The following is a 71,633-nucleotide window of genomic DNA, read 5'->3' as shown; positions in this document are numbered from 1 at the left end:
GGAAACTACGACTACTTCATGCAAAAGGAGATCTTCGAGCAGCCGGACTCAGTGGTAAACACAATGCGAGGCCGAGTCCGCTTCGATGGCAATGCAATTGTGCTGGGCGGCATTAAGGACTACATTCCAGAGATTAAGCGCTGTCGTCGCCTCATGCTGATCGGATGCGGAACATCGTATCACAGTGCAGTGGCCACCCGCCAGCTGCTTGAGGAGCTGACCGAGCTTCCTGTCATGGTGGAGCTTGCCTCCGACTTTCTTGACCGCAACACACCCATTTTCCGGGACGATGTGTGCTTCTTCATCTCTCAGTCCGGCGAGACAGCCGACACTCTGATGGCGCTGCGCTACTGCAAACAGCGAGGGGCTCTGATCGTGGGCATCACGAACACAGTGGGCAGCAGCATCTGTCGAGAATCGCACTGCGGGGTGCACATCAATGCCGGACCAGAGATAGGTGTGGCCTCGACGAAGGCCTACACCTCGCAGTTCATTTCGTTGGTGATGTTCGCGCTGGTCATGTCCGAGGATCGGCTATCGCTGCAGCAGCGACGCCTGGAGATCCTGCAGGCGTTGTCCAATCTCGCCGACCAGATCCGAAAGGTGCTCAAGCTCGACTCCAAGGTCCAAGAGCTGGCCAAGGATCTCTACCAGCACAAGTCCCTGTTGATCATGGGACGCGGCTACAACTTTGCTACCTGTCTGGAGGGCGCTCTGGTAAGTAGCTTCCGCCTTCCCTGTGAATGTCGATGGTTCTCGCTAACACATATTTGCATTCAACAGAAAGTGAAGGAACTTACCTACATGCACAGTGAGGGCATAATGGCCGGAGAGCTGAAGCACGGACCCCTAGCCCTTGTCGACGACTCCATGCCCGTCCTGATGATCGTGCTGCGCGATCCTGTGTATGTCAAGTGCATGAACGCCTTGCAACAGGTCACATCCCGCAAGGGATGCCCCGTGATCATCTGCGAAGAGGGCGACGAGGAGACGAAGGCATTCTCTTCCCGCAGCCTGGAAATTCCCCGCACTGTCGACTGCCTCCAGGGCATCCTCACCGTCATTCCCATGCAACTGCTCTCGTATCACATTGCCGTTCTGCGTGGATGCGACGTCGACTGTCCCAGAAACTTGGCCAAGTCTGTCACTGTGGAATAGGGTGACTCCGCGTACCAAGACCCTTTGGACTCTTATCATAATTATCTCCCCACATATTGGAACACAAATTCGTGCGAGAATCTGATTCATCGTCGCACATACACCTGCTCATCAATATTTACTACTTCATAAACACTTTTACACATACATCTCTATACTTGTACTCATATCGAAGTACAGACCAATTATTAAATTGAAGTTTTCTCGTTCATTTTTATGTGGAATATATTCGTTCACAGATATGCCACAACAATGTATCTGTTAGATGTTCTTGACAAGCACAACAGTTCTTTCGTCTGTCTGGTTTTATGGGAGAAATAAAATAGTTGGCATTGCTATGGTTTCCTCTTCTCTGTGTTCTGATGGAACTAGATGAATGTGTTTAGTATATTTTGTCAGTGCTATGCTAATTCGTTAATGAGTAGTCTGTATACTTATAATCAATTATATTTAAATCTCCGTAAAGTCAGAGAAGATTGTTGTGTCAAGACAATCAATGGCACCGCCGCGAGGAAGCTTTAATGAAATGGAATTTTGAATTGAATGACATAAAAGCGAATGTTTTTCACTTGTACACAAAAACATTCAAGGAGGGACCAGATGCTCCATCGGCGCCACACACTTTTCCTTTACGCGAGCGTCGGTATCGCTACTAAACGGTTATAGCTTCAAGACAAGCCAAGCCCGGAAGCAAAACCCCCGTCTAAAGCCAAACAAATACTAAGAAATAAATGGAAAATAATCGTATGAAGGACCAACCACGAACCCCAAACCAGTCGGACCTTAGCACTCCAATGGCCATTGGCATTCCCATTTTATTTCCTTTTCGGCTACCGCACTGTGTATAATCCAGGTACTTGCACGCCAGGTAAGCGGCGCAGACGTCTCCCTTCAAATTGAACATGGTCGGGAATGTTCATTTTATTTCCTATTCGGCTACCGCAGGGTGTATAATCTAGATTAAGCACTCCTGCAAGCAGACGCAGACACACTTGGATCTCCGCCAGGCAGCTCGAGAACAGACAGGCAGCCTGGCAGGCATCGCGTATTTTTTCTGGAATGCTCGACGCCTTTAAATGTAATTTTTTTTTGGGATACCCATTAGGGTATCTCCTTTCTCGTACACACATTTTTGGATCGATACGGGGGGAAACTCCAAGACTGCGCGGATTGATTGCAACAGCTTAAAACAGGGCTCTTTACGCATACAATTAACGAGCCGTTTTTGCGTTTGTGTGTGCAGTCGCACGCATTTCACTATATTAGTATTGGTACGAATCACTGTAATACGCGTGTACGTGAGCGGAGCGCAGCAGCAGCGCCTTGTCCTATACCCTTTGGATAGGGCCGTGCCGAGCCATGGTTTAGAACTATCTTGGTATGGAGATTATAAATGGGCAAAACAACAATTAGCATGGATGACTCTACACTACAAATTTAATGTACTGGACATACTGCATACTTGTTATACCCGGTACTCGAAGAGTAAATATGGTATATTGTATTTGTGGGGAGTAACGGTTGTACGTAATGCACAGAAGGAAAAGTTTCCGACCCCATAAAGTATATATATTCTTGATCAGCATCAATAGACGAGTCGATAGAACCATGTCTATCTGTCCGTCCGTCCGTCTGTCCGTCTTGTTTGTCGGCTAGTTCTCAGAGACTATAAGAGCTAGAGCCACCAAATTTTGGATCCAGACTGCTGTATGCTCACGACGCGTGTGAGACGCTTCTTACGCGTCACAATTTTTATACCCGGCACTCAGTACTACATCTGCAATTTTTAATTTTTTCTTCAACTGTCATCTACATCTACAACACTTCTCACACCAATGAGAAGTTAGCTCCTTTAGCTCGCCGTCCTTCCCTAGACCCACTCGCGGCAGAGACAGGAGGAGCGCCCGGACACAAAAAAAAAAATATAAGAGCTGCGGGACGGGTGGGTTAAAAGTCGGCAGAGGCAAAGGCAGAGGGACGGCAGAGGCAGGGGTCGAGTGAAGCAGAAGCAGAGTGTTAATGAGAGAATGTGAAAAGAACAACAAAAGCTTCGGGACAGGGTGGGCTTAGCCACTAAAAGTTAATTTCATTTCAAAAATGATCCCCGCCCCTTCCGCCCACGCAAAATGGCGAAAACCTCTCAAATCTACAATTTTCAAGATAAAAGAAAACTAAAAACGCCATTCCGTAGGGAATGGTCATATCTATTAGATAACCAATTGGGATCCGATTGGATCATTATTATAGCCAGAATGAAGAAATTAATTTGCAGCGGCTAAACCCACACCGTCCCGCACACTCTCATCATCACTCTCCGTCTCTCATTCACACTCTGCTTCGCGCAGACACGTCTCTGCCACTGCCTCTGCCTCTGCCGCGTCTCTGCCTTGACTCTGCAGTGTGTGTCTCTAGGGGAGGGTGGCGAGCTAAAGGAGCGTGTTGGCGTGAGTATTGTTGTTGATGTAGATGAAAGATAAGGAAAAATTTAAAATTTGTCAAATAGCCGATAAGGTACAGATGTAGTACTGAGTGCCGGGTATAAAAGTTTTGAAGCGTAAGAAGCGTCTCACACGTCCCGTCTCGATTTTTGTCATTTTCGTACCCCATTGAGGATTGAGTTAGCTCGTTGGCTTTGCCTTATCCACATATCCTCTTATATTCTTTGTCATCCTTTGGAGGTAAGTCAACCCGACTTGAGTTTATTGTCTGTATGCACATGGCTCGATTGCAATCGATTGGTTAATTGACTCATCGCCTGTCGATGGGTCTGAGCTGTCAGAGCTTTAAGCGGGGATTGTATTCTCGGGTGTGTGGCGGGTGGAATTGAATTGAGTGATTTTCGAATATTTATTCGCATCCTGTCTTCAGACCAAGCCAATGCCAGCCTAGCCAAGCCAAAGCATGTGGAAAACCATCTGGTAATTGGTTTTAGATTGATTCTAGTCTGGCGGACTTACCGAATGTCAGCACCGGTATGAAGAGGGCCTGCAGTGCCAGTTCCAGTCCACCTATCTACCTTTCGTCCAGCAATGGCCGATTGCAAGAGTTTGTAGAAACTCGAGGCTGTACCACATTCTCGCCTTAGCATTCGGGCAGCTTTGGGCAGCTCAAAGTTCGTTTGCGTTTGTCCGCCGGTGTGAAAATGAAAATGAAACGGAAACATATTTATGCATTTCCCGACGTGAGAGAACTTTCAGAACTTCTATCAAAATACGTTCAGGTAATAACATAAGAAAGTTTTATCTCGCCTCCGTCCGTGGCTGTTGGCTGGCCACTTGAAAGTCCGCCTCCACGTCGCCGTTGTCGTTGTCGTAGTCCCGATAGCCGACAGCACGTTCTACTTATTTCTTCAATTGCCTCATTAGGAGCTGCAATGCGTATCCGGATTATGAGGAAATTGCCATTGCCTGGTCATTTTTTTCGTTTAAAGTTTCCGTGCCCTTTCCTCATCAAATTGCCCTTTTCACCACCTTAGAAAGTCACTAGGCTTACTCATCTGCACCCCAATCCCGATTATTTACCACATGGCAGGAGAACTTCCCCCGGAATACAGAATGAGATTCCTAGCGGCAAAAGAGTTAGCCAAGGCATTTGCGTACAGCCTCCCAGCGAGTAGGACAGTGTCCCTAAACAGGGACATAAACACGGGCTACGCCAAGGCATTTCGGGAGTTCGGTGATATTCTGGAGAGAATCGAGGTCTTTGAGAGTACAACTTCGCATTGCACCAAAATTAGGTCAGACTTAGACTTCTTTAAGGGGGCTGCTGAGAACAAGCATAGCTTAGACCAGGCAGGCATATTAGTTCTCCATAGGGAAAAAAGGGCATTACTGACAAGGGGAGGCTTCGAGATCTACTACACTGATGGATCAGTAGCTAACAGACACTCTAGCGCAGCTTTCCTACACGACAGCTCAGGTTTCATAGACAGCTTTTACACGCACAAAACCTTGTCATCACTGTCCGCCGAGTTGCTTGCAATTGAAAAGGCCTTGGACCATGCTATTTCCCGCGGGTTTTCTCGTATCGCCATCCTAACGGACAGCAGAAACGGGGCTCTAATACTGGCAAGGAGCATTCAGGATAATTTTATCGCTTATAAAATCAGGGAGAAGATCCGTCAAGCCCAATACCTAAGGAAGGTAGAAATTCATTTTATACCCGGCCACGCCAACATCCCTCAGAACACGGCAGTAGACTCAGCAGCCAAAGAAGCACACAGACTGGGAAAATATACAGTCGTTAAATGGAATCTTAAAGATGCAATATGTGAGATACACCGAATACTGAAAGAAGAATGGGAGAGAGAGTATGCAGAGTTTGCCAGCGTTAAACGCAGAGGATACTGCTCACTTTTTCCCTCTACCTCAACAAAACCATGGTTCCTAAATAGAAATAAGCTAAAAGCCATTGACGCTAAAAGGATCAATNAAAAGGGCATTACTGACAAGGGGAGGCTTCGAGACCTACTACACTGATGGATCAGTAGCTAACAGACACTCTAGCGCAGCTTTCCTACACGACAGCTCAGGTTTCATAGACAGCTTTTACACGCACAAAACCTTGTCATCACTGTCCGCCGAGTTGCTTGCAATTGAAAAGGCCTTGGACCATGCTATTTCCCGCGGGTTTTCTCGTATCGCCATCCTAACGGACAGCAGAAACGGGGCTCTAATACTGGCAAGGAGCATTCAGGATAATTTTATCGCTTATAAAATCAGGGAGAAGATCCGTCAAGCCCAATACCTAAGGAAGGTAGAAATTCATTTTATACCCGGCCACGCCAACATCCCTCAGAACACGGCAGTAGACTCAGCAGCCAAAGAAGCACACAGACTGGGAAAATATACAGTCGTTAAATGGAATCTTAAAGATGCAATATGTGAGATACACCGAATACTGAAAGAAGAATGGGAGAGAGAGTATGCAGAGTTTGCCAGCGTTAAACGCAGAGGATACTGCTCACTTTTTCCCACTACCTCAACAAAACCATGGTTCCTAAATAGAAATAATGTAAAAGCCATTGACGCTAAAAGGATCAATAGACTGCTTAGCGGCAGTGCATTTGATAGGCACACACTTGCCAAAATGCACGTAGTCGCAAGTAACATTTGTGATACCTGCGATACTATCGATGACGCATCGCATATAATTTTTAATTGTACCAAGTACAACGCAACAAGACTAAACTACCCATCGCTAAGGAAATATAATAATATCTATAAATTCTTCGAAAAAGAACAAATCAGCTCGTACCAAACTTTAATCGAGTTCATCGACAAAATTGGAGTAAAACTGTAACAAGTTACATATCTCGACGTGGCGATTTCCACCTTGCAAAGGCGGGCGGCCAAATAATCCCCCTCTACCCAAGGGTAGAGCGGTAACATAAATCCTCAAAAAAAAAAAAAAAAATTGCCCTTTCATTTGAGGGAATTCCCACCCATTCCCAGTCTATAATATCGCGATTGCATACATACTTCAGTCAAATGTTATGTTTCTTCTCGGTACAGAATTGTTCTCTGTTGTGTCCCTGGCCAAAAATGCATTTCTCTTTTGTGATATAAACATTTATGGATGTATGTGCTAGTGTCTATAAATCAGGGATCTTTTTCGACTTCGCGCGACATACTCTCCCGTACTCATACTCGTACTCATACTCATACTCGTACTCATACTCGTACTCATACTCGTACTCATACTCGTACTCATACTCGTACTCATACTCGTACTCATACTCGTACTCATACTCGTACTCATACTCGTACTCGTAATCATACTTGTACTCATACTCGTACTCATACTCGTACTCATACTCGTACTCGTAGGGGGACTTTCACCACTCAATTAATTGAGACTAGTGCGTGCGGTTGGATTGAATTGAAAGGCTTAGAAGCCTGAGCCTGAGCCTGAGCCAGACCCAGTCTATCCGATTGATTTCCTTGATTCGTATCAAACGGAGCAAGGCATTACTTATCCGGGAATTGAGTCCGGACAGAGTGTCAATTCACTACCCGAGTTAACGTCAACAGTCGGGTTGCTCCAGCTCACAGCTGGTATCGATATCGATTGAGGTTTCTCGATGATTACACCAGTGGAGAGTCAATTTGTGCAAATTACACTCGACACGTTCGAGGATGGCGCTCTTCGCAGGGAATACTCGCACTTCCTGGACGTCGTACCCAACGTGTCCACACTTTGGACAGGAACGTTACTGGAGCGGGGGTGGGGCGGATTGGAGCGGAGCGCAAAACTTTCGTTGGGTTTCCATTTCCGTAGCAGGTGAATGTTCCTCGGGGACTGTGACAAATGCTTTTGAGAATCCAAGAGCACAATGGGGAAGTGGGCGCTTCAAATGGAAAGTTCGGACAGCCAGCACTCTGAAATTATCTCTGGAGAAAAGATAATTGAATATATTTGCAAAGTTATCTCATTTCACTCGCCCGACTATGAGTGCTGTGCGTAAACCCGTTTTAAATATGCAACAAAAAGTTGGCAAACTTCTTTCCAAACTAACTTTCGTCCTGCCGGTTGCGGACTTTGGGAGTAGAAACGGGAACGGAATTGACAATGGTTCAGGCAAATGTGTGGCTGCTTTTCCCACTGTCCTTGACATCGTTGGAGAGCGTCGTGTGACGTCTTCAAGGGACCAGGACTAGCCAAGATAGAACCCAGTGTTTGGCTTGGCCTTTTGAAACTAGTAGAGCCATGAATGAACTCGCTTGGCAGAAGGCTTTTCATGTTTTTTCAAGCCACCTGAGAATAGAAAATTTCATTATAAAATCAAATCAAAACAATTCAAACGATAATTGTTATGGTTTATGATTTTATTCATGAGAAACAAAAGACAATGAAGACACCCACAAAATGTCATCAGGATCCGATTCGAGGACAAGCAAAAGTAGTGAGATTGAAAAAGTTACAGACAGAACAAATTATATCTACGCGTATTTGGAAGTCCTCTCGTCTCTTGTATGACTGAAAACCATAACACAGATCTAGAATAACCAAAACTCTACAATCACGTTTTGAGATATGAAATGATTTTGAGATATCTTCATTTTTGCCCAACTTTAGCTATCCCATACACTCGTATATTTACGTACTTTGTAGCATCTGTCTGTTTGCTGGCAGTTGGCACTGGCACTGGCACTTGCACTGTGGTTCTCGTTCTCCGCTTCAAGTCAGTCGCTCGCAACCATGCAGCAGGGCAAACCTCGTATCGGGAAACCTTGGGACTCGAGTTGGAGCTGAAGTTGAGGACTAAAACGCACAAGCAGGTTATTTGCAATGCCAACGCAATTTCTGAAACCACTGCGAGCTCTGGGCCGGGAAACGAACGCAATTGGGAGCAGCGGTGCAGAGCAACAAAATGGCAAAGGAATAAAGTGGACAGACACGACGAGAGGAGCACACAAAAACCAAACGAAAATACATTCTAAAGTATTCGGCGGTTTGCCAGCGGATGCAGACTCGCAGTCAGAGTCATAGTCAGTCAAACCCGACAGCCGCGTCCACGTCTATTTCCCAGCTGTGGCTGCCACGGCTCGAAAATTGTCAACGTCTGCGTGCTACTACACAAACCGCGTTGTCGCACAAGCTCCTATGAGAATAATGTCGCTCATACGCCCTGTTGGCGCTAATATTTTTTCGAGCTAATGAACCGTGCGACGCCATGTGCGTAGCTACTTTCAACAAGTGTGGAGGAGATGGAGGAACAACGTACGCTCTCCCTTGTTTGCTCAAACGCTTGCCACACACAGCATAAATATATACATATATATGTATACATACACCTACTCGTTCCCGTAAACCTAAGACTCTCGGAAGCAGTGGCATGCAAACATACTCTTATTAATGTGGCCACGTGCCGCTGCATATCTCCTCCGAATTTTACAGACCACCATCCCGGCAGGCTGGATCGACCCGGCCGGTGCCTGTGTGGCAATACTTCTCATGCTTGTTGTTCCAACAGCAAGGAGTGGGACAGAGAGCATAATGGGTGACAAATAACTTTCGACACATGATGCCGCAATACTAGCCATGAATTCCATTACTCGCATACCGCAAAAAACAAAGTTTCTGACATTGAGGAATTGCTATGAAAAATGTGTATAATATATTTATTTGCTCGATGAATTGGATTGTATTTTATAACGAAGGCTATAAAAACAATACCCCTTTGTCTTTTGATATTGATCTAGAACGAGAATTTCAGAACTGAGTAATTTGTTATTATTTATAATATGTGTCATATGCGCCCGATTATACTCCTTGGATTGTATTTACATAATTAATATTCTTAGCCCTTCGCTCAATGCTTAAGTAAGAAATAAATATTATGAACATTCGCAAGGGGCTTTTATGAGTTTTTATAGGAGGCATTACTCCCAATGTGTTGCTCTCAGTAGCAGCATCGTTTCAGCGATTCTCTGGAGCTTTGGAACATAAAATAGATTTATGACGACAAAGTGGATTTAAACATAAATCAGATTGAACATGAGAGATGTCGGGCTATGATTTTTACAAGTCTGTAATAGATTGTTTCAGCGCTAATGTAACTTGTAACGTACATATGTACATGCAGGCATTGGAGGTGTGTCCTTTCATTCAGCACTACCCGTGCAGGGAGCAGTTTTAAGCCATAAAATATTTACGAATGGCGAGAAGCTTTTCAGTATTTGTACTTGGTTTACGGGCATCGTAAATTGGGGGAACATAAAACTCTCACATCGAAATACATTTAAGTGAAGCCCTTAAAACAGTTCGCTCTAATGGACAAGACGCAGACGCACTGCATCGACCAGACGCCAGATCGGTCCGGCGAAAGAAAACAACCCCACCTACATATATCGCTAGCCTCCTGAGCCCCAAGGTCGCTTTCTCCAAGGACATGTGTACATGTATCCGTTTGTTTCCTTGCACTCGATGGCCACAAGACACGTGGCACTTGGCAACTGGCAGTCAGCTTAGAATCTGTAGGCAGTTTCTAATTTCGAATGGCTTAATAATTCGCAGAGCTGATTTGGCAAGGGACAACATTTGATGGCTAGCTCTTAGATTAACTTGTATATTTATGGTTCTCTCAACTGATGCCAGAGCAATAAATTCCCAAATCAGCGAGTCGGCGGTTTATTCTCTGAATAAAACCATTTCTGAGGTATATGGTAAAGTTACTCAGACCAGTGTTAGTTTCGCAGCACACAAAAAACTATCAAAACTATCAGAGACAAAAACCACCAAGTTCAAATTACTGAAGTAAAACTTGTTTCGGTAAGACCTAAGAAGGTCTGTAATTATTTAAACACGGACTAAATCAAGTCGCCCTCTGTATACCCAGTAAGCGACGAGCTAAGGGGTATACTATATTTTTGTTCGAAGTATGCAACGCACAAAAGGAACATACATACTGGGTATAAGAGTAGTGACTACGTTTTAGACGCGTCTAAAATCGTTGCTCCTCCTTAATATTCATCGGCCCTACGCCCTACCGTTTCGTCTCGGTATTACCAAGTACTACCCGCTACGCGGTAAGCATAACTGCTGGACGGGATAGTTGTAGCCAGTGCAAATTAATTTCTTCAAAATTTGGTGGCTTTAGCTTTTATAGTTTCTGAGTTCCAGGCGCACAACAAGACGGATGTACGGACAGGCAGACATGGCTAGATCGACTCGGCTATTGATTCTGGTCAAGAATAAATGTACTTTTTGGGGTCGAAAACGTTTCCTTCTGTCCGTTACATACATCTACTTTTGTGCACAAATACAATATACCCCCTATTTAACATTATATTACCGGGATTAGATTGGATCATTATTACAGCTAGAATGAAAAAATTAATTTGCAGGTGTTTCCCCCATCCCTTAAAGCAGCTTTGCATATGCTTGTCTCTCTCGCTCGCACACTCTGCCTCATGCAGTGTGCGTCATAAGGGGAGGGTGTCGAGCCAAAAGGGCGTGTTGGCGGGAGAAGTGACGTAGATGACAGATGTAAAAAAAATGTTAAAATGTAAAATTCGAAAAACCCCTAAGATATACTGTCTGAGTACCGGGTATAATAGTTGTGACGCTTTCGAAGCGACGCACAAACGGTTCTACTCGTTTTTGTTGTACTCTAGTCAGAATGAAAATACTCTCTGCAGATCTTAAGATCGAAATCTTGAGTTATCCACCTATTCTTGATCTATGTCTGAGCATGTCTAACACAAAGGATGAACATTTAAAGCCGTCAAGAGTGAGTTGTGTTTGCAGTTTTGAATCAGAGTGGTTCTGCCGGTTGATGTTGAAGGCCTTGAAACATTTGTTTTATTTGTAGAAACCCCAAGAGAATTGATGCACGCGTTAGAATCTATTTACTAATATGTATGGGCGATGAGTGAAATAGCTAATATTTATTTTGTGAGTCCATCTTCTTTGTAGAGATACCGGTTTTTATGCTAATTTTTAACCACCCAGACGAAAAACCACTTGGTAAACGGCGAACACACAGAGCTAGCCATTGTCATTATCGTCAATGTGCGACTAGTTTGGAGTTTGGAAACACTTCCGCGATAAATAAAGCCAAAGCTGATGGCAGGAGTGGCAGAGGAACTCTTACTCACAAACATACTCAATGGAAGTGTTGAGTTTACTCTTGACCGCACATAATTAAGACTAAGCTTTAACATTTACGCGCGGATGCAAGGTGCATTTCAAGTACATAGATATATTAAGTAGAAGGTCTTAGATTAGATTTAGGCAAGAGAAGAAGGCAAGTAGTAGGTTCCTAGTGTGCTAGTGGCATAGGGCGTCGGAGAGGTATAGGTGTAGCCAAAAGGTGCTCTCGTCGTGGAGGTGATCTCTGCCACCACGGTAGTGCTCTCCCCTGTGATCACTTCTGTCGTACTGGTCGAGACTGGACGGCCGGGATGTACTGTGGGCTTCGGCGTTTCGATATCACCTTCTGTTGTTGTCGTGTAGACGGTTTGAGTAGTTTGAGTAGTTTGAGTAGAGCTGTCTTCCGGAGTAAAGTCTGTGTTTACCTCTGTGGTGTGGTGTGTGACTGGCCTCTCCGTCGTTGTAGTGCTGCTGGAGAAGGACACGAACTTATTGAATCCAAACCCGAAGCCTCCACCCGACGACTTAGCCTGAAGCACGCTGTTCAGCAGCTGAATTTTGGTGGATATCAGGTTGGAGATCAGCTGTGTGTTAATGGGCGAGGCTGTCGCCGTACTTCCGCTGCTACTTCCGTACGAGTAGTCGCCACTGGCAGAGACACCTAAGCGAGCAGAATAGAACGTTACTTTGGGGGCTCACGATTGCCGTAATAGACTTCTGGATTACCACTGCTCGGCGCGAACACCTTAATGAAGATCGGCTTGGCATCTGCCATACTGGCTGCACTGCAAATCCAAAGCAGAGCCAAAATTGATATTGTTCTGAGCATGTCGTCGGTGGCCACGTGACTATGACTGTGACTGGCCCCGCGAGACGACGTTCTCTTTTATACACCAGCGGCGGAGATGCCTCTGCTGTTTCTTTTGTCGTTTTATGATTATTGTACTGCGAGTCCAAGTGGCTTACAAACATGATTCAGCTGCCGATGAGGCTGGATGATGCCGCCGGGGTCGGCGAGTGGTAAGTGGTAGGTAAGCAATCACAATAATTCATAGTCAATGTGTTGGGCTAACAATCTGATACAGAGAGCAGGAGCACCATTCGGGCTTACTTGACACCTACCTGAGATTCAGCAAATATCGAGCGATATTTATTCAAGCAACTTTGTGTCTCTCTCTTGCCACTATTTTAGCGAAAATAGTTTCGAGATTTGTATCTCTAGTTTTAGACAGCTCCAACTAAATAAAAAGCTTTTTAAACATCACTAAGCTCCTCTTTGGCAGCAAAACTCAGCTGTAGCAGCAGGCAATTAATTATTAGTGCCATAGAAGACTCCCTAGACACCAAAGGAATGTCCAAGCTGCTCACATCTTCCATCTCCTACATCACATAGTAGAGCAAAATCACCTGTACACATGGAAGGCGAATCAGAATCATCCGAAAACTGATTAGTAGTCAGTTTCATACAGCCCTCATTTTATCCATGATCGCTCGTCCCAAAAAGGAGTCTCTTTCTATTCCCTAATGGTGGCATAGAATACTTTTTATACCCGGTACTCGAAAAGTAAATAGGGTATATTGTATTTGTGCACAAAGTGGATGTATGTAACACACAGGCGGAGACGTTTCCGACCCCATAAAGTATATATATTCTTGATCAGCATCAATAGCCACCAATCAAAAACTTTGCGACACATTGTCAATGCTCCGTTTTGCATATCTAATGCAAATATCCACAAAGACCTTAATATTCCAACCATTAAAGAAGAAATAAAGAGAACTAGTAAGAAATACATAGACAGACTCCACAACCATGAAAATAATTTAGCCTTCAGTCTATTAGACAATAGCTTAACAGTAAGAAGACTGAAAAGATACCACATTCTCGATCTCCCCGATAGATAAATCCAACAAACTGAAAAGATGTTATATATCATAGCAGGGCTCATTGGGAAACTGTTATTTCTGTTAATTTAATATTAATTATACAATTTACTTAGTGTTTAAACAAACAGATTGTAAATATAAAGAGAGAGAGAGAGAGAAAAAACGAGCATCAATAGCCGAGTCGCTATAGCCATGTCTGTCTGTCCGTTCGTCTGTCCGTCCGTCTTGTTGAGCGCCTGGATCTCAGAGACTATATAAGCTAGAGCCACCAAATTTTGCATCCAGACTACTGTATGCTCACACTATTACAAGTGTATTTCAAAACTAAGCACCGCCCCCTTCCGCCCCCGCAAAAAAGCTACAATTTTGAAGATAACATAAAGCTAAAAACGCCATTCCGTAGGGAATGACCATGTCTATCAGATCACCGAATTGGGATTATTATCATAGCCACAATGAAGAAATTAATTTTCAGTGGCTAAACCCACCCTGTCCCGAAGCCTTTGTTGTTCTTTTCACATTCTCTCATTCACACTCTGCTTCTGCTTCACTCGTCCCCTGCCTATGCCGTCCCTCTGCCTTTGCCTCTGCCGACTTTTAACCCACCCCGTCCCGCAGCTTATATATGTTATTTTGTGTGCGTTCGCTGCCTCTGCCTCTGCCGAGAGTCTGCAGTATTTGGCTCTAGGGGAGGGTGGCGACCTAAAGGAGAGTGTTGGCGTGAAAATTTTTGAAGATGTAGATGACAGATAAAGAAAAAATGTAAAATTTAACAAAAAACCCCTAAGGTACAGATGTACTACTGAGTACCGGGTATAAAAGTTGTGACGCGTAGGAAGCGTCGCACACGTCCCTTCTCGTTTGATGAAGTAAACTGTCAGAGCTGCGTCCTGGGTACCCCAGGGACAAGCAGCAGGACCAAGCCATCGTTTGGAAATTGGCAAGCCCCCTTGAGAACTGGTTTCACATGACGCAATTATCTACTGGGTAAATATTACCAGCTTATCCAAACTAACGCATATACATACACTCGTACATATCAGTGTACATATATAGAGAGCAAATTCAGCATGTACGTATGTACATATGTATATTCGCGGCTGGAGGGCTTCTATTCTGATTTGGTCTCTCACATATTTATGCAATAGACACATAAGTAGTAGTTTTATACTTTATGACAGCCGATGTTTGCCTTAGAGCTTGGGCTCATCCCAATGAGCCAGCCATAAATCGTTACATCATAAGCTCCCTCCAGTGTGCTCCCGCCAGTCCGCTGGCACTGGTAAAATATTCAAAGTATTGCCAAACACTTGCCGTGCTTGAAGTATTCATGAGTGCCGGCCGACTGTGTGTGTGTGTGGGTGTATTTATTTATTTGCTGCTGCCAGAATTATATGTTTGCATTCATTTATGCAAACAACATAGGCCCACGAACCAAAAAACGAGTATGTGTGTGGGTGCGGGTGTGCACCGTTTCCATAACAGTACATTTTTATTGGCAACACTTTGACTCGTAAAGAAAAACGATGGCCACCGCCTATTCCGGGCTCCTGATGGCTCCCGATATCCCCCAACCCTGCCCACAGCTTCCTGCGTGATTCTGCCACCATCGCAGCGGTGACCACCATGGGCTTTTAATAATTTAACCACTACTATTCAGTTTCCATTTCCGCAAAATGCTTTCGTGTTAACGCCTCGAATGCAATAAATAAGCCACTTCGTCCAAAGTTAACAAAACAGCAGCCAAAACAACGCCACACCAAAACCGCCCTTGCAATCCACCCATCTATTCCGGGGCCAAAAGTGGGTCCGAAGTCCTGTATGATGCCCAGTACATGTGGATTGTGGGCTGTGGGCTGTGGGCGTGCAGAAAACAAAAACGAATCCCCATAATTTAACATTATTTCACAAATATTTCACTTTATTGCGCAACCTCAAACAAGGGTTCCTGCCGCCGCTTCAGCGGTGGCAAAGTAAAAAAAACGCTTCATTGCTGCTACTAAGCACAACCTCGTTCACAAGGGAGGCCGAGCTTCAATCTCAGAAATTCTGGTAAATTTCCATGTCAATATATGCCTAGCCGACACCCGTTTCCAGAGCAGAGAAGAGATGCAGCAGGACGCCATTAATTTGTTTCGATATCTTTTGATCTGTAATTGCAACTGCAATGCACAGAACGAAATCTTCGGCAAACTCATGTGACTTTCCTTTTCACTAATTGTTCTCCCTCTAGTCCAGTAACGATTCCCGAGCTTCTGAATATTAGCTAGTCCTGATGCCCCTGTACCTATCGAATTACACTCCTAGTATTTTTTCTCTGGCGGAGGAGAATGTGCGAAAAGTAATGTAGATGTAGATGTCAAATGTAGAAAAAAATGTACACTTTACTTCAACTGCGTCGCTCCTCGTTGAGTTTGTATTTCACCCAACAAGGGTTATTATTTAATAATGTTCATACAATCTGTTCCAAACTTGGTTAGACTTCTGCTACCATACCGCTCTAGGCTAAAGCTTATTGAGCTAATGTCATCGCAACACAGCAGAATATGCAGTGGGGCGATGATTCAATTAATTGAATGCAATCTATGCGTTCCATGTACAATTTCGGAAGCTGTTTTAGACGTTTGCCACAAAACGGAAAAACGCGAATTGACATTGACAGCTGAGCGCGTAACAACGAAGACAGAAGGTTGACGATTGGAACTAGTTACATACATATGTACATATACATACATACATATATCTGTATAAAAGTAGGAATCTGCAGTTCGATTTGGCTAGATTCGGCTTGAACTTGAAGATGATGTTAAAACTGAGGTACCTGATATAGCTATACAATTTCCAGTAATTTCTAGTAAAAGTGCAAGGACAATATAAAGAATAATCTAAGTTGGCGGTGTGTGAACCGTACGGACAGTGCTACTCCTCTTGCTAATAGTGAGACTGTCGATGGTGACTGGTGAAGTGTGAAGGGTGAGGGCTGACGCTAGTGCAGATACAGATGAATTGCCTTGGAGCACGTTCACATGTAAAGTTTTCAATGGTAAACACAAATTATCGGGAATAAGTTCGGGGCGGCCGGCAAAAGTAAAAGTCACCGGGAGCACATTGTTACTTTATCGCAAATAACGTAATCGGAAAAGTTGCCAAGTTTTTCTTGCCAGTTTTCATACTCTTCTTTGGAAAGACCGGCTGCGGCTCACAACTTATTGAAAAAATGCCATTCAATTGCCTTGTTACCAGGAAAAGGTCGGACCAGGACGGGCCGGGCCGGGCCGGGCCGGGCCGTGGCAAGCGGAGATGAATGGGCCTGTGGCGGTCTGCCAGCAGAGTTGCCAAGAATGCGGAGAGGGCTTTGGCACTACCACTTGGTGCTTCGCCGTCTCGCGCCCGTTCCGTCGTCACTCACCCAACACCCCGCACGCAGTAGCCGTAGCCAGACTATTTTTTAGCATTTCCCTTCCATTTGCAACGCCTGCGAAAAGGAAAGTGCGAAATTGGCACACAAGGCAACAGCCCTGGATATCCCCGAGGTGCCGGACACGGCCGGGACAGAGGTCCGGCGAGATTCAGCTTCAGCAGCAGCACGCTGGCCGAGCCGTGGAGGGACGTCGCCGATGTCGATGTAGTGGAAAAATGCCATAATGCTACAACTACAAACAAGAAAACAACAAACTGCGTCAAAGTTTTAAGTGCTTTCGAACATTTTGACAAGTTGACTTTTTGTTGGTTTGAATGGAACCAATAATGTTCCAAAGCAAACTTATTTTCCCGACATAATCAATGAAAACATCGAGCCCGATTGCGCTGATCCGAAACTAGGTTGGCATCGAATCTCCCCAGTCCCTGAAACCAACTTAATTTCGAAGGCTTAAGCATCGGGCATATGTACATATCCTGAACACTGAGCCCCTGGCTCGGGCTTGCGCCATGTTGCACATTCATTGAGGCTCTGCCACTCTACATATTTGTTCCAGCGGTAGGTGCTATAATTTATTGGTCTACTTAGTCCACCCCTCCCGATCCATTAGGCACAAGTACAAAGCTGACGAACTTTTTTTTATCCCAATGTCATTCAAAGCCGTTAAAAGCTGCTTGGTTGTTAATTAATCAAGTAATTAGTCATCAGGAAGGGTGTGCAGGGATCAGCATGAACTACGGCAGTCGCCGAATCAACCACGAATGCCCAGAGACGGCCGGAACTGACTCGAACTTGTAATGGCAAGTAAAATCGCAAATATGTTTGCAGCCAACTACAATGTCCGCCTCCTCCCCAAACCCCAAGTCCACCACCCAAGTCTGAGCAGAGGCAAACAGCAATGCCAACGGCCACCTCTTGCCTCTCACGTCAGCACCAGTTGCTGCGTTTGAGCAAACAGACGTGAAATTTGTGGAAATGGCTTCCTATGGGAAGGTTTACATCTGGAATGAATTTGCAAACTCTGACAGTTGCTCGCATTTAATGTCAGTCAACGAGTCAGCGTCACTGTCAGGTGGGCTCTGTCACTGGAACTCGCTGGACAGGCGGACAGGCAGTCAGACAGAAGGGTAGTGAGGCAATTAGACAGTCGGACAGACAGTTTACCCGAGGAAGGCAGTCTATTCGCAGGCGTAGGACACTTTCGACCCTTCCCTTCGTTTATTTAATCGTGAGCCATTCCATCCGACAAGTTGAAGGGAGCGATTAATTTAAAAGCTGCCAATTTCTCCGATTTCCCTGAAGCCGTAAGCTGAAATATGGCCACGGATCATGGATTTGGCCGAAGCGACGGAAAATGCGATATGTCAGACTTCTAGACTTTTGTGGTCGGAAAAGGAGCTTGGCAAATGTCAAAAATGTAAATTGCCCACTCAAGCGAAAAATCGTATCACGTGTGAAATCCATTAGGGCTCTATGCGGACAGCTCACGGCCAGTGCCTGTGCCCGGTGGCCGTCTGACGCATTCACATTCATGTCCACAAGCTCGAAGCTCCGAATATCACGGACTCGTCAACGCCTCCAATGTCAGTCGTTCGAATTTCCATTAATGTGAATTGGAATAGTATGGCAACTCATCTTGCCGGTAATCGAATGCCTCATAACCGTAACCATCAACAAAATGATTTGACATAACCATAACCCCCCTCCCACCAAAACCAATACCAATGCCGAAACCGAGCCAGAACCCAATCCAGAGACGCACGCGACCAAACAAACGGCACCCGAATTCGACTGTCGGTCGCCCATTTACCACAAAACTGCTACTTGGCACACCCCGATTTGCTTTGGTTGAAGTTGCAACTACCTGGAGGGACTAGCGGAGGGACAAATGGAGCTGGCAGATGCTTAGTCTAATTTATTATACCCGCTACTCAAGAGTAAATAGGGTATACTGTACTTCTGCTCCAAAGTAGATGCATGTAACGCACAGACGGAACCGTTTGATCAGCATCCATTGCAGAGTCTATGTCTGTCTGTCTGTCTATCCGTCTGTTCGTCTTGATGAGCGCCTGGATCAGAGACTAACAAAACTGGAGCCATTCAATTTCCCTCCGTGCCCTTCCGACAAAACAACTGGCGAAATTCCCAATTTTAAAGATGAGAGAAAACTAAAAATTCTATTCCGTAGGGAATGAACACCGAATTGGGATTAGACTGGAATATTATTATAGCCAGAATGAAGTAATTAATTTGCAGTGGCTACCCCCACGCCGTCCAGCAGCCTTTTCCATTCTTTCTCGCTCGCACACTGTGTGCGTCGCTTGGGGAGGGTTGCGAGCTTAATCGGCGTATTGGCAGGGGAAGTCATGTCGATGTAGATGACTGATGTAGAAAAAATGTAACATTTAGTATAAAAGTTGTGACGCGTTTTAAGCGTCTCACACGTCCCTTCTCGTTTATTTGTTGATTTGATTGCCTAATGGGCCATCGGACCAGTATCGGCCGGCTCATGAAGCAATTGTGGAAGGAGGGCTTGTCGTCTGCTGCGTTTCTCGTGCTATTTCCTTAAAGTTCAGTGCTTTTTTGCTTGTCGTCGCGGAAGGTTGGGCGCGAACAAATAATTTTCGCATATACTAGCCCTTCCCTACGCACATTATAATATTTTATTTTTTGCAGCAAGAAAGTTGCAAATATTATTTTAAAATAAAGAGCTCAAGAAAACAAATATATATAAAAAACAATAGTAATGACTACTTTCAGGTAGTAAATTATTAAAAATCAAAATATAAAAAAAAACTTCAACTCCTCTTCTTGCAATGATCAATTTTACACCCCATGCCATCAAAGGGTTAATCAGCACACTCCATTGTCGTTTCCCTCACACTTTCAGAGCCCTTTCACTCGCAAGTATTGACAGAGTTTTTAGGCCTCCCTAATTTTGCCGACGAGACCTCCTTATATAATTGCTACATGGGTCGGCTGTTAATCAAAATCGCAAATCAACGGAATACTCAGAGGATTCCCCAGGCTGATCATTCCAGCAGCGTCCCCAATTGTTTAGAGGAGGCCTTTGGCTTGCGTTGGGGCTGTGGCTGCGGCTAGCAGAGAAGTGGAGTAGCAGTAGGATTTGGCTGAAAGTGAATCAAGTGATAAATCTATTACATCCCCGTTGCAGCGATTATCTCCTGACATCAGGAACATAATGTGACTTCCCATGAATTCATGGCCCGAATGCAAACATTTCTGGATTCAAATACAGCGTGTGCATATGCACATATTAGTATGCGTATGAATCCACTCACTATTTACTCCTGTTTACAGTTTCGGGCATGAATTTATGCATATTTGCATGCGTTTGACTCTTGCTCATTTGGTTCATGGTCGCCAATGCTCATTACACCCACAGCCATGCCACTCTCTTTTCAAACCTTCACAATCTCGTCTGGCTCGGCCCTGCAGCTGGCTTACGACGAACACCATATGTGGACCCCCCAGCAAGGGCACAACAAACTAATTAGGTTGCTCTATGAAGAGCGGTACCGGAAGGACGCGGAAATGCATTCCATGATGGATTCGAGTCGGAGCAAAAAGGAGAAATCTCTGGCAGAAACTGCGCGCTCGGAGGCAAATTGAACTCGCGTCTCGTGTTGAATAATAATCAGGTTAGGAACATGTCGATTTGGCAGGGGAATCCACTCAGGTGACAGGGAACGTGGCTAGAGATGGTAGATCGGAGATGGTGGAGCACCAGCAACCGCGCTAAGCACGTATAAAATCCAATGAGGTCGCATTCATCGGGTAAAGTGATTCCGGCAGCTCCTGCCGGCGCTGGACACTTCGGGTGCAGCCACGCAGTCAGGTTAATTTAGTAGTTAACGGCATTCTGCTCGACATTTGTTATTTTATGAAACAGTCTCGAGTGCCGGAACGCTGCCTTTGGGCCAAGAAGTGCACAGCAGTGCACTTCGCAATGAACTTTGCGTTGTTATTCCCTTGCTCGGCAGGGACGGCCCGTACACAGTAGCCGTCCGTCTCATCCTGTGCCATTCCGATACAGTCCAGCCTAGAATGTGTCTGTGCTCCAGCTCTGTGCCTCGAATTTCAACTGCTCATTAGCTGCAATTAGGACTAATTGCATTATGATGCAATGGACTCGACAGCACGACTGGGGAAACTAGCAGATGATACCCTCCAGTCAATGCGAATGTAAATAAGAGTTCGTACTGATTGAGATTTCATTACAGCCCAATTGGATTAAGTGAGAGCCTTATTGCACTTAATTAACAAGAAAAAAGAAAAGTTATCGCTGCATGCACATTTGCTTTGTGTATGCAATACATTATGAAATAATGTTGCACGTTCCATTGCGACCAGAGATACAATTCAGTTTCAATTGGAATAATCAAAACGGCGGCTAATTGAAAAACAAAAGAGTTAGAAGAAGAAACTTCCAATGGTTCCGAATTATATCCAACGAGCCATGTACGTGTATTAATTAAAAGTAAATAAATTCCAATATTTATATCGATAGTCAATCCTCAGAGCTCCACATAGTGCCATTGCAAGGAGCAGGGAATCTCATTTGACAAGCTTAGCATCGAGCTTATTAGGAATGTCAGTCAGAAGAGATGGGAAAAACTCGTATGCTTGTAAACATCATTGGCAACAATGTATTGTTTCAGTCGAGAAAAAACCGTCTAATTGCTTGTTCCCGGGTCGCAACCAATTCACAATTCGGATTTCCCGTCGATTGTGTGAATGCGGATAACAATGGGAAATAAGAAAATCTGAAGTGCGCTCATCGCAAATAAATAAGTTGTAATTGATTGGGGCTTCACAAATAATTGCGGGAAGCCAATGGATCGAACGAAAGAGTACAGCCGTGGAGGGACTGCGATGGAAATTAAAAGGGATGGGCATGAGGATGTTCAGGCTTGGGCGGCGTGTCCTTTGCAATTTCACACGTCGACAAAAATACAATTTAATTTATAAGCCAAGACAAAACACATTTCTGACACAGGAGCAGGAGCCAGAGCGGATGCTCGGCGTGCGTGTTGTTGTCCCGGTGGCCGAGCCAAGAATCCGAAAACAATTCGGAGGCTCACACACTCCTTTGCGCCTTGTTTCAGCCAAAGGCAGTCGCAGCCAGAGACACAAAAGTGCAGAGCCGACACACACAATGGCCAGTCTGAAATGAAATTTCGATATGGATTTGAGCGCACATCGATAAAGATTTATGTCTTCTTGGAAGCCCCCGTTTCGTGCCGTGCCATAAACTAGGCGTTGGGGTGCTTGAGTGGGTGGGTGGTTCGGTGCCTTGGAGATATATAGATTGCCATTGCCAGCCCACAGCTCACATCTGCACGAGCACGAAGGTGTGGCCAAAATAAAGGTAGATGCCTGGTCCTGCACGAATATCACGGACAATGAGTCAAAGATGCACACATCTCCTGATAGAGGCTCATTTAATTTGATTTACCAGAGGAGGCGAGAATTTTCCTTGGAAGCAGATCCAAAGCCAGAACCAGACGAACCAGGCAGTAAATTTACGGAAAAATGCGTCGAATCACCTTTTGGCAATAACTTCAAAAGTGCAGGCCATGAGGACGTTGGGGGAATTTTTAATTTCTTGTCGCTCGCAAACGCGGAATGGAGATTGGTTGCGATGCTTGATTAGCATTTCGTTCTGGTTTCGTTTGGCTCCGAATCTGGTCTGTGCAACCCATGAATCATTCGACTGGCGCGCTGATTAGCAAACGATGATGATTAAAAATGCGCCGAAAATTACAAAGTGGACTTCATCTGGCTGTCCTGCCACTTCCACTCCCACTCCCACTCCCACTCGCCCCATTTGGGGCGACTCTCCTATTCATGCCACGGCATGTTCAGCATTTTGATTTGCTGGAATTTTTCATAATTAGAAGTCAGTCAAATGTCGTGAATTGCAAATTGCAAACTAATTGAAATTCTCAGTCGCCCATCGGGAGGGAGGGGGCACGTTGGAAAGACGGAAAGATGGGTGAACATTGGGTAACAGATTGAGCGACGGAAGGGGCGTGGCGTGTGGCAGGATGCGTGTGTGCCACATTTTCCAATACTCTCCACAACACTGGGATGCAGTTTGCTGGAGATGCTCCCGGCCATTTGCAAGCCACTCGGCCCTCTTCATCTGATCTCTCATGGTTAATTTCACTTTGTGTACGCAATGGGCGAGAGTTGGCGTGAAAGGAAGCTTCAGCTGAGTTGAAGGGAGTCCAGGAGCAGAGGAGATTTCAGAGCGTAGAGCGCAGAGTGCGATGCGGCGAAGAAATGATGTCGAAAAACAATATCCGCTCGCTTATTCCTTGTTACTTGGGCTCCCCGGCTGTCCCGTGAAGTGGAGCACTGCATATTTTCGCAATTTATTTGCGCTTGGGTGAAACCTCGAGATGCGTCAGTAGAGCCACTGACGCAGACAGATACCCATACAAGGCGAGATATAATCTTAAGAGACTTTAATATAAATCAAAAGACAATCCGTAATCGAGGGCCCAAGAAAGCGGCCCCCCGGGGCTGGAAAGTACTCAACTCATTAAGTGGTAGCCTCTCTCGCTTCTCCCATTGCGTCGGATGATGGCGAAGGTGCGTGCCAGGCAGACAATTCGAAATGAGTGAAATTCCAATGCGCTGCACAAGTCATTAGCAGCCACTGACTCCTTCTTACAAGTGGGTCTGCCTCGCTGGGACTACAATCATTTCCCCTACAGGTGGCTTTCAGTCCACACAATAATTACGCATTCCAGAGGGTAAACTCTTAGGTATTTATGCGAGAATTACTTGATTAAAGATTATGGAAACCTTGAATGCAAACATTTGAATACAGTTTGTATATTTTGAAGCATATCTGGTTGGTGCCTCTTCCTGTTTTCTCTCCATCATGACATTTAAATGGACATGGAATTTGTTGTTAGATTATTTATATTCAGAGTGTTTACATACAGATACATATTACATTTATGTAATCCCATGTACCAAATTGATGCTTGAATCGACTGCAAACACTTGAGCCAAGATATGCTGTAGTATGAGTCGGGCTACCACTGGCGACAACGTTATCTTTTTATACGAATGTGGGGTAATACATACCATTAATTCTTATGCATGGAAAATATTCCGCGATGAACAACAATGGAGATGTGGCACCGAGTGTAAAGCTTCGATTAAATCTAATCTCCGATGTGGCATAAAATGTCGAGAAGATATGCTAATTTTATATTTATTGTCCAAAGGTTCTCATGTAAATAACCCAAATTCAACTTTCCAAAGTCTTTTATTGAATTTTCGAACAGTGACTGAGACTGAGACTGAGTTACCCATAGTCACCGTCACCGTCGCCGTCGCCGTCGCCGTTATTGGGGAGAGCAAATAAATGAAAAACGAAAACGAAACACGAAAAGTTTGAAAGGATCCCTCTCTCCTTGTGCGAGAGGTGGTTGTTTTTTTTTTGCTTTCATGCTTTCATTTCTAAATCAAAAAGCAACTTGAAGAACTCAAAGAAAACAGGGAAAGTAAGTTTCGCCCGGGACAGAGAATTGCGAAAGGAAACGGAGCCACACAGCCCGCCGAGTAAACGAAGCGGCAACATAAACATAATGAAAAAGTATAAACTTAAACAAACTTAAACAGAAAATGAGTCGATAGCGTTAGATAAACCAGCTCAAAGACATGGCTACCAGAGGCAACAACAGCAGCAGTGGAGCAGTCACCGAGCGGGCAACACGTTTTCCTGACGGCGCCCAGAATTACGTGAGTCAATTGTCGAGATTCGCCCCAGAATCGGGTAGGAAGATTCAGCTCCAGGAGCGACGCATCAATTCCCATCAACCCGGATTCTGTTGCCGGCTCATTGCAAAAGTTGAGTTCATCTACTACACGTGATGTGCACTGGACTCTATTGGCAGTGCCACGGCAATGCCCAGACCAGAGGTCCTATGTATGTACGTCCTTTTCAAGCTAGGCTGCCCGCTAGCAGGTTTGTCAACAAGTTTTCGCTACAAATTACGCCATATCTACGAAACTTTTGAGCACAGGGTGCTGAACAAGGGCGGATTTGAACGCAAAAAAAACGCACATACAATTTAACATCAGTTTGTGAAACAATCAATTAATAGAGTAGTTGGACACCACAACTCAGTTGATTGGGAAAATTAGTGGCCATAGATTTTGGTTTGGTCGTTTGGTCCAGCCGGAGGACAGATCTGTATTCATTTCAATTGCCTCCACACCTCCAACGCCTTTTTTACGATTAGTGCTATTAATTCATAAATAATAGTGTCTCTCTCCCCCCGCTAAATTATCAAACGGAAAATTCATATCATATTCATATTTACACCTATCAAAAACTTTGCGAAACATTGTCAATGCTCCGTTTTAGGTATCTAATGCAAATATCCACAAAGATCTTAATATTGCAAGCACTAAAAAATAAATAAAGAAAACTAGTAAGAAATACATCGACAGACTCCACAACCACGAAAATAATGTAGCCTTAAGTCTATTAGCTAAAAAGCTATTGTTTTTTTATTTTTTTTTTTTATAATCATGGATCATATTTGGGACCCTTTAATTTGAAGTACAGTACGCGAATGCTCCTGGAGTGCTTCATTAACATTCACTTGAATGAGGATATACATTATAAAGTATTACTAAGTAGTTGTTTCTCTGTTCAATGCATCGTGCATCGTGGGGCCATCGGTTCAGTCAAACAGTAAGAAGACTGAAAAGATACCACCTTCTCGATCTCTCCGATAGATAAATCCAACAAACTGAAAAGATGTTATATATAATAGCAGGGCTCATTGGAAAACTGCTATTTCTGTTAATTTAATATTAATTATACAATTTACTTATTGTTTAAAGAGACAGATTGTAAATAAAACGAGAAGGGACGTGAGAGACGCTTCTTACTTTTATACCCGGCACTCAGTACTACATCAGCACCTTAGCGGTTTTTTGTCAAATTTAACATTTTTCTTAATCTTTCATCTACATCTTCAACACTTCTCACACCAACACGCTCCTTTAGCTCGCTCCCCTTCCCTAGACCCACACACTGCAGACTCGCGCAAGAGGTGGTGGACGCACACAGCAGAAGCAGAGTGTGAATGAGAGAATGTGAAAAAAAGAAAATATAAGCTGCAGGGTGGGGTGGGTTTAGCCACTGCAAATTAATTTCTTCATTGTGGCTATAATCCAATCCAATACAATGATCCGATCGAATCCCAATTTGGTGATCTGGTATTCCATTCCCTACGGAATGGCGTTTTTAGTTTTCTTTTATCTTCAAAATTGTAGATTTGGGAGGTTTTCGCCCTTTTGCGAAGGCGGGAGGGGGCGTTGTCAATCGACTCGGCTATTGATGCTGATTAAGAATATATATACCTTATGGGGTCGGAAACGTTTCCTTATATGCGTTACATTCAACCGTTTTTCGCACAAATACAATATACCCTATTTACTCTTCGAGTACCGGGTATAAAAAGTAATTTATTGCTTTACTGTGTACCGGGTATAAAACTTGTGACGCGTAAGAAGCGTCTCACACGTCCCTTCTCGTTCCTGAATGAAATGTTTGCCCATTTGTAGGAAATGCTCGAAGAAGATACTCGTACAATTTGTCTGCACAAAGTAGGCCAAGGTTGATTGAGTCCACAAAATATTCTCGTATATAAAAATATAATATATTGAAGTTTGCACATTTTCGTAGTTGAAGTACAAATGGCTCTAGATCTTAATTGTTGTTTAGCGGGGCTTACCGGGGAACAATAGAGCAATTTTCGTGTGTTTCGCCAACGTCAAAACGGTAAGTCGAACATTTCGTACCCAGCCCCATCCCCAGCAACAGCAAAGCGGAATGCTATTTCCGCTGGCCAAACCTCTCTGTCCACTGGAGCGCAAATTGTAGATACTTTTGGTATTCCGTGCACGCGTGTATCTTTAAGTATGCGTGTTTATAGCCCGACCTCGGATCAACCCCCGACCTTTCATCGTCAAAACATGCGGCCGGAGATTTCTCCCTGGGCTCCCAGCTGGCACATCGAGTGTGCGAGAGTATGTACGGCAGCACGGTTGCTTTCTTCTAGCCTGACCGCTCATTTATCACCGCAAAGTCAACCAGTGTTTGACCTTCATCAATTTTACTCGTGCATGAATTGCCCCTTCAGCTATGCGCTTCTTTTCCGAAATAAGGCTGGCGGCCCTCCGGCCCGTATACGTAACTTCATCGTTTTGTGGCCTGTCGATTCACACAGCCCGCTTTTAGGTAAATACCACTACGAACATCCATACACATAATACATATATGTGAAGTATGTATGTAAATATATGTATTTATATCTTATTTGATTATGCACTGTGGGTCAGGGGCACACTCACACCGCAAATACTTTATCGCCATTTTTGAAGCATATTCTGATTTATTCGTTATTCCTGATTTGGTTAAGAACATCCGCCTTTATGTGTATCTAAGCGGATATGCATGTATATACATATGTATGTATGTATGTGTCTTCGACGTGCCATTAAGTCACTGAGCCTCTCTCGGGCCTCATGCTTAAGCAACGCAACTCTATGTGCTGGTCAATTGACCGTCCGCTTGTTTCGCACTGTGTTTGGCGAACACTTGGCGGCTATTCATGACGGGTGTATGCCAAACACGCTCGTAGCACTACGACTCGTAGAACGACTATAGTGTTCGACTAACTTCCAGTCACATTCGGCGTGTTTTATGGCACTCGGAGGGGGCCGAGACGGTCAGGGGCGGCTGCTGGATACATTTATGACCAAAATATAATGCACCATCCATGCAATCAAAATACGTCAGTGCCTGCGGTCTGCTAGTGGGCCCTGGTGGGCTTCCGCTTAAAACACCTCTGGGCAAACATTAGGTTCATATTAGGGAATTTATACCCCAGCCGGCTTTGTGTCAATTGCGATGCGATGAGGTTACGGGAGGGTCGGACGTGAATCTAGCGTGGCCACGCCCACACAACTTGCCGATGTCGCGCCGACTTTATTTTATAGCCCCCCCCCCCCCCCGGCGATGTCAATTTGTGGGTGGTGAAGAAGGAGGGAACAGGGGAAAACCATGCATACATTCGTAAGTATATAATTTTAGAGTTTTCTATGAAATAAAATTATGTATGTTGCCATTTCCACTTTTGCATTCTTTGATCTTATCTTAGCTGAATAGTTAGAGAAAATTCGTATTTAATCTCTAATATTTATATAACTCATATATTGAGATACTTCAGCGTTACCAATCAAAAACTTTGCGACACATTGTCAATGCTCCGTTTTAGGTATCTAATGCCAATATCCACAAAGATCTTAATATTCCACCCACTAAAGAAGAAATAAAGAAAACTAGTAAGAAATATATCGATAGACTCCACAACCACGAAAATAATTTAGCCTTAAGTCTATTAGACAATAGCTTAACAGTAAGAAGACTGAAAAGATACCACATTCTCGATCTCCCCGATAGATAAATCCAACAAACTGAAAAGATGATATATTTACTAGCAGGGCCCATTGGAAAACTGATATTTCTGTTAATTTAATATAAATTATACAATTTACTTATTGTTTAAACAAACAGATTGTAAATATAAAGAGAGAGAGAAAAAAAATATATATATTTATACAGTCAAATTATCAATTGTCAAAGAATCATTCACATACTCATTTTATACTCATACATACTCGTACACATTTACTAAACTCCTGAATATATGATGGTGTCTACTTCATAGTGATGAACTTTAAGCGCTGTGTAGACTCAATGACTTCCACTAAACTCTAATCCAACAGGCCAAAATTAAGTTTGTTTTGCGTATGTGGATGTGGAGGAGACTGTTAGGATTCTTTAAGGATCTATTAAATGAGAATATTCCGCGAAAACACTAAAACTACACTTCCGTGCAAAGAAGAGAAGCCGAGAGGTGTAGTCGCCACTTCTGCGGTAAACTTTTGAGCCCAACACTGCCAAGAATAATTTAACAACCAGATGCCATTTTGTGGGCTGGGAGAGGTGCTCTTAGGAGTCAGGCGCTACTAAGCTCCCGGCTACGTGGACTATTCAGACCTCTCGAGCGACGTTTTGGGCCATGTTCATAATTCAGAAGTGTTGAAAACGTTTTGCGGAAAAGTCAAAGAGTACTTGAGTGATGAGTTTAATAAGTTGGACAAAACTGCAAAGCAGGCAAACACGGGAGTGAGACACTTGAAAAGTTGAAAAATTAACGCGTAGTCAACAGACGAAGAACTGTTTAAAGTTATATTACCATAATTATTATTATTAATGTTGTTTAACAGATTCTTTTCTGTGTTAAGAATGAGTTGAGGAACTTAAATTGCATCAAAGTTTTTTGATAATGCCCCCCTTTCAGTATCAAAGAATAATTTAATTAGTTATGAAGATAACGATTTTCTTTCGTTTTCTCTCAACTCTGATAAACACAATATTCTTAATACATTTCAATCCAAAAGCATACGTTTATAATTCGAATGTTTATCCGTGGATGTGGCACACCTTATGTGTGTTTCAGTTATTTTATAATATACATATCTTAAAATGTCTAGAACTACATCGAGCTCCTCCAAAGTCTCCGCGACACCAACTTCGTTTTTATGTTTTTTTTTATATTTTGGAATACTTAAATGTACTTTATCGCCAGAATTTGTATTATAGTTGTTGCAGTATCGGCCTTGGTATGATTTTTGTTCGATGAGGTGAGGATTTTAGTGGAATTTTGTGGAGCTCTCAATATTGCATGATCTAATCAAGAGACTTTCTTACCCAGCATCTTGAATATGAAAGGAAATGTCATTTTGTTAAACATTTAGTAAAGAGAAAGGAAAATTTATGAATACAGTTGACGAGTGCAAGAATTTATATAAAGTAGTTTATTCCGCGGATTACCTCAAGTTTCAAATAAATTTATTTATATTTGTATTCAATTTAAACAAAATCGACAAGTGTATTCAAAACACTAAAATAAAAGTGACGCTGCATGGATAAAATAAAATGAAAAATGAAAAATGATTCTAGCAGAATCCAAATGAACTATGCACTAGATTGCAAGACTAAGAAATCAAAATTTGGCTTTGTTATAGTAGTATGTGTGTATTTAAGTATGAATGTTTGTAGCGCTCGGCAATAAATGCCTAATTTATGCAAATGAAACGATTTTCAACGGCTGCTAGTCAGAGGCTGAGGCTGAGGTTGAATCTGAAGCGGAGATGGAGAAGGAGACACAGATGCCAGACCGACAGATGCCTGATGTTGACATCTTTACCCAGCCACGATACGCCCCATTCGCACTAATTAGCATGGGAGGAAGTTGGGGGGTACGACAAAAAAATGGATGCAGCCTGCTCCTCTAGCGCTCTCGGGGCCAGCACACGGCTCGAGATTCATCCCCGGCCTAGACGTTCCGTTGTGTTTGGGTCTGACTCCGACTCCTGGCCAACGCCAACTAATTAATTTGTAGCCTTGCGAGTACTAACCGGCTAGAGCACAGCAAAATAAGTTCCTCAGTCTCTGCCTCCCTTGTAGCTCTGGCACTTTCTATGGGTCTTTCTCTGGCTCTGGCTTTGACCAGGACCACGGCGACTCGGAGCGCGCGTGGCACACGCTGACGTGTGCGAAAGCGTCGACTGTGTGTAGTTTCTTGGTTAATGTGGCAAATATGTTAACAAGATACTTTACAATATCCCATAAAACACAGAGACAGGCCGCTCAGGAACTCAAACCGGCAAAAGTCAGCGAAATTCTACGCTCTGTTTACATAGGTTTCAACGAACATGGCTGAAGCCATGGCTTTCCTTTTTCGTGCCGTTCCGTTCGGTTCCGGGAGATTCTCGAATAGACGGAAAGCAACCCCGAGCACAGGCAGAAGAGCCAGAGCAGCCCACCCACATTCCTGCTTACTCAAATGTGCTGTAAAATTATGCATTAGTTTTATGTCATTATGCGGCATATTAAAATTTCCCTAATTACGAAACGTAATCAACAAAGGTTCGGTGCACGTTTCTGCTCCTTGCCTGGTCCTCGTGCTTGTGCTGTTGTGTTGTCGTTTTCCTGGGGCCTCGACATGTTTCGTACTTGTTTACATATTTGTTACATTGCTGCCGCTGCTGCCGCTGCCACTGAAGGGTGCTCTCTACTGTTCCACTCGGATACGAGATATATGGTCCCGGCAAGAAAAGTCTGAGTAAACGAAAATGTCGGTAGCTAAATTATCATGAGTTGTCTACAATTTTGCAATCCGGGTAATTTTTGTTTACGCACTGCACTGTACGGTTATGTACACACACATAACTCCATTTACAAATTAAGGGATGTATGGAGACTTTATGGGGGTGTTGTGGTATGCCACATTAGCCCTGTCCTAGATGTGTAAACAAATATTTTGGGGACCACTCCTCACAACTGGGATCAGCACTCTTACTGAGTCACCAAAACAATAAATGATTAATAATTACTTTTCGGGCAGGCGGACTCACTGCAGCCATCCTTTCGTCCCCACTAGAGCCAGCAGCAATGTAGGAAAAGGAATTCAACAGCGAATGAATACAATCAGAGCAACCATAAATTATCTCAAGGCGACACGGATCGACCCATTGCGTTTATGGGCCTTTAATTGGCCTAGAATTGTGTGAGTTAAGTGGGTTTTGTGTTATCGGCCCATTAATAAGGAGAACAATACGGCTGCTCCTACGGGCTCTGCATTTATAAAATACTATTGCAAATTGAGCCAAATAAAGTTGTCGCTAAAAAGTGTATTACTTATACAATCTGCGAGATATTACCCCTTTTGTGTGGAACAGAGGTCGGCTTACGAATACTCCCTGCTGCCTGCTGCCCAAGGAACACGTAGAGCAGACAGCAGACAGCAGGCCGCACAGGTAGCAGTGGAAGGTCGGTGGACAGCGGCAGGGCGGAGAGTGAGTTCTGGCAGCAACAAAAGCCTATTATTCTGCACGTAATAAACATAAAGTTGGCGCAATTTGTAACATAAATTTAAAGGGCTAACGTAAATCTTAGCGGCAATTATGTGTTTGGCAGCGAGCCGTATACGCAACGCGGCGCTATCCGGGTCCATAACTCATGCGCTTCAGCATCGGCGCGAAAAGCAAAAGCAAAACGAAGCAATGGCAACGTCGCCGTACCTCCAAGAAGACAACTCAGATGAGAATTTCAAAGCCGGACGAAGAAGAGAAAGCCCGACAATGAGAACAGCTAGCGAAAGGAATTCAAATAGCCGCAATTTATCACGTTGAGATTGCAGATTCGCATTCACACGCTGCGGGAGCATCAGATGAGTCGAGACGTACCAGCGACTTTGCTTTGGAGGTCGGGGTTGGCCTTCGGCCACCAGATCCTTCGCGGCTTAGGAATGTAGAAGGATTATGCGCTACGGAAAGGTCTGGGATGGGTTGGGTTGCGATGGGATGGGATAATAAGTACAACCGTCGAGGCCCAAGGCGTTGGCGGAACGCAATTAGGCGTGCGACGAGACCGCGCCCGGCCTGCTCCTCTCTCCAGGTCGAACCCGGCTATATTGGGATTTATTATTTCCTTCTTAATCTGATTTTATTTAATGCTTGCGATAAAGGTAAAATAATGCGCGCATATTTATTAGCTTCGTTGTCAGCCAAAGCACAGATCGAGGAGGTAGTTGCGAATTGCAGAATCGCCCATGCCGAGACGGGCACAACACAGAGACAATCAGGTCCAATATCTCACGATAATTACCGTGACTGTGGAAATAATACGTTTTTATCCTTTCGCGATAGAGTAATTTAGAGTAGAGTAGTACAAGGAATACACAAAATGCAAATACCTTTTCAAGGTACAACCACGCTAACGTTTCAATTGCAGCTTAGATGTTATAGGTGCGTGTACCGCAGCCAGCGATGGGCCGACCGCAAGTGGCAGCAGATTAAGCTCAGAAAAACTCAAGAGCAATTCCACGGACAAGTACAAAAGCACTGCCAACACTGGCAAAAAACATGAGGAGACCACGCAGCACCAAAGAACAACCGGCGAGTGGTGCCGCGACGCCCCTAATCTCCGGGCGGAGCCATGAACGGCATTTCGCAAAACTTTGGCACAGGTTCATATTTTATTCAGCCGCAGTATCCTCCGCCTACGCCTCCTCTACCTTTACCTCTACCTCTGCCGAGGCTACGGCTACAGCTGTAACTTCTTCGAATTTGTCTTGGCTCTGGATCTGGCTATGCGTTTATTTTAATTTTTTGTGCTGCTTAATTTTTTCTGTCTTTCATTTCGTTTTACTGCCTCTGTTTTAGTCCACAGTCGGCATCTGGCAATTCGCTTTTCCCTGTGCTGTCGCCATCCGTGGGCCATAAAACCGAAAGAAACGAGAACAGAGCTGAAAGCGCAGAAATTCAAATCATTGTCTTGCGACTTGTTACCGTTGCTTGCCCACTCTCAGTCTCAGTCTTAGCATCAGTCCCATGCCCAGAACCACCCACGTGCAATCCCATCCACAGAAGACCTTTGAGAGCCAGCAAGAGGAGTGCCTCCCCGACTTTTCTGTGGTGTCCTTGGCAACCTGTGATAATCGTCTTGTGGGCAGTTGCCGCCATTCCAGTGCCAGAGCCCGTTTTTGTTGTCATTTGTTCAACAACTCTGTGGCTGTGTCCTGCGGTCCCGATCCGGTCCGGCTCGCTCGCGGTCGCGGTCGAGCTTGGCTGCATATCCTGGCCGAGTCCCAGACCAGACCAGACCAGACCAGACCACAGCACGAGAGCAAGAGCGGGAACGAGAACGAGGTCGAGTCAGGATTCCTGCTCAGCATTTATCATTTGATTACAGTTTGACGGTCAATGTGACTTCGCAACGGGGTCGGGAGACAGTGGGGATCGGGAGACAGTGGCACGGTATTCGGAAACAAAGACACAACGGGTGGAAAATTAAATGTTCTGCTCCGCTCTTGATTGTGCAAAAGCTTTCTGTTGTTACAGCTGCTTTATTTGTTTGCCGCTGCTTCTGCTGCTCTTGGCGAGCAATAAATGAAATTTACTTTTTAATAAGTGTGTACATTCCGCTTGTCGGCATCTAAATATTTGTTATTAGGGAGTTGTCGCTCGTCATGTATATTTCATGACCCGGCAAATTGAATTACAGCCCTTGTGTTTTGCCTGCCTCACCCACCAAATTGAGTGATAGTAAGCGAAGTCCTGCCTTATGAGATTTAACATAGACTAGTTGTCGGGACCCAGCTGATAAGTAAACCCTTTCGCGCTTACTAAATATTTATTAATCACGTTAAACAACGGGTTGATATTTAAACTTAAAATATCTATGGCAATATATGTAGCTTAAAATAATGAATTAATAACATTATTTAGTATCGGTCCTGCTCGATACGACCCGTTGACGCTAGTGGAATTAAACGGGCTGATCAAGAACCGTTTTATTTCAGAAAACTATTCACGAAAAATGAATCTGAATTGAACATATTTATCCGATGTAGTCCTCAGCCCACTGGTTTGGTACGACAATTCAATTTTTGAGCATTGGATACTGGAAAATCCATGTTACATTATGCCATAGACTAGAAAATACCAAGAATTTGCCCGAGGATGCACCTATTTTGCATCGAGATGGCTGGGATATCACACTTTTACAAGTGCACTTCAAAATTTCGCCCCACCCCTTCTGCCACGACAAAGAGCGAAAATCGGATGCTGATGCTCTAACTGGAACCGATCACTGTGAAGCCCCCGAGCAATGGGGTTGCCTTTGCCAGCATTTCCATTACCAGATTCACACTAAACACACGCTCAATTGTTATTAAAAAAATATATATTAAACTAACTTACTAATTTGGTGATCTGAGACTCCAGCAGAGTCAAGAAGTCTGCCCTTCGATAGCAGGGACTCGATCTAAGACGAAGCATAGGCGAAAAGAGAACCCTCTACGGGGCAACATCACATGTGTGTATGTGAGGTGTGGCCCAGCTGGCCCATAGAAAGCAGCGACTAACGGCGGAAAACTAGAGAAAAAGTAATAACAGAAAGACTCTAAAGGTGGTCCTAAACGATGCATCGGACTCATGTAGAGCTTTCACGTATGTAAGGATTCACGCTTTGTTCACACGTTGCATCATTTGGCTTGCATCTTGGATCATTGCTGAGGGCAAAACGAGAGAGACATAGCTCCAAGCCAAATGACAGCGCAAATATCTAAATCAATTTGATATTCTGTGAATCATTGAGACGGTCTGTCCGTGAGTCCGATGCATCACATAAAATCCCCTTAACAGCGACTCAACAAAAAAAAAAGAGAAACGGCATCCTGAGATCAGTCGATTTCAAGCAAGTATGTAGCTTTTAAATTATTTGTTTAATTCTTTTCCAGTCTGCTCCGATTTTATATAATTATTAAACACGCCAATACAAATTATTTCGATTAAGGAACATTTCCAAACCCTTTTTCGAATCTCTACCCATCTAGTTTACATTGTTTTTGTTATTTATATTTTGGGCACACACAAAAGCGACAATCAATAACCCAAATTGGGCATTCAAACAAGATTTTGTTTTCACCCCGCCGTTCCCGTGCACCAGAAAACGATCGCTCCACCTGCAATCGCGTTAGTATCTGCACACAGCCAGCCAACGTGTTTGCACTTTTCAGAGCTGATGGCATTAGTTCCATCAAGCCTTTCATAAGTCACGGCAGCAGCAGGGCGGCAATCAATTTCCACAACTCGGTGCCTCTTATATTGACAACTCAAGATGCCGAGCACAGAACGCCTTGCGCATATGTTGCTTGCTCTGATCTGGATCTGGTTTTGCTCTGCTGTGGGATATGCCGACGGCCTCGAGAATGGACTTGCCCGAACCCCTCCAATGGGCTGGATGCCGTTCGAGAGATTCCAATGTACTGTTGACTGTGTTCACTACCCTAGGGATTGCATCAGGTGAGTCCTCTGGCTGCTCCAACTGCCATTCATTTTCTTCTTTGCAGTGAGTCGCTCTTCAAGCGCACAGCAGATCTGCTAGTGTCCGAGGGCTATGCGGCCATGGGATTCCAGTACTTGATAATCGACGACTGCTGGATGGAAAGGTTTCGCGATACGATCACTCAAAAGCTCCAGCCCGACAGGGAGCGTTTTCCCAGCGGAATGGCCGCCCTGTCCCACTACGTAAGAGTACATTCCCCACAGAGCCGTGTTGAAGAGTAGACGGCAGCATTCATCCACAGATCCATGGACGAGGCCTGAAGTTTGGTATATACCACGATGTGGGGAGGAAGACTTGTATGTTCGGGGGTCCTGGGGCTCTGGGACACTTTCAACTCGATGCCCAGACCTTCGCCGACTGGGGCGCTGACTATGTCAAGTTGGACGGCTGCTTTGCCACTGAATACCAACGGGACACAGGGTACCCCGCCTTTGGCAACGCCATGAACCGGACTGGTCGGCAAATGGTCTACTCCTGCAGTTGGCCGTTCTACAAAGAGGAGGTGGGTACAACTCCGAGGTATGTGTGTACATGGAGATAACTCCTCCGCCCTTAGCCTGATTACAGGTTAATAGCGAAGCACTGCAATCTCTGGCGGTTTGGAGCGGACATCAAGGACTCGTACACATCGGTCTTTGAAATAATGGAACTCTACCGCAGAAACCAGCAGTACTTGTTGGCCCACGCTGGCCCAGGTCGATGGAATGACCCGGATATGGTAGATATTCCATGACTTGCAAGTATTTAACAGTACAACTACTTCCCTCCATCCAGCTGGTCTTGGGCAACTTCCATCTGAGCTACGAAGCCAGCCGACTGCAGCTGGCCATATGGTCGGTGATCGCAGCTCCGCTGATAATGACCAATGACTTGGAAACTGTGCGTCCCGAAATAAAGCAACTTCTGCAAAACCGGTCAGTCACCATTTATGGTTCCACTCTGATTCATTCCCGTAATACTCATTCCTGCTTGCAGAGAGATCATAGCTATAAATCAGGATTTGCTTGGGATACCGGGCAGGTGCGTGAGGACATCCACACACTTCCAAGTAAGTCGATCAATCGGAAAAGACACTCCACATGAATCGTTCTGATCTGCAGGTCTGGCTACGTCCAGTCACACCAGTCAACGACCTTGGCAAGCACTCCTTTGCAGTGGCTTTTGTCAATCGGGGGAACTTCTCCCACTGCCCCTTATGCCCTCGCCCATTCAAAGTCGTCTTGGAGCATCTAGGCCTGGACAGCCCCACGGGCTATTACGTTGTGGTAGGACCGACTGCAAAGCTAAGCGGAAAATCCCTAATCCGCACTCTCGGCTTTTGTTTTTGTAGGACCTGTTCAAGAGCAGTCGACACCTGGGAATGTTCAAGCCGAACGACGCCTTCAGCACTCGAATCAATCCAGAGGGAGTGACGTTCTACAAGTTCACAGTTGCACCACTCCTCTGACTGTCACAGCCATAAATACTTCAGTCAGCTAAAGTTTAGGGTATTTAATAATCGTGGATGGGCTCCAGGGCATGCAGATACACATCCAGAAAGCCACAGATTAATATTTATCAAAGTAANTGTGGCTGTGGCACGCTGGTTATTGTTATTCGAAATAAATATACATGGAGCTGACAGTATAAATAACCTCGTTATCCCAAGCTTGAATATGATTTTGACAAATTAGGTTTAGTCATTGTGTGCTGCCCATTGCCCACAAGTGGAGGGGCTGAGGAGAATTCCGAGAGTGCAGAGAAGCCATTTGGTTATTTTTAGGAGAGCTCCAGCGGGTATCGTATCCGACATTGGCACGAACAAGTACAAAAAGCAAAATATTGTACAATCCATAAACAAAGATGCTGCTGAGCTTCTGACGAAAAGCCATCAGGCCATGTCCTGTGCGTCTCGTCGTGAACATGCATGAGCAGCGCCCTTGCGGGGTCTCGTCATCCTCAATACTTGTGGAAATTTATTGACCAAATTGCGTCGAGGGATGAACCTTACAACGAGCATATTCAATTTAGCCGCCAGCTCCCCGCCAGTCGCACGCCTCTGGTCTCCTCCGCCAGGGCTCGGGAAACATCAAAGGGGAGGGATACAGGTTTGGGATGGAGGGATGGATGGGATGGTCGGCAACACACCTGCATCCGTGCCTTCTGGCAGGGAGACGCAGAAGCCAACGGCAACGCCAAAGCCGACGCCATTATCCTCTAATAAATATTGATTTCGGTGTAATAAAAAGACATGACAGAAGCCAACAACATCCTTGACGGCATTAACGGCCACCGGGAGATTGCTTCGACGGACGGTGGGCGCTGCGGTGGAAGAGGAGACAGGTAACGAAATATGTGGATTAGGCACGAGCGCTCCCTTGCAGCAAAGAGCGGCGAGGACAGGCAAAATAAACCGCCTAAAAATATTTGCAACAAATCCGAAAAATTATTCAAAATTAAATATAACTACCGCATTGAAATTATGTAAATTTTGTACCGTTTCCACCGCGACTCACTCACCTTCCGCTTGCCATCCCTGTTATTAGTCATTTTGAAAACGTGCCGTCCTGGCCAGGGCATGGGAGAAGTGCTGGGGAGGGGAGGGGAGGCGTTGAGCCGGACTCCCGTGTTTCGAGGTTACGATATGTTTGGGTCGCACCAGACCCCCACCACATAGAGATAAATATGGAAATGTCATGTTTACAAGCTCGGGCAATAAATGCGATGTCAGTCGTCGGAGGAGAGTGGACCGAGGAACGCACACATTCCGCCAGCTTCTTCTCAGTTTCGCTTCAGACTAAGCGAGGGAAATTCCGAAAGAGAAAATTTCCCCAACAAGCGAGAAACTTCAGCAGGCCGGCTGACAGTCGCGCTTTTGCTAGGTCTGTGAACCCCGAACATCACTCGAAGTCCTCTCACAAAAGGAACCCAATTACCTGTGACTATGATCATTGTCCGCTTCATTTACAGTGTAATTACAAGTGGATTTGTTCGCATGCACAATATACGCTCGTATTAGCATACCAACATCGATTGGGTCGAGTGTCTTAGTTAGTCAGAGTGTCAGTTGGCAACTGTTGCTTCAGAACGGAGCACCAGGTGGTAAAGAAGCTCTTCGTTTCCGAATGTTGAGATCGGCCACGACTGCATTGCATGCAATTAACCTTCTATGAACATGGCCAGGCTCATCATAATTAATTCAGGGCTTATATGCGAGACCAATTTCCCGTCTTCGCATCAGCACTTGCGGCATTTCACAGAGACTCCATGGAGGTGAACGTGAGCTAGTCACGTGACCGCATAACTTTTTCATTAGCGGTTGGGGGTTTCTTTTCGGATGGGAGTTTCCTGCTGTCCTGCGAGCAAGTCTTAGGACAAGTGGGTGAAAACGACTTTGGCGCTGTCGCAATTAATACACTCTCCACTCCACGCTCCACCCAGCGCACACTGGATGCCAAGCCACCGTGGAAGTCCTTAACATTCTTTAATCGCACATGCCGTGTGCGCTTTTCAACAATTGGAATATTTAATTAACTCCCTGGAATACCTTTCAAAGGTGGAAAAAGTTTGGTGAACAGTTTGATCCAGCTGGAGGATTTTTGGAAATTAGTTTACTGCGCGCCCCTCTGCTAGGTTTGATTTTTGGTTCGCCAATCGGTACTTTATTTCCACATGCGCATGCTGTCAGACAGACAGACAGACAAGTACACACTGAACACTCGTACCGTGGCACACTGGCAGGCTGGCTGGCACACATACTTGTAGTAATTTCCTGTCCTTCCTGATAACGATGACAACGCCCATGGTGACGCCCACGACTATAACCACGACTACGACCACGGCAAAGTCCATGTGGACGATGAGTTGCTGCTGCAGCAATTTATCAAGCATATAATTCAGACCGTGGTGGGGGTGAGAGTGTTGGCTAGCAGTGAGTGGCAATTAAAGCAAACAACAACAGCGGAGGAGCGTAAATAATCCCACAGACACACTCAGCACGCACCCGCACTGGGCACATGCCTAGTTTCGTGCTACGGGAGCCACAACGAAGCAGCAACACTTTGGGGCTGTTGCACAAGCGGAGTTGCCTTGGCCCTGCCCCTGCCTGGGATGCTGCTGTGGATTTTCTGCAGCACTACTGAGAATCTGTCACTCTGTCCGGCAATCCAAACGAAACCAACGAGTCCAAGCGAACCGAAACGAAACGAAACCAAAAGAAGCCCATTGTCAGCATTTTTACCCAAGGAACGGGCAGCCCAGCTGACGAAAGAGGCGGAGGCGGGCCGGAGGCAGCGGCGAGACGGGACTCGGTGCGTATGAGCAATTCTATAAAATACCAGCACACGCCAACAGACGTCCAGACAAGGGAAGGCAGTGTTGGAAATTTGGACCAATGCCTTTGTGAACCTCGTTAGCAGTCGCAAAATAAAAGAATCTGCAAAATTAAGAGCCAGAGACAATGACAACAACCCTCGCTGGTTGCTCGCCCAAAACTCAAAAGTTTCACTCAGCTGCTCATCAGCTGCTCACGTTTTCCCCCAATTTCCCGCAGAGTTATCCGTGCTGGATGCAGTTGGAGGAAAATTAGCAGATTTGAATTCTATCAGGACGTGGCATCTCAAGCACCAGGAAGCGAAAAATTCTATGGTCATATTTACTCTAAGGGTGTGTCCCATCCAACTACCCTACTGTTTCAGATTGCTGCTGCAGAGTTTTACAAATATTATTACATCGTTTTTTCTTATTTGTAGCTTTGCTGCAGCTCCATGTGCGTTGACAAATAATTTGTTTCCGGCCTCCGATCCGGCTGCACAAAATCTCACATGTCCTGTTCTGACTGCACATATTGTAGGCAGCCGTGTGGAGCTTAACTCGGCGGAGTTGAATTATATGGGGAGCACAACTTAAATTTCCTGCAATTAATTTACGGGCATAGTACTTACATTGTACATACATACATGTGTACACCATACATTCATCTACTTATGTGGCTGGCCTTGAGAGTTCCAAAAGTCAGTAAGCTCGGCCATATACAATACATGGCAGCTTTCAAGAGAGAGAGCCAAAAAGAAAGAATGTATCTATAGTATCTATACATAGGTATGGAATGAGAAATACACACTCGCACTCGCACAAACACACACAAGAAGAGTCTGGGACACATATGGCCAGAGCTTCGGGAAGGCACATCAAACTTTTGCTGTACGGTTGAATGAGGCAAAATTCAACAAATCATTTATGGCCGATGTCCGGACTGGTCGGGCAGGGGCACTGCCCCACTCAAGGAAATCGCCCCTTTAAAGTGCTTAGCCAAACTGTGCAGAAGTCAAACGTGGATGCGCTCGATCTGGGTGTCTGGATGTCCGGCACATGCTTACATGGTATGTCGGTGTGGCAAGTGTCTGCCATGGGTGGGCTGAGCTCCTGGAGAGGTCTGGTGCCGGAGCAGGTCCTTGTGCTGCCGTAATCCTGTTGGAATGGGCGTTGGAAGAAGGAAGAACCTTCGCAGTGGCAGCTCATTACGTGTGCGAAAACTTTGATGGCTTGGAACCAGGTCCATTCTGCTTGTATCCACATTTAATCTCAATCGAGTCGCTTCCCAGAATTGAGTTTGAACAGTGGTTCTAACCGCTGGCACTCTCAGGGCCAACGTTTTAACTTGTACTTTAAACTCTTCACAACGGAATGAGGGAATTAAATCCGAGTATATCCGGTGTAATGGCTGACCTGCTGGCTGGCCCGGAAAACAGCTCCGACAATAATCTCTTCAACATCAACTAGCGATGACGACTACAGACACGTCGATAGATGCTCTGACTTCTCTGAAAACAATACAAAGTTGACCAAAAGCTGACACTCAGGTCCGACAAAAGGACGATCCTTAGTCCAAAATCCAAAATGAAAGGGTAACTCTGGGTATGCGTCTGTAAAGGCTCAGTAATCGGCTGGTAAATCCAGGTGCTGGATAAAACCAGGGACTCATGGGACTAATAGTTGCGAAAATGATGCATCAAAGTGTTTGCTTGATTTACCGTCTGCAAAGTGCATTAGAGAGTTGGTTTAAGTTCTAAAGATTCCCGAAGATCAACAACACATCTACTGCACAGATGATTTTATTTAAATATTTCCGAAAATTATTTACAACTATAATTTTACACTTAGCGGAGTAATCGGCTGGGAATGCCCCCAAATGGAAACTTCTCAATAGCTTGGTCCATCGATGTCCGTGTCAGAGATATCGGACTCCAGGTGCTGACAGCGCTTCCAACGGCGACAACTTTGTAAAGTTGGTCGAACGCACCTTTAAACACTTTTGTTTGCCAGATAGCCAGGATCGATGCAGTGTAATGTCGATAATGGGTCGCACAGCTTAGCATTTTAGCAAACAATTCAACCGACAGTGACATCTTATTGGGGTCGGTGATAAGTTCTAGAGCAAGTTTTCGGCCCACTCCAGACACTCCGGAGGGTCAAAAGTTATCAGCCACTTTGCGGAGTCGCAGCCGGAACCGTTCCACTTACGGTTGCCGCTATTCTCTCTAGTACTAGTACCCTAGCAAAGGGGATGCCATCAAGAATTAAAACCCTTCGGGAGGCAAATGCAAAACTCGCAACCTGGTCGCAAGGTCGATGGGTTAAGGTCGAGTGAACTCCAAAAACTCTGGGGCTCTTGGACTCCAATCAACAGCAGCTGCACAGACAAATTCGCTGGCCAAGTTTCGGGAAAGTCGGGGAGAGGAGCAACGGAGGAATGGTCGAGTGGGACGCAATGAAGGCTGTCAGAAACATGAAGAAACTATATAAGGAGGTCTCGTCGGCAAAAATAAGAAATTCGTGCGAGTGAAAAGGGCGAGTGAAAAGGCTTTCGCTGATTAACACTTTGAAGGCAATGTTAAAAAACACGAGTTTAGTTTGTTTCATAATTTAATTTTTAATAGTTTGCTACATTTTCTCTTCTCTAAACATTTCGGTACATGAACCACTTTCACATTTTTCGCGACCTTGCCTCACAAACTGCGCCAAACCATACGGTAAACACTTCAAAAACTTTTGTCCGCAATCAACTTTCCGCGTCGACAAGCAAACGAGCACTGACAGTAAGAAGAAACGGCGAGAAACTATGCCACCGACGAGACCTCCTTATATAGTTTCTTCATGGTCGGAAATGAGTGAGAGCTCGTCGAGACAGTTGCTGGACAGAGAAGGTTCAGACAATGTTTGAGGCGGGAGGAGGACAGGAGAGAAGGTAGGTATGGCAGGGAAGGAATATAAAAATTAGATTGTTGAATAAAACTGCTTGTTCGCCCCGAAACTGGCAACAATAGTTCTCATTTAGTTGCCACAAGTGTTCGAGCTCTCTGAGACTTACAAGGCGGAAAATGAACAAAAAGCAGTCAAGTAACCCAAGGAGACGAAAGACGAAAGACAACAAAGGGCAAAGGTCCAGCGGACGAGGACTAGAGGCAGTCGATCAAGGCTGGACGGACACGCAGGAGGCAGCGTGGCAACGTGGCAGCATAACAATTGGAACTGGAATCAACGGAAGTCACTCCAGTTTGTGCAATTTAATTTTGTAGTAAATTAAGCAGAGAACAACTTAAACCAGCATCTGTTGCAAATTCCCTGGCACTGCCCCAGTCTCATTACGGGCTGCCGCAGCAGGTCACAGATACTTGAGTGCCACATTTACATTCTTTAAGGGGGCACCTCTCAATCTTCCGTTTACGCCTTAGCCTCTGCGGGGCGGGGAGCTCTTAATCAGCTGGGGCAGGACAAGAGGATGGGCATTAATTACGCGTGCAGCTTGCCACGAGTACACACACATGAGTACTATGGTGTGCTATTGGCTCCTCGGGATGGGTAGAACGTATACATAGAAAAACAAGAAAAGGTCTGCTGATGGAAATGGAAGCAAACCGCCACTGCTACGTAGCCACAAAGCCAAATCATCTCTTTTGTCCGCAGTCCGGACAGACCGCAGACCGCAGTCCACAGTCTCCAGTGCAGAATTGGGGAGGAGCCCATCTAGGACAAGCTGAAATCATTTTCCTGTATCAGTTCTGCCTGGAGACGGTTGTCTGCGTGCATTTCATTAACGCCTAGCACAGGTCGATTGCTTGGCATCTCCGTCTTCGTCTCCCCAGGGAGACAGCCAGTCCGCAATTGCGGCTAAGTGGCTTCTGATTTCCGCTCTGCGAGCTCCGTTAACTGCACCACAACTTATTGAGTACTCCGAGACACTCGCCACTCACTACTCGCCTCCTATTCTCCGACATTCCCATTTGCCTTGTAATATCAGATTTCCTCCTGTACTTGGCTCCGTCGTAATTGCCGCTCTGTGCGCTGAGCTATGGTGCGGGACTGATGCAGAGGCAGACAGGGGAGACAGCTCGAGCGTTTGCATTTATATCAGCCCCCTGCTGCAGACGCAGCGAGTCTACTCGCTCGCTTTAATTGCTGTCCAACAAATTAATGCGATTATGTGTACGTGGTGAAAATAATCCGGCTGTAAGCGCATTTGACAGTTTCACGCGCACTCGTGTCCGATGCAACGCGACTTCTCCAGTCCCATTCAAGTCCGTGCGGAACCGAAGCCCCGCGTCACTTCAAAGACCAGACCGTAGGGTTGGGGCCTGACCGTTGTCACGAATCTTTCATTCCGCCCAGCGTGTAGGCGCAGTCCGCATGCCACTTAAATATTCTGATGGTCGACTTTGACTTTGACGTGGGTAGCATTTATTTTGGTTAGTTCAGTGACGGAGCCCAGGCCGGGGCCCATTGGTGCTCTTTAATAATACTTCGGTTGGATGACACCGATTTTGTGGGGTTAACATCTAAAATCCAACCAATTAATTATGCTAAATTATCTGCCATTGGTTGCAGATCTGTGACAAGCGGAACCTTTTCCACCTCAATTGCACTGTGGTTCCACAATGGGAAAATGAACAGTATTTAAATGGCATTCAGGCTGTCAGTGCTGTGGCTTAAGCCATTTAAATTATCCGATCTGGAGTTGTTAGTGGTGTTTGAAATGTGCTTTGCAAATTACTCTCTCCATGCGCCTAGCCTTATTTGCGTGGCTCAACTGCGGCTTGCACACACACGTGTGCTCCTATGAGTCTGATAAAAAAAACAAGTTCCCTAGTTATGTTTGCTTTTGGCAAGGGTAAATCAGATACTCCGATGAGCCCGCAACCCTTCCGTCCACCCAGCTGCTGACTGTCGACTGTCGATGAGCCTAGTCAAACACATTTTGCCTGCCTCAGTGCTTTCGGGTTGTGGAAAGGTTTTACGATATTGGCATAGGAATCCTAGGACCCGTGCCCCTCCGGTGGATCAACTTTTGGCACGCGGTGTCTTTGAACTTTTCAAATTTGCACGCTCCACGGGCAGGCATTAACAACTCTGCCGGAGACATTCGTCGCATGCCCGGGCCTATCCCCATTATTCGCTATTAATTTGTACAAGAGCAAACAAAGCTGAGATTACTTTGCATACTGCATGCCACCGGGAACAGTCGGCAACAGTCGTCAACAGTCGTCAACAGTCGTCAACAGTCGTCAACAGTCGCCAACAGTCGGACGGCGAGGATGGATGGAGGAAGGATAATGATTAAAGAAACCCCTTATGCGAAATCAAACACCCGGGGACATCAATCCCATGTGCGCATATATAATTGACGACGAATTCGGATTCACTTTAATCTTTGCTCTGATTCAGATTTGTTTTGCTTCTTTCTGAAATCCTTCGAGTGTGTTCCTGTTTTGTTCGCATGTCTACTCATGAAAGATTTACATTTCTTCAACGCAGCTCCGTCCTCAGCAGAGGGCAGGGCACGGTAGGACTCTATCTCTACCTCTACCTCCATCTCCGATTGCGATTTCGATTCCCATTCCGATTTCGCCTCCATGGCAACAGCTCAGAGAGTCAGCCTCCAATGGAGGCAGCTTAGGCGCCACCGCAACTGTGGCAGTGTCGCCATTGTTTGTCTTTAAACACATTTCACGGCGTCGTCTGCCGTTGGTTGTCTTTGAATGGGTACACGGATACACGTTTTCCTGTGGGAGTCTTTCCAAAAGACACTTTTAAAAAATTGTATAAATCAAACCGAAAGCACTGCAATTCTTTATTCATTAATAACGAAAAAGCCAAACTGAGCTTTAAGCAAGCCATGCCCATGTATACAGACACAGGACGAGGACAAGGACCAGCCCACAGCATCTCAGTTGACTTGACGCGGGCCTCGCTTCAGTGGCAACCCGCTCGCTGTTTGATCAACGTCATTTTTCGATTCGATGATTAATTGAACGAAATTCAATATTCACAATTGAATTACTGCTGCCTGGGTTGGCGTTGGCTGGCATTGTTCGGGCTCAAACAATGCCCTGGATCCCTCGAAGCCCTCAGCCCCAGCGACCCGACGCGTCGGTGCCATTGCCGGCGGTGATGTCGCCGCTGCCGTGCTTGTTGTTGTTCATTTTCTGTGGCAAACTCGAAGGAGGGCAAGAGGCCAACAGCAAAGGAGCTTAAACTCAACCGCAAAAAATATTCTCGTACGTACGCATATAAATTTCTCATATTTTGGGACATTGCAGCAAGTTTCCAAAGAGGAAAGCAACAGCAGTAGATACAACCTTCAACCTGCCCTGCCCATCATCAATCAGAAATTATACTTCGTTTCTGTCTGGCTTGTACAATCGGTGTACAATCGGACGAGATAAAGGTCCCAACATTCAGGTGGAAAGTATTTCACTGTCGAGTACTGCAGTCCAGTCAGTTCTACCCAGGCCCAAATACAGACGAGCTTTATGCGGAAATGATGCCGATGCAAGTCGAAACATGGAAAATCCATAAGATTGAACATGTTTGGAATTGTTCCACCCATTCCCAACCCCTTGCGCTTCGGAAAAGTACATTTGAATCAATTTTCTGGTAGTGATTGGGAGAGATGCGTTCCAAAGAATTTCAAGAGCGCCCAGCTCCCAAATCCAAATCAAAATGGAGAAGTATTCCCGAACTCGTACAGCAAAGTTGAAATTATGTTCAAAAATTCATTAAACAAACTTATGTATGTTTCGACGAACCTACAATAATGCTCGAGTATTTAAACGAGTATTCACGAATGTACCATGTACCATGGGTGTACCAGTGTCCCAGTTCCCCAGTGTAACTTGTTGGAATGGTGGATGGCGCGTAGATGGTGGGGTGCATGGGCAAGAGTCAACATTTGTGTGCGCAATAAATGGGAATTATGCAATAAACTTTTTCAGCGCGCTTTTAAGGGTCGCTCTGTTACCTACCGAAGGAGAGTCTGTGCGTTGGCCCGGAGCGGAACGGTAAAAAGGGAAAGCTGATTTCCGAACAAACGAATCAATCGTTTGTGCAATGCCAAAGTCCCTGTACACATCTGAGTCGGTGTCTGTAGTATAAAGCTGTTATAATGACACAAAGCAAAAAATGGAAAGCGGCGACAAAACTAACACCGAAACGCAACTCAAAAGAGGGCCGCCGGCGCTCAATCGAGATCCGCGCTCACTCGCACATCCGTTTCCGGTTCGGCTTTTTCTCCACCACCCACGCTAGCCCCGTCCCTTTCCCTTTAGTCGTAAATTTACAACTGCGCCACTTTTGGCTCTTACGGTGCCATAAATCGAAACAAAAGTGTCGTTTAGCAATTGAGAATTGAGAACAGAAACGAAATCATGGACCTAGGACTCTGACCCCAAGACGAACTTGGCTGCGTAGGGTCGATGTTGATGTTGATGTTGATGTTGGTTTCGGTGTCGATGTCGGTGCCCCACCCATGCCGTTAGGGTCATCCTGCCACCAGCTGGTGCAGATGAGAGAACTCTTCATCCGAATTATAAATTCAAGTGGAGGGAAAATGTTAACGGCCTGTTATGACTTTTAGTGGGAGCCCGGATGCCAGGCAATCCCCATCAACATGCTCGCCATTCGCAGCTCCGTTTGGTCAGACGGAGTCCGGTGTACCTTGTTCGGAGTTCGTCGTAATGAAATTAAATCACAGCCTGACCGCACTGAGAGCCCAGTTCCGGGCACCGTCTCAACTGAATTGGTTTACATGCCATCAGTGGCCAGAAAGTGGCTGGCGTCTCACCAACACTTAATTACTTTAGACACGTGACATCTTAATCCTTTTGGCCGCCCCGGCTGCGACCGACCGAAAACCGATGGCGACCCGCCTCTAGATGAAGCCACTAATCGATGTCGGTCGAAACTCAAATTCATTCTTCCTGGGCAGAGCGCGCGGAGATCCGAACAAAGGGTGGCCAACTGAGAGAAACCGCAAATCTGTGCTTAAAATCCATACTTGGCCCTATACCTCTTCTGAGGGAATCAATCAACAACCACAAATGCCAAATATCTGGCATTAGCATATTAATTTCATAATTTCTCCGAAAAAGCACCCTGAGCTCTACCGTAAAGGGCATCAAATCCAATTCGGTATCCAATCCCATAAAATTCATTTAATTAGTAATTTGTTACATTTCCTTCGAACATAAGTAAGTCTACAGTGTTAAAACATTAAAGCAAATACATTCGGCCATTGCTTCGTCTACTCCCAAATTCCGATTTCTGCTTAGATACTTGGATCCTCTTGAAGGAATTTCCTCTTTCATCTCATTAGAATGAAAACAAAACAATTTATTTTTCGGCTGCTTGAAGTTCTCTATTTCGAGGATTCACTTTAGGAGAATGTGTGAATAATGAACCCTACTGAGTACAGGGGAAATGCGGAGGACCACCACAAAGGGGCGCGTGTCGGGCTCCACAGGTTCGCAGGAAAGCTGCACGTTTCGGAACACTTCGTTTAATCACTGCACTATTATTAATCATTCAATTGTAATCCCCCGGCAATTATGTTAATGCTCAGCACATTTTTAATTAACCGAAACAGCGAACACAGGACGCACTTTGTGAAGCCGCAGAGGCATGTGTGCGATGTGCTAATGGAGCAACAGCAGGAGGTCACACACGAACTCCTAGGTGACTTGGAATTTCGGAGAAAAGTTCTATTTCAAAATACCTCTGTCTTCCGATTAACCACGACTTGGTTCGTCCTTGAACGAGCTACAATGGGAGCAATCTCCTTCAATCTGCTCAAAGCTCTTGAGGTCGTGATAAACGCTTTCTCGAATCAATCCGGTACGAATTACGCCCTCATAAGGGCACATTTTATGAAAACGAATTAACATAATACCTCGTTTATGACCGATTGCCAGCCAAGCAACCAAACCTCGTCTCGGGGTACTTAAGCAGAGTCACATTATGAATGAATTATGAATGCCACTTGGCGATGTATTGTTGTTGATTATGTTTGCAGAGAGAGAGTGCACACAGAGCCAAGGACAATGCTTTGGAGTGGTGTCTCTTAATATTCAAACGTCAAAATGTTAATTTCCTCGTATCTGCAGCAACTTTTAAGCGAATTTCACATAACAGCGAGAACTTTTCACATAAACGACCGAGACCCACTCATGCTCGTAGACTTGCAGCCCCACACACTCGGGCGCTGTCGCACAAAATTGCTCTGCATTTACATACTCATATTTGCGGAAACATAATTGTCTCCTCGACATGCTCAGTTCGTCCTGTGTCTGTGCCTGTGTCTGTGCCTGTGCCTGAAACAAAAGTATTGCCTTGGCCATGTGCGCGTCCGAGAGTAAAATTTCAATGCTAATGAGCTCCGCTCCACCTCGACTGCTAGAGATCATTGTGATCAGCCTCCTAGAAATATGACTCCTCTGTTAATATCGAAACCAAGAACCGAGCAAAGATAATAAATTGTAAGAACAGTTTCATTAGCACTGAAAATTCTTTTCAGCTTTATTCTTAGTAGTTCTGCAGGAGATCCCTCGCTTAGACAGATTAAAAATATGTATTTTATATGTTCCATCTAAGACATCTTCCCCTTCATAAACAGCTTTATAGACTGAACAATGAAAACCAATGTTGTTTGGGTTGTTTGGAGTGTCTGCGTTGCTTTTTTCGCATGGCGATCCGCCCAGAGCAATCCATTTGTTTGTTTGAAATGCACTCATACACAAATTGCAATGCATTTCAACGTGTGCATTTGGCAAACACATAAACTTGCTCGGACTGTGTGTGGCTGGAACGAATCGAATGCTGGCCCTGCCTCCATATCTGCACGCAGCTTCAAGGGACAGAAATGCAGAAATGCAAATCAAAGTTCGCAAGTTTGGCCCTGGGTCTCCCAAGTGCGGAACTTGCACCTGGGGCACTTGCTCGTGCGCTGCACCGACATTTATTCTCGCATATAAATATATTGGTATGCTAGTTGCAGGTACACAGATATCTAAATTGTTGGCCTCGAGTGGAGGATGGAGGCGCCAGAGCACCGGTTATTCAACTCATAAGGGTAATCGATTTTCGATTACCTGCAAGGAGCAGCCGGAAGCCCCGCACAGTGCACAGTGCACAGCTCCTAGTCCAGAAGCTCAAATTGAAATTCCGACCAGGACACCTCCGTCGATGAACTACAGTCACGGTCTGTTGCTGAGGTCCTTCTTGGAATGTTGTGTGGAGATAAAAGTGGCAAACTACAGCTTTCGACGAGTGTTGCTCTTGCAACACGCACAGCCGCACACTCGCACCCTTACACCCTTGGCCCGGTACGACTGCAGATGCATTGACACGTGTAGTTTGTTATCGATGGGGCAGCAGCATTGTTATAAATTTCAAATGCATTTCGAATGGGTTTCAGGCCGACTCGGGACCACGCAAGGGCCAGGTCGCAGTGACTGTTTACGAGCATTGGCCAGGTCGACAATTGGTTGAAGTTAGCATTTGGCTGAGGATTATTGAAAAATAGAAACAAGCCAAATTAAATTTCGGCTTCCCACGAACGTGACGGTAATGCAAATGGCCACAGAAACAAAAACCTGCGGCAGGCCGTTGCGGGCCACGGTAGCCCACGTGACAATGTGCGGAAATGTCCTTAAAGCGATATGCAATACGAGTAGGTAGCATTTACATATGTATGTAGCAAAGTAAATCTGCTTCGGTTAGTAATCGTGATAGTGAGGGACCAAAATGGCAGAATATTCTGGGATATTCAAAACTAAATGTATGCGTTTAAATACTTTTCCGGCTTCTCTCTGCCTCAACGGGATATGTAAGCGTACGATACACAAAGGGAAGTCACTTAAAGCTGTCTCGGACACCCCACACCACCCCACACACTATTAAAGTCATTTGAAAATCAACAGAGACTGCTCCATCATCAAGCGGCAGTCGATAGTCGATACTCGTCAGGGGAGAGCGGACAGCCAACATCATTGTCGATGTCATTGTCGGTAGCATTTTAATTGCGCCAAGCAAGGACATTTTTGCAATTTGAATGACACAAAGCCAGAACGAACGTACAATTTACGCACTGTGGGTGCCTGACTGTGACTGATGCTGGGCGACCCAGCAGCTCCCATCATATGCAATCACTTGCGGTATGCGTGTCCCGCTCGACTGCTTCTGTCGACACTGGGGACCTGTACATGCATACGTATGAACATATACATATGTATACTTGCATGTCCTGCGTTGCCTCGCATTTGGAATGCAAATCAACAATGACGACTGGGAGCACGACCGATCCACGCTTTTTGTGCATGCTGTCGACTCGAGCACTACATTTGTCGAAGACTTTAAGCAACGAGAACACAACGGCCAGTGCCAAAAATGAACGGCGAATGTCTAGAATGCTAAATAGTTCGAATAGTTGTTCCGCCGGTTGCTGGAGGGTTTGATTTCATCAATTAGTTAGGAATCAATTAGTGTACCCAGACATGGGCCATTACAATTTTGGCCAGATTATTCGCCCTCCGTTCCCATGCGAAGTAGTTATTTTCAGGAGGTTAGATTGCTGCTACTGCCGTAATACTAACGCAAGCATCGCCAAAGAAACAGTCTACACGGCGTTGATTTTGAACATTGTATATTTATATTTGAATATGTATGTACATATGTAAAAAGGCTAGCTCAGTGCACAAGCGTGGACCACCCCAAGAGAGCAAAAAGCGGAGATGAGATAGATCAAAGCGGAGATCGCGAGAGAGAGAGAGAGAGAGAGAGAGCGTGGAAGCGTCATACGCCAGAGAGAGAGAGAGGGAGAGCGAGAGAAGTTGGGCTGTCGTATTTTGCGTCGGTACCAGGAGAGAATAAGTCTTTATTAGTAAGCCGTTTGAATATGTCAAAGAGATAATTAATTGACACACCCATTACATGTTATATATAACCCGATAAACTATCCTTTAAATAAACCTAACCCACATGTATATTGTAGTGTGAATATTCCAGTATCGAAATACTCTGTCGTGGCTGTGAGAGTGCGGGGGTGGAATAGCCAAGTCCCCTCGAGAGCCGTACCGATCGTGAGAGAGATCGCAAACCCACTCTTGGAGCGCTGTCAGAGAGCTTTAACAGCACTTCATGGTTGTGCTACAGGCTGTTAGGGGGCCGCCAGCGCTGCTCACCTGAAGAGTGTATAATTATATTATAGTATAGTTATAGTATATTATGTAGTAATTATTTATTTTCCATTGTCCAGTCTTCGGTAAGCTCATCAACTTTATTGAAAGGATTCAAATTAATTGAATTTGTAAAATGTTAAAATTTGTAGAAAATATTAAACGGTGATTGACTCTATACAGAGAAATGGATTTACAAGTTCATAAAATAACAATTCTACGAGTGTTCCACAAGAATTCTGGAGTGAGCTGAATGCTGTTTCACTTGAGTTGAGTTGAGTTGCCTTCAGGCAATTGTCAAAGCGATTTTCGTTTACTTTAGATTTCGTTTATGGATGCGAGTTGTACTTTCTGTTAATTACTTTGACAGCAATCAAAGTTGTCCCTGCAGTACATCCAGTAACCAAGCAGTAACTTTGGCAAAACTTTCACTGCCAAATGACGTTCAAAGGACTGCACATACACTTGATGAGCACTCTCCGAGATGGAAGTCGGAAGTCCTTAATTGCAGCCGGAAGGAGATTGCAGTTGAAGGCAAAGTTTGCCAACGAGCCTCAATATATCTCAATTAATCACTTCCAATGCCAGCTTGCCATAAGGCAGCACACGACAGGACGATATTCAGGGACAACACAACAGTATTATTCAGAGGATATGTGTCAGGTCGCGTCGAGTACAGACGGGTGTGATATGACAGGCCAGGCCAGGCCAGGCCACGACTCAGTAATTTGACTCAATTTGAAGGATTTGGGGGAGCCCCAACCAGCTGCTTTGTCTCCTCCCCCCTCCCACCGGACTCTGATCAGAGGGTGGGGAGTGCCTGGCGCCAACATGAAATTAATAGAGAGCCCAGCGCCATCATCCGCAACTTCTTCGCTCTGATGTGAAATTCATTGCTGAGCGGACACAATTCGAAGCTGCTGCCGGTTGGTGGGTAGGCGGGTTGGCGGGTTGACGGGTTGCCGAATAAATTTACAAGATGAAACACAAATATTACGAGTATTGCATCAGGAGCAGTAACGACATAAACTAATTTGTAGTTGAAATCAAGTTGCCATTCCGCCATTTCCTTCATGGCCATATCCAATATTAAATCAGATATGTACGAGTTCGTATAGCGAAAAACTTGGTTCCCGACTAAAGAGCCCCACATCTACATCATGGCCTACCCCACGCATACACCAAAGACAATATAATAATTGGCAAGGCAACAAAATGCCTTTGTGATGCCCATAAAAATGTAGAAGAATGCGATGAGCCAGCCCATTGGAAGGGGGCCAGCCTGCCAGAGAAGCTGATAGAGCCTCGGAAGCCCAAACGGGCAATCGAAACGGAAGAGACCAGCCTCATCATTATGGAAGAAAATTGTTTTTGAAAAAGTAAATCGAAGACAAAATGACCAACAGCCGCCGGCATGACAACGCCACAATGGCCCAAATGAGACAGACAAATAGCCCCGAACAAGGACGGGCCAGGACGAACGAGGGGCTGGGATGTCTAAACATTACTCCCGACCCGATGGCCCATGGCCGATGCCCGACGCTCGTCAACCGATGGCCGACTGCGATGGGTTAGCGCATTTATTTTTGGTCTTTGGGCTAAAAGTTTATTCAGCTGTGAAAAATTTCCTTAAATTGTTTGTTGTCGCTCCGATGGGTGGCTGGGAAAAAAAAAGAATTTAACTTTGAGTTTCAGTCAAGCATAAATTCCATAAACATTGCTATTAATTTCCCCATATAATGCAAATTAAGCCAAACACCCAACCCCAACCCCAGCACTCCATCCGAGCGGGAAGCGGAACCCACCCAGGACAGCTTCCGGGGAATGCAACATGCAAAGTCCATTTGTTTCGGCACTCCCAATGCTTCTTGTGCTTACTTGGCATCCAAGTGCTCCGCGGCACACCAAATGCCACCTAAGACGATAAGAACTCTTCAATATTTCTCGACAACCTCGAGGCCCAAAGCCACCAGCTCTGCCATAAGCGAACTCTTCAATTCCAATTTTAATGCCAAGGCGCAGCACGATTGTCCCCGTGGCTCCCGTGGATATTGAGAGGGCAGAGCTCAAAAAAAGCATGCATTGAGAGTCGTTAGCCAAATACGACACTCTTTATGCACACTCGGGCAATCACATTCGCATTCCTATTCCCATACCCAATCCAGCCACAGTCTTAGTAATGTAGTTTTCCGATGCCAACGCACGTGTGACAGGTGGCGAGGCAGGGACGCCGCAAGGAGTAAATTGAAAGGAAACGCAGAGCAAAGCGATTTCATTAAAGCTCGTCAAATATTAAAGATGCGAGGGGACAGGAGGAGCCAGCGTTGGCAACACGTCTGTGGTAGGCTGGCAGGCTGACAGACTGGAAGACTGGAAGACTGATGGAAGGGGTAGGTTGGGCTTGGTGTTGTTGTCCTTATGGCTGGGCTGTCGTGGTTGTCGTACGTGGTACGTAACGTCTCCGCTGCCATCTCGAGGGCGACAGCGAGTTTCTCGATGTTTTCATTCTCTTTGTTGTCGCTGAAGTCATCTTTTATTACATTTCGTCTCTTAAGTGTCAGAGCATGGAACGGACAATATAATTTACATTCAGTATGCAAATGGACCAGCCGCCCCACACGCACAAAACACAGCCCATCAACCCGACGAAGCCGGCCCGGGCGAACATGTATCCGTGTGGCGCAATAGCGTTCGGAAATGGCAAATTTACAATAAAAATACAAAAATTTGAATGCGTCTTGTTGTAGAAGGCAAACAAGGCCCTGTGGCACTCGGCAAAGGGCACGTCGACTCCTTACAAACTCTGGTTGGAGCCCGTTACAGCGGAACATATCAGTCTTCATTCGGGAACTTATAGCCACAATGATTTCCCAGCAATGGTTTTAGACTTTTTCCATTGCATAACAGAAACATGCAACCGAAAATCAGCAACAAGGAAGGAAGTTTATAGGGTACAGGTTATAAATTTCTGCTTGTACACACTGATTATCAATAAGAGGACAACTTAATTAATATTTCAATTCATTCAAGTGGTTTGCTTAATAAAAAAAGAAGGAGTAGCAGGCGCAATGCGAGCACACTTGCTCCGATTGAGTCCATTCTCCTCCAGTGGCCCACTCGTTGAACTGGGTGCCCAGCATCCCCGGCAAGTTTCTATAACTTGGCATTTAAGTATTGGTATTATAAGTATTACAGGAACCGACTATAACAAGTGACTTTTATTGACTTTAACTCTCGCCCAGCCACTGATCGAAATGCATCACAATCATTATATTTACATGTGTACCCATAACAGAGAGCAGAGAAAATATTTAGCGACCGACTGACAATGACAACAGTGGCAGCGAGCGTTGGGCCCATTTTCAGTTTTAAGTTTCATTAATTTACTCGCGGGCCCGCCGCTCTGGCTAACTCTCACTGCCACTGTTGGCGAGGTGGCAGCACAAAAACAGTCTGCAATGTCAATATTTTGGAACAGGCCGTTGCTCTGGCCCTGGCTCCCAGCTGCCAGCTCCCAGCTGCCAGCTGCCAGCAACACGTCGCAATGCAAAACGAGCAGCACGCTTGCTCAACCTTCCAACTACATGATGCCCCGTAAATAGTGCGGGTATCCTGTTTGAATTTGATATTTCCACTGCTGTTAGGATTACCCCTTCACTGCCTAAGCTGATGATTACGTTGATGATTCTCTAACGCGTCCACGTGCTGCGTGGACAAAGGCATCCGACGAGTACGGGGTACAATACACTGAGACGACAAACAGTCTGCATCCGTGCCTAGAGCGGCAGTTGCAAAAGGAAAACACAAATAGGCTGGCAGGGAAGAGCAAAGAGGAGCCCCACAAACGAAACAATGTCGGTCTCGCCACCGCCAGCGCCACAGCCACCGCCACCGCGCCCTCCAGTACCCAGTACCCGGCGCGCCGAGAAGGCAAGTAAAACAAAGTAAAGCCACCCCCGGCCAACGTAAGCACAAACAGCCGTGGTCATTCGATAAAAATCGGAGCCACTAGCCGCACCAAAAAGCATGGTAGAAAGAGAGTAAAAAGAGCAAGGAAATCCGCGGCGTAAAATTTGTGTGCCTGCTACAAGTCCCTCTCGGGATAATTTTAATTAACGTCGCACCAGGTTGACGCACAGACGAGCGCACTGTGCACACTGCAGCACACCAACTCGCGAGCGCAATTAGCGCCAACAGCGAGGAAAGTTGTTTTGGCTGATGCAAGCAACTGATGTCTCATGGCTCAGCGTCCCCTGGATCCGTTCCCTAACTGTGCCAAATTAAATGCCCATCCATAGCCCTTCCCATTTAACTATTTAAGCCAATGCAAAATCCACAACTAATTTTAGAAAATACTTTGCCGGAGGCTAAAACTAGGTTGGTTTTTTTAAGCTTAAGTTTAAGTTTAAGTCTAACAATTCGTAAGCGCCAGGATGCCGGTGAGCCGAAGCACTTCGTTTTTGTCCTCTTTCCACCCAATGACCAATTTTATTCGAACTTTAAATAAATTGTCTAGAGAGAGACTGATCCAACGGAAATAGCATTACCTGCAGTGGCTTTGACGAGGATCCACTGCGGGATCGGTTTTAGAAGACGTTTGCTGGTCATGCAATCCCCACTGTAGCGAAATAATTATTCTCATGTTGTGAAAGTCCTTGAATATACCATTTAAATACCGTTTTAAAAAGTGCTGGTTGATGTTTCGCAGGTTGTCCAACTGGGTGATGTGCGAGCATGTTGGCATGTTTGGCCCAGTAGTCTTGAAAGGATCCTGATCTGAAGGACTGTAGAGGGTTAACTGGACCATTTTCAATAACTCTTAACAGCGGAAAACCATTCAATGACCAGCCACCCGGACTCAGAGGCAAGCTCACATCTTAAAATTTACGCGCTGACTTAAACCTACAATTAAGACAGACTTTTTGCATTAACGTTAATGTTAAATTTAACAAACTATTAAAAGCGCCACCTATGGCTGAGTTTTTGCGCTTAATGCTCAATAATAGAAGGCGCTAAAATAAAGTCTTAACTCGCCAGCGCTGCTAGAGAATGCCCGCTAGAGTGCACCAGCTGTCGTTACATTACAAAAATCAATAGATGGCGGTTTAAATTTCAACAGATTCTTCGCAAATTTTTTGGTTTGGCAAAGTAGTTACAGAACCGGTACTCGAAAACTAAATAGGGTATATTGTATTTGTGGGGAATAAAGGTTGTATTTAACGCACAGAAGGAAACGATTCCGACCCCATAAAGTATGTATGTTCTTGATCATCATCAATAACGGAGTCGGTATACATCGACATGTCTGTCTGTCTGCTGCCCGTCCGTCTGTCCTTCTGGTTATCTGTCCGTCCGTCTTCATGAGCGCCTGGATATCGAGACCAATTTTTATCATTCTTTCTCGCTCGCACACTCTTCCGTGTTGGCTGGAAAAGTAATGTAGATGTAGATGACAGATGTACAAAAAATGTAAATGTAAAATGTAATAATAAAAAAATCATGAGGTTAAATACATAAGTATGTAAATCTGTGCATACATACAAAAGTATCACAGTAAGGTTATGTAATGTTAATGTAAGGCGAGTCGTTCAGTTATAAATTCAAATTTCAGGTGAAAGAAGAAGGAAGGCCAGAAGAAATCAACTATTTTTGGGCGCTGCGGAATGAGACAGCAAATTGAAAGGAAAATTTCCATGTAATCGATTGCCGTTATGGATTATATAATTGTTCCATCCCGCCTGCCACTGAATGGTCCCTATGACCTAGCAGCCTGCTTTGGAGCCGATGTCGGTGGTGGCGTTGCTGCTGTTTGTTGGTACTGCGCTAAATTAGGAACTTAAATTTAAAGAAATATTCAACCCAGAATATGTAAATTATTTCAGGAGCTAAACACGAATATGAAGCTAAGGGTGGGGCATGCTTTGCCAATGAGAATGGAATGAAGCACACCGCCCTGAGATATCTCGTCTTGTATTCTAGTCCACCTACCCAAATAGATACGAATCTTCCTAAGTACCACGCAAAGGTCCTTGGTGTAATTAAAAGGCATGTTTTGTTTTTCCAATTCTGTATCAAAGTAAATCTCACAAAAAGAGAGAGCATATAGATAAACAGATACCACGGACATTATTGACTAAGTTAGACGCATGTACATACAGGTAGACCATGAAAATTGTATATTCATTTGTCAACGAGGCCGTCCCAGCTGCCACTCAGGCAAATTATTCGTGGAATTAAGGGATGTATTAATTATTGTGCGTCCTATCCATTAGGTAGCTAAATCACAAACCATTTTACTTGGCTCACCTTCAAATAAATCCTCCTTTGGAAGTAGTGCTGTGAGAAGAGAGCGCAGACATTGTACACATATTACCTGCTCAGAAAGAAACAGGTATTTTGGCTCTGCTCAGGTCTGACTGGAGAGAAGCGGTCGTCGAGCGACTTCGGCCAGACTGAGACAGCGGCTTAAGATCGCGATTCATTGCTCAGTGAGACACGGTCGCGTGTGCAAGTTCCAGGCGGTCGAATATCCAAAGTCTCAAGAGATCCGATCCGAGCGAAACCAAGAGGGCCAACGAATCAGCAGACATTGGGCTACGGCACACCTCATTAGCATTCATTGGCTGAAAATATCTATAAATACGCAGAGTGAATGCAAAACGGAAACCTGAAAATCAGAATCCCATGACGCCATATTTGTTTTTTGCCTTGATTGAGAGACCGACTATACTCCGTGCTCGTACAGTGTAAGCGAGTCTCAATCTCGAGTGTCTCCAGTCTCCCAGTGAGTGTGTGTGCTTCGAGTGTACGCGAGTGTGTGTCTGGAGTTGGAGTTGCAGTTGGAGTTGCAGTTGGAGCTGTAGCTGAAGCTGAAGCTAGACAACTTGTTCGAAGGGAAACAAACGCATTACGAATTCTTAGAGCCAATTTCGGGAACGAGAATATAATTGAAAAGAAAATAAAATAAAAGAAAATAAAAGCCAAGCCCAGGGCTGGCCTGTGTGTGTGTGTTTTGTGCCGCCTCTTTTAGCACACACCGCTATGGACGAGTGTGCGTGTGCCGCCGCGAGTGTTGGTGTTGCCCCGATATTGTGTGCCCTGTGTCTGTGAGCCTGTGAATCTGTGAGTGCGGTGCGCAAGAAATACCCGCTTACATCAGCGAAAAGTTAAGAACGAACTCACTTACACACACACACACACCGCACAAAAACGTATACAAACACACAACAGTGTGTTGGCTAACATAGAGAGCAAAACCAGAAAATCCACATTGTTCGGGTTCGGGTTCGGTCTCCGTCTCCGTCTCCGACACTGCTCTCTGCTCTCTGCTGCCATCTACAGCCAGCTCGAAGCTCAGCTACGTAGCGATCGCAACGTAAGCCACTCCGGTTGCGGTTGGGTTGTTTGGGACGGACCTTTGTTCTCGTCACGCCACTAGAAATCTCCCAAATAGTGCTGAGAATGGGCGACTCCACGCCCATTTGCCGCTGCCGCGTGCTCTATTTGGGCAGCGCGGTGCCGCGCCAGAGCAAGGATGGGCTCCAGGGCATTCAGGAGCCGCTGCGCAGCCTCTACCCCTCGGAGGGGGCTGTGGGCGCCAAGGGCATCGACAGCTGGCTGAGCGTCTGGTCGAACGGCATTCTGCTGGAGAATGTTGACGAGAACCTCAAGCAGATCACGCGCTTCTTCCCAATCGAGTCGCTCCACTACTGCGCAGCCGTGCGGCAGGTTCTCATTCCCGAGCGAGGCAACTCGCATCCGGAGCCGAAGTTCCTGCCCCTGGACTCGCCGTTCGCCCGCATGCCGCGCGCCCAGCATCCCCCCATCTTTGCCGCGATCCTGCGCCGCACCACTGGCATCAAGGTGCTCGAGTGCCACGTGTTCATCTGCAAGCGGGAGGCTGCGGCCAACGCTCTAGTCAGGTGCTGCTTCCACGCATATGCCGACAACTCGTATGCCCGCCAGCTGGAGACGGGCAGCACGGCGGGCGGAGGAGGCAGCAGCGTCTACGGCACCGTTAAGAGTGCCACAGGCAGCCAGTCCAACGGCGATCTGGCCAACGGAAATGGAAATGGAAGTGGAAACGGGCACACAAGCCATCATCTGTCCCTAGCCGCCCAGGGCGGCTGGCGGTCTCGTGCCGGCAGTACAACCACGCTCAACAGCCTGGGGCGCGCCTCCAACGGACATGCCCACAATGGATCCGCACTTGGCATGAACGGTGGCAGCACTGGCAGTGCCGCGGAGGGCTACACCTCCGTCAAGAACTGTAAGTAGTCCGCTCGTGTTTGCTGCAAAAGTCTTTTGTCCCGTCCGATTGCTTCAACGCCATAGCATGCAGTTAAGCGGTACAGTTGCAAATTCTAATTATTGGCATTTGACGACGACTCTGCTCCATCTTCGGGGACTCTCGGCTAAGAGATGAGCCTCACCTTGAACGTAGTTGGTACAGACACACACACACACACACACACATGTGTAAGTCCAGGCAGGCGGACAGGTAGTCGGACACACTAACGTTTAACGTTGTTGAAAACATATAAACTGTTGGCCAGACCAGCATGTATTGGCTCGCTGGGAGTACTTGGGTGCAGTCCAGGCATTCCGTTGCTGGACTGCCGGAACGAACCCATGTCTCTGGCGAGAGCAGAGCCTATCCCATAGACAGAAACAGAAACAGAGACTGTCCGCGATGGATGGTGAAACGATGACGCGAACGACAATAGCTCTGGTGACGACTGCAAAGTCTGGCAAGAGAGAGAAACACTTATCTGGTGTTTCGCTGCGACCCAAACACTTTCCACTCATTTAAATTTCAACGATGGCGACCAGACAAACAGACTGACAGCAGACATACGGACAGGCCAGCTTCGCGGACAGAAGCCGGACAGATGAAGAAGGTAAAAACTCACCGGTTTACGACTCTGTTGTTTCTCCGAGCCCCATTCTCCGTTGGCTCGGCTATTGCAAAGTTATGATAATTACCATGTAAATTGCTGAAACTGAGGAAAGCAGCTCTGCCCCTGACTCTGTCTCTGTCTCTGCCTCGTGTCTGAGTTTCCCCTAGCACATCTCTAACTGCCGCGAATGCAAACAAGCGCGATCGCTTGGCATTCGAATTAGCCGAATTTCGCTTTCGACTTTGACTTGACTAATACCAAAATCCCACTCCCTAGTCGTTAATTTCAATGTATACATGGCATCGCATACTCGTCTCGGTGTGTTTGAATATAGAAAGCAGAAAATATGACAACCATTATCGGGGATCTGCCTAAAGTCTATCCCCAGGATGAATACTAATAATATTTTCACCAGATAATGAATCTACAAGCTTAATTGTATCATCCATTAGCTAAACTGGATTTCGTTCAATTGGCGGAAGTGTACTTAAAACGCGCATTTCCTTCCTCTCATTGGAATATGAGTATTTACAACATTATAAATAATTACTACGTGTACATAAATATGTACTTATGTATGGATGTGCAATCGATGGTTATTCGTAAGACCAAGCCGAAGAGGAAGGAGGTTGGGTCTTGGTCGTTATGAGTGTGACTTTGTTCACATGATAGTTCCTCGGTCTTTCGCATCTTCATCAAAACCAAATCAAGTGACTTGCAGCAAACGGTCCGCTAATTAATGATAGCCCATTCCGAGACATTTGTTTGCTTTTGCATGGTTCTCACAGCTCTCTCAGAGCACAACGCTTTTGGCCACTTTCTGGCACGTTGGACGTGGCTCCCCGAGAACATGGACGCGACATGATGTACTGCCGGAGCGGAAAAGTTGAGTGGCAGACTGTGGCTGATGGCTCGTTGGTAACGGAGTTGTGGTCGCGTGCAGATTAGCGGTCGCCGACATTGGTGCCGCCAACGCAGCCGCTGGAGTTTGAATAGGTGGCAGGGCCATGGAGCATGGAGTATGGAGCATGGGGCATGGGGCAGGGGCATGGGGTGAGTACGTAAATCGAGATGAGCTCGTGAGAACGTTTTCGGCTAGGGCTCGCTATTTTCTTATGAGCAGCTAGCTCCCCTTGGGCCCGCTTTCATGAGCCATTCGCGGCGATCGGTGGGAAACCTGCCTTCGTGGCTATGGATGTATGTATTTACATATGTATATACATATGTATATAATGAAAGTCGCGAGAGGGTCGTCACAGCACGTCAATGTGTGAGTTTCTGAGTGAAACATAAGTCGCGAAATGATCAAATCTACCGTGGAACACGCTCATCTCCATCTCGTACACGAGTACGAGTGTAAAGCGTCTGTGCTCAGGTGTACGATTTTCTATTCATTAACATTTTTAATTTGCCGCTTGCCGTCGAGTTCTTTGTGACTGGAACGGAACGAGGTCGGCTCTCTTCGGGTCGCATTGGGTCGGATCATATCGGATCGAGGTGGGAATGTCAGGAAATTGCGTTTTGCTTTCATTAGAGCGACACTTACAGTGGATAGTGCTAATTAGCCAGACCGATTCCAATGGATTTTAATGGCAAGAAAGCGTGCTGAGCGCTGAGTGCAACTTCCCCCTGCCAATTAGAGGCAGTCCGGCAGATCCCTTCCACAGGAAGGCAATCCACAGGCAAACAGCTCCGAGCCGCTCTCTGTTGATCCAAATCATTTGCAGGTGGCTCTGACGAAAGATCCGTGGTCACATTTTGGTGTCAAATATCAGCCAGCAGACAAGTTTGCTGCTGCTGCAGGCCACATTTCAGGTCCAATATGTAGACCTAGAAAACAAATCACTAATCTACAATGCAAGAGTTTTCCTGGAGTTTTCTTTTTATACAGATGGGAAAAGCATTTACATTGCCTACATCTGGCTACTAATCTCAGCCCTGAAGAAAGCGCTGGGTGCGCTCAATGGGATTCCTGTCGCGGTCTCCTCAACAAACTGCATTTCCGTCTCCAGGAGGCTTGAAAGTGTCGCTTGCTTCAGCTACTTAACCATGACAAGAGCAGGTTCATTTTTGAATGCAACCTGTTACTGCTGTTGCTGTTATTTCTAAGAGATAGAGACCAGCTTCCGCTGGCGATGCAATATTTCTGCACGGCCATTGCGATCAGCGTCTGCATCCATCTGGCAAACGATCTCTGCTCTGGTTGCTGGCTACTGTTGCATTATTATTATGCAAAGTGGCTGTAAGGAGTGCTGGGGAGGGGGATGGGGAAAATAGCAGTACATATCAGAGCCAGAGGGGAAGCAACAAAGACGGCGGGACACATTAACCGAAATCCAGTTGCAGTTGAATGACTCGCTTGCATGCAACTGCCGGCCACTTGGCCTGGCCACTTTGAAACATTGTTTTGTGGCTGTAGCTGCAGTCTCGTCCGAGATGCCTTTGATCGAAACTCGATTATATCCATCAGATTTGGCAGTAATCTCGGCTCCATCCGCACATGCCAGTACCACGAGCATCTCATTTTGACCCACTTGCAGTTCCCATCTGAAATCGTGGTTTCTCTTTGAGTCTCTCTCCACCTCTCTGTGAAGGCATTGTCGTTGACAATTGAGGTAAGATATACGAGTTTATGAATGTACTTACATACATATGTACACATGAACATGGAGGGGCATATTTATTATGACGATTAAGTAGCTCATGCACGGCACTGCCACTTTGCATAATTATTTTAATTTGGATGGAATGTTGCTTGAATTTACAGTCGCTACTCTTAATGCGATCATAAGAAAAGTTGGCGGAAGATAGTTCGTGTCGAAAGTGACCTCTCAAAACGAAAGTACTCGTACGAGTGTGCGAGTTCATTCATTCATTTGGGTCTTCTGGGATTCCGATGTTCCATTACTGCGTTTTTGAATCAGTACAGAGACACTCCATGCTTGTGCACACCACTGCAGATACCGATACCAGAGTCTTGGGGCTTGGAGCTTGGAGCTTGGAGCTTGGGTCTCAGAGTGCGCTGCTGCTGTTAGTCATTCGTCTGGCATTCCACGCTGGTTTGTTCGGCCTAGATTTCGCTCTGCAGCTGCGACTTTGGGTTCGAGCCCACAGATCTGCAAAGGCAATATTGGAAAATGGAAGGAAAACTCGACTTGCTCGACTCGACACTCCACCAACGAAAGGCGCAGTGGCTGTTGTTACTGTTGCCACTCCTCTTCCGCCCGACCGAGTGGCTGGAATTTGAGAGGCTCGGCTAAATGCCAGCCATCCAGTGTGTGTTTGGGCGAACTTTGGATACGTGATATTTCGACTCGCGTTGCCTTTTCCATCCATATATCTATCGGCGGCCGGTTCTCGCCGAATCCGAATCCAAGTCCGCATCCGATGCCCGCACCTTCGTCTTTCCCATCGCAGTGCAACGTGGAAATACGATTTTCACGCACGCATGAGCACAGGCCACTCTCCACTGAAACACTCGCAAGTGAGAGTCGATTCGCAATTTTACTTTTAGCCGGAGCTGCTTCTGCGATTATGACATAAGATAGAGCAAGCTTTTTGAATCATTTTCGCGCAACAGCCCCGAACAAAGAAAATCCAAACAGGAGCGCACAAAATGGGAAATCATTGAACTTCATCATCGACTCTCCGGGACTGCGAGGGACTGGCTGTAAAAGTAATTAAGTTTTTGCACTTCCGCCACAAATTACGCAGATTAAATTCCCATTACCCACCGAAGAGCCACATAAGCGTACATAGTGGCTACAGTTGAACTTCCCGAAAATCCAGGCCTAGCCCTGAATGGACTTGCATCATGTCAGTGTTCCTCTCATAAGTGTGGACTAAGAGTTTACTCCACTTTAGTCGGCCACCAGCCAGAAGGCGATTTAGGGTCAATATACCTCAGGGCGTGTGTGTATGAGGCAATCAAGCCACTGAGCAGAAAGGCCAGCGAAAAGCAAGAAAAGCCGAAAGAACACAACACGGACAGAAAAGAAAATATATTATGGCATGGTATGGCTGGTACAAGGGGAGCGCGAAGTGAGGGGCAGAATACGCTCGTCGCAAGGTGACTCGTCGGTTTGTCGTTTACCGAACGCAGGTGGGTTGAGTGAGGGGGGAGTGGGTCTCCGGTGCAGGGGCTGGGTCCACCATACGATCGGGGGACTGGTTGGCTCTGGGACTGGCACTGACAGTGGACCGAATTGTGCTGGGTGTGTGCTTGGGGTGGGGGGCAGACAGCTGCAGGTGTAGCCACGTTCAAGTTATTAAATTACCGTTATTCATTACAAAACCGTTGCCGCCGCCGTGGCCAAAATACGATGCAGAACCGCGACATCGACAACTGCGGACAACTGTATATGTATGTATGTATTCATGTATGTACATATGTATGTACATGTACATGCACAGTTGGCTCTGTGCGTTTCTCAACTGAACGATAGCCCAGAGGCGGCCAAGAAATACCAGAGTCGATCGCACTCGCCTCGACCAGTTGTCCATTTGAATACTCGTACTTTTGCCGCAGCGGCACTCCGTGCTCTTGGCCTGTTTCCATTCACTTGGATTAGACGCGCTCAGCTAATTGCCAGTATTTTTGGCTGATTTGTATTCCACGGCTCCACCACTCTAGCTCTCCCTCTCCCTCTCCCTCTTCCTATACCTGCCCTGTGCTTGGTCCGTGAATCAGCGCTTCACCTTCAACGGCAGCTGCTCAGCTCGAAAGGCGACAAGGTTCTCGCGCCCTTGTCGAATTCCTCAATGAATATCAATAGCCAAGTAGCGTGCAGCACTCAGCGTTCAGCATCCATCGACCATCAAGGTAGAGTGAAGTCGTACAAAGCTGCTCTTTCATTGGCACTTTATTCGACAGAAGTGTATCAATATATGTGTACTTCAATAGCAACAATAGCAATCATTTATGACCAAAGTATATAGTAAGACAATTTATATTTTGGTTTTGTTGCAGTTTATGGGAGCAGCGCTGACCTAAATGTGACAGGGGATGATGGCGACGCTTCGCTGTACAATGGCGATGAGAACCACAAGGTGTGGAGTGGGTCACAGGACCAGCTGGACAGCATCGGGCCCGCTGAGAGTCCTTACGAAATCTACACCGGCAACACCTCCACATTGGGCAGGCCGCTGCGGGCACGTCAGATGAGCGCCCCCATTGATGTGGCTCCGCCCCCAGTCAAGGAGGAGCGCAAGCAGAAGCGCGACAAGAAGTCGTCCAAGTCCAGCGGAAGCCAGAGCCTGTCGGGCACCCTCATTAGGCCGAAGCCTATGCACCCTGCCGCCATGCACCGCTCTGGCCTCCCGAGCTCCGCCGGTCCCGGCAGCGTCATCTACGGCCCCGTCTCCGGACAAGGACACGGACAGGGACACGGACATGGGCCGCACCCGCACTCTGCCCGCTATCACACGATCAGTCATAGGGGCTTCCCCCCGGGTCCACCGCCGCCCAGTCACATGGTCCACCACCCGCAGGCGCAGCTTAGCCACCAGCACCACATGCAGATGCACCATGCGGCACACCAGCACATGGGCGGCATGCCCCCCCTTCAAATACCTGTCATGATGCCGCAGCAGTACGCGACGCTGCAGCCGTCGCGCTCGACCAGCAAAAAGAAGAAGAAGGACAAGAAGAACGGGGGAGGGGGAGGTGGAGTCCCCGTCGGCATGCCCATAGTGCCCCCCATTTACGCCTACCACCAGCAGCAGGCGATGGGCGGCGTCCCTCCTCCGCAGATGGCTCAATCGATGATTGGGGAGCCGCGTCAGCTGGGAATGTCTAGCCGAAAAATTGCGGCGTCGATGGGCAACGGGCTGGATGACTCTGGCAACTCGGGGGCCGAGTCTCCGTCGCCGGGAGGCACTGGAATCTACAAGGTAAGTGCGTCAGCCTCTGGGTCCCATCGATGTGTCTCCCCATATGCCGTGATTCAAGTAAGTCTTTCGTTGCAGCGCAAGGGCCACTTGAACGAGCGGGCCTTCAGCTATTCCATCCGTCAGGAGCACCGCAGCCGCAGCCACGGCTCGTTGGCCAGCCTGCAGTTCAATCCCCCTGACATGAAAAAGGAGCGCGAGATCGCCCAAATGGTGGCGGGCCTGGACCTGAACGAGGGCGAACGACAGATGGGTCCGAGCACTCTGCAGCGCAAGCAAGCCGCCAATACGATGACGAATGGCGGAGGTCCAGGACAACATCCGCTTCCACACGCACACGCCCCACATCCGCATCAGCATCCACATCCGCATGCCATATACGGGCCCCTGGGGCCATCAAGTAGCTTCGGCAAGCCACGAAGATAGGAGATGGGCGACTAGGACAAAGTGCATGGGACATGTACATAGAATTAGACAACGTTTAGCGATGCTGGTCAAATTAGAAAGGGAACCAATCGAAGCTGTCCCCCGCCAACCTCCTCCAGCAACAAGCAGCATTCAGATGTCCTAAGAATTCCGACATTGAATCAAACATAATCAATGAATTTGTGTGCCTTATTAGGTTTATACTTTAAGTAAATCCGTTAGCGGCTAACCATTCATACATTGTATATGGAGCGCTGTACTTTGTACTTGAACCATCATATTTCATAACACAGCATGTAGAATACATAATATAATACTCTTGGATGAACCGGCCGGATGAACAAATGAACAAATAACTTCTGACAACTGTCGTCAAAGCCGATCGAACGATCGATCGATCACAACAAAAATGTTGTGAGAGAACTTGTTCCCCTGAAGAGTGGGCTCTCCAGCATTTTGTCTGTCCATATTAGTGTCGTAAAAGAGGGCCCAGAAATAGCACAACTATCAATATACTTGCATATGCCTACATACATATATTCGTATACATTTCAATATTTACATAAATATAAATAACATTTTGTTAACGGAAACCCAACGCACAACGCGGCGATCTTTACCTCTCCCTCTGTGGAGTCCATTGGCTATCCTGACACACCCAGGCGTCAGTTAAAATGCTGGAATGCAATGCTCGACATGGATTGATTGGCATCGAGCTCCGCGGCAGAAGCGGAGCCAGCTCGAGGGTGGAATCGATCCGGCCTCCCACAGCTAGCGAAGAATGCCAGTCGTGAGTCCCAGCCAAAGATGTACAGCCATCATGCATGCCACATTCATATACATGAAAATGTACATATGTACGAGTATGTGTGCTATGCCCTCAGCATGCAAATGCGCCTCAACGACCGATTTGCATACGAATGCCGTGAGACTTGAAAAAAAATATTTTGTGGAATGTTGCCGTTGCCGCTGCCGCTGCCTCTGTCGCTGCCATTGGCCAAGTATGCAGGCGTCTAATAGAATCAGAGACTCTTAATTCCACCATATCCGTCGAAACAGGAAAGCGGAGCTCAATCCCAGACGTCCCAAGGAGTTTTCATGAGTTTCGTGTGATCTTAATCTGTACCACAATTGTACCATATGAGAGAACCAACGATTTCACTCGCAGTTTCACTTCCACTGACCCCCCAGGGGCTGGTCAAAGATCTTACCATGTGAACAAGCGGGAGCAAGAGATTAGTTTACATCGAGGAAGCAGGGGTGAAATTTGGGCTGCCTCTCAGCTCAACAAGTGGCATTACCTAATGTCAGCAGGTGCGGAAACTACTGCGAATTTCAGAAGAGAGATCGAGTGGCCGGGCAAGAAGGGAGTTGCTGTGTCTGCTCCTCTAACTTTGGCGGTGTCTGTGTGATATGTATGGGTCTGGTCTGGTGTGGTCTCTGGTCTCGTCCCCGATCACGCATTGCGTAATGCCGACACGAGCATAAGTATCTGCGGCCAATTCAGGTACGGATACTCGCCTGAGTCCCTCTGTGTGTCAGCGGCACACAGGCTTTATGGAAATTCCACATTTTATGAAACGAGAAAATGCAGCATTCCGTTTCCAGTTTTACTGGTAGCCGCAGCCAAAATGGCCAGCTGGTCAAGCAGGCAAATTGCCAAACACGAACTGGCCGCCAACATTTCCCACTAACATTTCCAGCCCCATGCCTTACACCAACACCCGACTGACTTTTAATCAAATAATGCAACAATTTGCTACTGAGCCAAGCCATACTTTTATCTCACAGTTAATCAGCCAATCGTTCTCAGTTAAATGTGAGTTAAAGTGTTTTACTAAGACGAAAAAGCTGTGAGATATGAACTCTGGGAACATCTCACGTATGCGGCAGCTGAAAGCCCACAAATCTACGAAACTACCAGTGCTGACTGAGAGCGACAAATCTTTAAGATGGAGATGGAGACACCTGCAACTGCACTGGTCCGAGTGTGTCAAAAAATGCACCTCCCGCGTTCACCATAGCCGTTTTGGATTTTCAAGGGGATCTTGTGGGGCAGGGCTCTCTTGTCCGCCTCTTGGGCTTCTGCAGACTCAGATCCACCCCATCGCCGGCCAGCCCGTGAAACTAGTTGTCGACTATGCTATCTACTCGTGTCTGCCTGTCTGCAAGAATGTGTGAGTGTGGAATGGAGAGGAAGCCGAAGCCGAAGCCGAAGAAGCCTAGACTGCAGCAAGCACTGGGCTTGGGCTTGGACTGCGGTTTGTTTATTGATCAACCCGTAGATACTTTTCTGTATAGCTGTTAATTTGGTCTTTTGTGTGGACCTGTGTGCGTGTTTCTCTCTCTCTCTATGTGTGGAGACGAACTGTTCGATTGAATCTGTGGAATGCGGACAATCCGGTCGCAGAGTGGAATTCTTTACACAGTCACATAGCGAAACTGTGCGGCTTGGCCGCTGAGAACCAAGAAGAAGGGGGGCACGGGGACGAGCACTTGACACTCCAGTCTTGCCCAACGGAGACTGGATTAGCTTGGTCTATTTGGCTTACATTGAATCGCACCTCTTCTCAATGGAAACAGTCAAACAGTCATGTCACTATACTTCTACTCAGTGACTGCTCAGACCATGATTTCGTCTCAAATCTGTTACAATGCCTCTCTATATGTGGAGAGAGATAGATATTTGTATGTGGATCTCCATCTTCGGTCGCCAATGATCACACTCTCATAGAACAACAGCAGAGTAATAAAATTAATTTATATTTAGTATTCCATGAAATGTAAGTACATAGATCCCCCACATTTCCCGAGATCCGTCAGTCTTCGGGCTTTTGACCCAGGAAGAGCAGCAACAGAACAGCAGCAACATCCCAAAAGCAGTTGCACCATCTTCATCGACCCAGATGCATCGAATCAACAGCAGGAGACAAAAGTAGCTGAGAAAACTCGTACCACCGGTGAGTATTCGGAATTTCCAAACAGTTTGCTACAAAATATTTTTGTATTTTGTCTTCAGGTAATGCTCAATGAGCATTTTAATATCATGATCATGAAAATATACAATACACAATAGGAACACTTGCAGAGGTCATTTGAAATGTTTAAGTGTGATATCAGAGCAATCTCGACGCAAAAATTTGGTTGCTGTAGCTTTTATAGTCTCTGATATCCAGACACTCATCAAGACGGACGGACAGACGGGCGGACAGATAGACATGGCTATATCGACTCGGCTGTTGATGTTGGTCAAGAACATATCTCTGGTTCAATGTAAGAGGCAATGGCAGTGTCTGCAGCCCCACCCCCAATGTTCTCTGCAATAATCAGCAGAAGCTTGTGTTTCGGATTCTCCACGTCGACGGTGCTCGTGGTCTGTATGCAGATCTCTCCTTTGAATTTCTCGCCGTTCCATTTATATCCGTTGATCTAGTTTACAAGAGTTCGGCCCAATTGGTAACTGTATCTAGAAGGAATATGAATATAATTCACATCATTTCTATTAGGGTTTCAGGTTTCACACCAAACAGCTTAAATATGTAGCTTCAGGTGACGTCACGAAAAGTTAGGAATTATTATAGCCGACTTTTAGGCGAAGCCCTCAAATTGTAGACCCTTAAAATCAATAGAGCCGCGGCAATTTTCGGAACTTACAGAGCTCTGCAGAGGTGGCGCCGCCAGTAGTACGACATTTTTCAATACATATTAACGAAATCAATTTCCAATTCCCAAATTACGGATAAATCCCCCCTCTTCAAAACGTCTTTTAGCAGCAGATCCTTGAGGCCTGTCATGGAGGCCATGTGATCTACATACGTTGTAGTACGGCT

The 71,633-nt window shown here is 46.0% G+C and overlaps 4 protein-coding genes across 12 annotated transcripts in view; 3 read left to right on the top strand and 1 right to left on the bottom strand.

Annotated features, from left to right (window-relative positions):
- The window catches only part of LOC117590066 (glutamine--fructose-6-phosphate aminotransferase [isomerizing] 2), a 7,426-nt gene extending 6,057 nt beyond the window's left edge, over positions 1-1,369 (top strand). For all 7 annotated transcript variants that reach the window (XM_034282397.1, XM_034282396.1, XM_034282393.1 and 4 more), the window contains 2 exons: positions 1-717; positions 784-1,369. The exon at positions 1-717 is cut by the window's left edge and continues 123 nt beyond it. In XM_034282397.1, the coding sequence (XP_034138288.1) occupies positions 1-717; positions 784-1,158 (1,092 nt within the window). In that variant the 3' untranslated portion in view covers positions 1,159-1,369. The remainder of the gene's footprint in view (positions 718-783) is intronic.
- A 10,478-nt stretch (positions 1,370-11,847) lies between these two features.
- LOC117590040 (mucin-5AC) lies at positions 11,848-12,599 on the bottom strand. Of its 3 annotated transcripts, XM_034282354.1 has the most exons (3): positions 12,481-12,599; positions 12,180-12,415; positions 11,899-12,100 (listed from the first exon to the last, which is right to left on the bottom strand). In XM_034282354.1, exons 1-3 carry the CDS (start codon positions 12,581-12,583, stop codon positions 12,029-12,031), a joined length of 411 nt encoding a protein of 136 aa, XP_034138245.1. In that variant the 5' UTR covers positions 12,584-12,599; the 3' UTR covers positions 11,899-12,028. The 3 variants fall into 3 exon arrangements, with proteins under 3 accessions (XP_034138243.1, XP_034138244.1, XP_034138245.1); XM_034282352.1 differs by having other exon boundaries at positions 11,848-12,415; XM_034282353.1 differs by having other exon boundaries at positions 11,848-12,415; positions 12,484-12,599.
- A 23,060-nt stretch (positions 12,600-35,659) lies between these two features.
- LOC117590136 (alpha-N-acetylgalactosaminidase-like) lies at positions 35,660-37,596 on the top strand. The gene is made up of 8 exons (XM_034282509.1): positions 35,660-36,061; positions 36,109-36,286; positions 36,346-36,606; positions 36,661-36,822; positions 36,879-37,018; positions 37,080-37,152; positions 37,205-37,369; positions 37,435-37,596. The coding sequence occupies exons 1-8, from the start codon at positions 35,877-35,879 to the stop codon at positions 37,549-37,551; spliced, it is 1,281 nt and encodes a 426-aa protein (XP_034138400.1). The 5' UTR covers positions 35,660-35,876; the 3' UTR covers positions 37,552-37,596.
- Positions 37,597-60,049: 22,453 nt separating this feature from the next.
- Positions 60,050-68,342, top strand: LOC117590079. Its single transcript, XM_034282417.1, has 3 exons — positions 60,050-60,857; positions 66,458-67,380; positions 67,456-68,342. The coding sequence occupies exons 1-3, from the start codon at positions 60,050-60,052 to the stop codon at positions 67,801-67,803; spliced, it is 2,079 nt and encodes a 692-aa protein (XP_034138308.1). The 3' UTR covers positions 67,804-68,342.
- The last annotated feature ends 3,291 nt before the right edge of the window (positions 68,343-71,633 follow it).

This window comes from Drosophila guanche, unplaced genomic scaffold (genome assembly GCF_900245975.1).
Source record: "Drosophila guanche unplaced genomic scaffold, DGUA_6, whole genome shotgun sequence".
Classification (NCBI taxonomy): Eukaryota; Metazoa; Arthropoda; class Insecta; order Diptera; family Drosophilidae; genus Drosophila; species Drosophila guanche.
This window is presented reverse-complemented; position numbering and strand designations above follow the sequence as displayed.

Excerpts from the sequence above, each read along its gene's own strand:
- LOC117590079 (XM_034282417.1), top strand. The coding sequence starts at position 60,050 with ATGGGCGACTCCACGCCCATTTGCCGCTGCCGCGTGCTCTATTTGGGC. Across the intron at positions 60,858-66,457 it reads CTACACCTCCGTCAAGAACT|TTTATGGGAGCAGCGCTGAC; the intron begins GTAAGTAGTCCG and ends GTTTTGTTGCAG. Across the intron at positions 67,381-67,455 it reads GAGGCACTGGAATCTACAAG|CGCAAGGGCCACTTGAACGA; the intron begins GTAAGTGCGTCA and ends CTTTCGTTGCAG.
- LOC117590136 (XM_034282509.1), top strand. The coding sequence starts at position 35,877 with ATGCCGAGCACAGAACGCCTTGCGCATATGTTGCTTGCTCTGATCTGG. Across the intron at positions 36,607-36,660 it reads GGCCGTTCTACAAAGAGGAG|CCTGATTACAGGTTAATAGC; the intron begins GTGGGTACAACT and ends CTCCGCCCTTAG. Across the intron at positions 37,153-37,204 it reads GGACATCCACACACTTCCAA|GTCTGGCTACGTCCAGTCAC; the intron begins GTAAGTCGATCA and ends TCTGATCTGCAG.
- LOC117590040 (XM_034282352.1), bottom strand. The coding sequence starts at position 12,583 with ATGCTCAGAACAATATCAATTTTGGCTCTGCTTTGGATTTGCAGTGCA. Across the intron at positions 12,416-12,480 it reads GGTGTTCGCGCCGAGCAGTG|GTGTCTCTGCCAGTGGCGAC; the intron begins GTAATCCAGAAG and ends CTGCTCGCTTAG.